Source organism: Glycine max, chromosome 1, assembly GCF_000004515.6.
Source record: "Glycine max cultivar Williams 82 chromosome 1, Glycine_max_v4.0, whole genome shotgun sequence".
Classification (NCBI taxonomy): Eukaryota; Viridiplantae; Streptophyta; class Magnoliopsida; order Fabales; family Fabaceae; genus Glycine; species Glycine max.
The window spans coordinates 26,807,445-26,879,533 of NC_016088.4; the positions used below are offsets into that span (position 1 = coordinate 26,807,445).

A 72,089-nucleotide genomic window follows, 5' to 3' on the forward strand; every position below is an offset into this window, starting at 1 on the left:
TAATTTAACACAGAAACTTTCAAGCTTAAAGAACTACATAGGTCTTATTTCCTCATCGCACCTTAGGATACGTAGGAGTAAGGGCAACACCCTTGTCGACCCCCAAAAAATAAAAATATAAAAAGGGAAAACACATAAAAATACCAAAAGGGAAAATGCATAATTTTGAAGTCATGTCTTGCACACTCGATTAAAGGCTGTTGTCCCTTGTGATGGGCGCGTGGGGTGCTAATACCTTTCCTGTGCGTAAACAACTCCCGAACCCTTATTTTCAAAATCCACAGACCTTCGTCTTTTTGGTTTTTCTAATGTTTTCCTCAAATAAACTTTGGTGGTGACTCCACGCGTTTTCTTCACGAGAAGATGCACTTTTTAGTTTTGCCTCGCCCTCCCGCCGAAGGGAAGGTTGCGACAGATGCTAATGGGGATTTTGGTGGCATTTGGTGTCTTTGGAACCCTAATGAATAGAGGGTTGAAGTTATAATAAGTTCTCCTCAGCTTATTCATATGAGGGTGAGATGGCATAGTCAGCATGTGTGGTATCTAACAGTAGTGAATAGTGCACCACAAGTTGCTAGAAGACAATTGCTATGGGATGATTTATTTGAGTTGTGTAGTGATGTTGTTGATGATTGGGAAATCATTAGTGATTTTAATAGCACCTTGTCTCCCAATGAGAAGGTGGGTGGCAATGATAATCACGGGCATAAGGATATGAGTGCTTTTAGGAATATCCTTCATGAAGGCAATCTTATTGATATGGGTTTTTAGGGGGAACCTTTAACTAGGAGGAATGGTAGGGTGGGGTTGAGACTTGCTCATTTCTTGATCAATCATAGTTGGAGGCTGAGATTTAAAGATGCATATTTATTCCATTTAAGCTGGTTGAAATTTGATCATAGGCCTTTATTGTTGCGTCTTGAGGTTCCTGCCAGGAGTAACCAACATAGGAGCCCTTTTGAATAAGTGGAGCAAGGGGCCTGGTCACACTTCATGGTCAGGTAATATTTCAAAATTTTCTTCTGAATTGAAACATTTGAATAAGGATGTTTTTGGTTGCTTATGGAAATAGAAAGTTGCTTTGAAATCTAAGTTGGATAGGATTGATGCTAGAAAGGGTGCTCAGTTTGATCTAGGTGTGGATGTTGAGTACAGATGAATTTGGAAGGAGTATGAGCAAGTTCTTGCGGAGGAAGAGTTACATTGTTACCAAAAGTATAGGACCAAATGGTTACTCTTGGGAGACCGCAACACTAAATATTATCAGGGAGTGACTTCCATCCGTAAAAGAAGGCTTAAATTTGATGTGTACAAAGATGAATTTGGTAATTGGGTGATTGATTATCAAGCTCTTAAATTACCAGTCTCTAATTTTTAAAAAGAATTGTACAAAGATGATAAAGCTTATTCCTTATGCTCTCAATGGTGCTTTTCCCCCTCTTGAGGATGAATGTGATGCAATCCTACCCCCTAAGGGCATTGGATAGAAGACTCCAAGAAGATTAGGCCAAAGATTCAAGAGAAGGCCCTAGGGTTCTCATGACCTTAGGGTAGATTTCGGGCCCATGGGCTAAGTATGAACCCACTTATCTTTGTACATATTAGATTAAGGTTTCATTAATTTTGAGTCTTGTATTTAGGGCTCCATAATGTAGGTAGGGTATCCTAGAAATATAGGATTTTTTAGCCCTTGTATTTTAGGGCACCTAGACTAGTTTTTGTATTAGGGGTAGTTTTGTAATTTCACACGCACTAAGTGAATATTTGATGTGTGTGGTTGGAAATAAATTTAATTGAATTGGTAGAAGCCCAATCGAATTAAATTTTAGAGGGGGAGGTGAGCATTTGCTTACTACACCCCATTGTCACATCATATAGTCACACTTTGTGCATGTCCTTCATGCTTTACATGCCTCATGACACCTAAGCACACTTAGTGGAAAATCTTGGAATTGATCTTAGATTAGTGGGCTGAACCATAACTAAAATTCACTAATCATAATTAGTGAAATTTTGGCTCCACAAATTCAATTTCAAATTCAAGTAAAATTTGAATTGAAATTCAAATTTTCCTCCAATCTTGTGTGACACTTAGGCTATAAATAGAGGTCATGTGTGTGCATTTTTTTAACTTTGATCATTTGAATATTAAACTTCAGATTTCAGAGCTCTTTTAGAGCACAAAATTTCGTGCTCCTTTCTTCCTCTCCCTTCATTCATCTCCTTCTTCCTCCAAGCTCTTATCCATGACCTCCTATGGTGGTGAACTTTTTCTAGACTCATATTCTCATTGAAGTGGCGTCTCCTCTCTCTCTTCCTTCTCCATTCTGCTGCCATTCATCTTCCAAGAAGCAAAGGAATCCATTGATGAAGAAGATCCTAGGCTTACAAGCTCCAATGGAGCTTACATCAGAATGGCTTCTGGATTTTGGTTGTCTTCCTTCGACTACTAAAATTCATTAGACTCTTAGACAAATGGGGAGCCTTAAAGCCCTAAGTCCGGATGGTTTTCATGCTTTATTTTCTTAAGATCATTGGCGGGTGGTGGGTCTTGATTTTTGTAAGATGATTCGGGATGTCTTTGTTGATCCAGCTAAGGTGGAAAAAGTTAATAAAACATTCATTACTTTGATTCCAAAGAAAGATGAGGTTTGTTTTGTTAAAGACTTTAAGTCGATTAGTTTGTGTAATGTGATTTATAAAGCTTTGACTCGCATCATTGCCCACCCTTTCCAATCTAGTTTTATGCCAAATAGACAAAGTGGTGACAACATTATTGTGACTCAAGAAATCTTTCATTCTATGAGAAGGAAAACGGGGAAGAAGGGCTGGATGGCCATAAAAATTGATTTAGAGAAGACATATGACAAACTAAAATGGGATTTTGTCAGAGATACTTTATAGGACATTGGTTTACCCGATAACATTGTGCAACTCATTGGTGGTTGTGTTTCTATGGCTTTAATGAGGGTTCTTTGGAATGGTGAAGCTTTGGATGATTCCCGTCTTACTCGAGGAATCCAACAATGAGACCCTCTCTCCCCTTATCTCTTTGTGCTTTGTATTGAGTGTCTCTTTCAACTCATTTCGATTGTAGTGGACCAAGGAGTTTGACGTCCTATACATTTGAGTGGAAAAGGAGATGTAATCTCTCATCTAGCCTTTGCAGATGATCTGATATTATTTGCAGAAGCCTCTCTTGATTAGGTTCATTCTATCCAAAACATTATGAATTTGCTTTCCAGGAGTTCTGGGCAAAAGATTAACCTTGATAAGTCAAGGATGTTCTTTTCAAAGAATATTGGTAGGAATCTCAAACAGCAAATCAGTTCTGAGGTGGGGACGCAATGGACAGATGATCTTGGAAAATACTTGGGAGTGTGTATTTTCCATAAGAGGCCCCCTCGAATGACTTTCCAATTTATTATTGATAAAGTTCATCAGCGATTAAGTGCTTGACTAAGTTGCTAGCATTTGCTAGGAGAGTCACTCTTGCAAAGTCTGTCTTACAAGCTTTGGTTACATACATCATGCAAACTACCCTTTTCCCCAAGGTAGTTTGTGATGATATTGATAAGGCTTGTAGGAATTTTATTTTGGGACATGATTCGAGTGAAAGGAAAATCCACCTAGTATCTTGGAACACCATTTGTTCAGATAAAAATAATGGTGGTTTGGGCCTGTGCAAGAAGAGGTATGTAAATCAGGCCTTTATGTTGAGAGCTAATTGGCAGTTTTGTCAAATGGAAGCTCCTATTTGGGCTTCTATTTTACGAAACAAGTACAGATGTGGTGCAGATTCGTTCCCTACAGTTGATAGTAAAAGGGCCGGTAGCAATTTTTGGCGTGGGATTTGCTTTACGTGGGATTTTTTTTTTGTAAGAATGTGGTTTGGAGGCTGGGGGATGGTACTTCAGTGAATTTTTGGCGTGATTGCTGGATCCCTAGAAGCTTTCCTCTGATTGATAGCTATGCTGAGGCTATTCCTGAATCAAAGATGGAGAAGAAGGTCTCCGATTATGTGGGGATTAATGGAAACTGGTTGGTGAATAGTTTAAGAGTTATGCATCTAAGCAGTCTGTGAATTAGACCATATCCACCTCTCCTCCTGTTCGAAATGATCAAAAAGATGTTATGGCTTGGAAGCATCTAGTGATGGTAACTTTGCTTTGCGAGCTGCGTATGAGGTGATTAGTAATAACATCCCTTTTATGTATTCTAGTTTATTCAAACTTGTTGCTAATTGGAAGGGTCCAGAGAGGGCTAAATGTTTTATTTGGAACTTTGGCGAATGAGATTGAGTTTGACTAACAACAATTTATGTCCTGCTTGTGATAACCAAGAAGAGAATCTCCTTCATCTTTTTCGAGATTGTGACTATGCTAGTGTGCAGTGGCAATTTTTTATTTGAAGGAATGATGGCAATGAATTTTATTCCATTGCTGATTGGAAGATGTGGCTGCAAGTTAATCTTTCTATGACCCATGTAGTTCATGATATAAATTGGTCTTGCTATTTGGAGGGTTGTTATATTTTATGGTGCAGGCGTAATAGGGTCATTTTTCATGATGATCATTGAACTGCTCAGGAGATTATTCACAAAGCTTGCAATTGGGTTCGTGCTTATCAAGAAGCTGCTGCCATTTATAAGTCTATCAGTGCCTTTAACCTGGTGCCTGGTGCATTCCAAGTGTGACAGACATCAAATGGGATTTTCCTAGTGAAGGGGAAATTGCTCTTAATTGTGATGGTGCTGTTACGGATGGTGGGAATAAATCTGCTTGTGGAGGGGTGATCTGAGACTCTAATGGTGCCTTCATTTGTGGTTTTGGTGCTAATTTGGGCGTTTGCTTGGTTCTCACGGCTGAGCTGAAGGCTATTTATTTGGGGTTGAAGTTGGCCGGTCAAGAGGCTTTCGCAAGATCAGAGTGGATTCATGCTCGTTGTTAGCTGTGAAGTTTCTCTTGAAAGGATGTTGTGTGTTGCATCCTAGTTACAATCTTATTAGAGATATTCATGATGTTTATAAAGAGGGAGAGTTGATCTCTTGGAATCACATCTATAGAGAAGTCAATCAAGTGACGGATGGCCTAGTAAAGCATGCAATGGAGGAAGATTTAGCTATCATATTTTCGATTTTGCGCCTAGCTTTGTTATTAATGCTGTAAGAGCTTATTTTGCTCGAAGTTGCTTCCCTAGAGACTTTTTAGCTCCTCTAGTTTGTGTAATTAAAAAAAAAAAATTATTTACAATTTTTTTACATCAGTTTCTTAAAATCTAATGTAAAATGTGTAATGTTGGTCAACATTTATATATTGATAGTCAACTGGAAACAATTTAATGAACGAATTAAAATTGTTAATTTTCAAAATAAATAGAACCAAATGTTTTAATTAAATTTTAAGATACTAAAATTATGAATTTATTAAACTTCAAAGACTAAAATTATTTAAAGATTTTTTTAAATTTTAAAGTAAAACTTAAATTTTTATATCTGAATGACTCATCTATATTTAAGTTTTGTCCTTCTTTTGCACCATATTATCCCTCCCTTTCTTTTTGTCTTTTGTACCATTTTTCCTCTCTCTCTCAAGTTGTTTGACACATCTTCCATCTCCTTCCATCTCTCTTTCACACCTATCAGAAATTCTTTTTTTTATTAAATAATATTTTTGTAGTCACAAATAGAGCTTTAAATAGAATTTATTAACTATCTAAAAAGTATAATTAATGATAAATTATTTTTCAATATTTTCTAATTTCAAACCATTTTCAAATTTTTTATCAATTCAAAATTGATTGGAATTTTAATGTTTTTAAATTAAATTTTCATTTTTAATTAATAATAATAATATGATTTAATTATTATTTTAGTCCCTCAATTTGAGAGTCTTATTTTTTCATCCCTTAAATTTAATATATTTTAGTTCCTGAATTTTGAATATTGTTATTTTTAGTCCTTTTCATGAATTTATACCAAACGAGAATAACATATTGATAATTTGTAATTATTTTTAGTCTTCAAAATTCAATTTTAATTTGACTTAAATATATTTTTCATACCTATAATATATTCCTTTTTCAGGTTGCTATCGATCAATTTTTTTATTTTGCTACCTAACCTTTACAAATTTTTACATTTTGTACCCGTCGTTAATCTCCTTCTATTAAGTGGTAATGTGGCTAACGGAATACCATATTATGAGTGCCACCGCATTGCCACACATTCTCTACTTTTCAACATCACTAATTCCTTTTGAATTATTTTTAAGAAAAACACGTGGTTTGCGTAAGCTCAACCGACTCTAATAACAAAAACCAAAGTTAATTTACATCGGTTCATGACTTCATGTTTTGCTCTGGCACGATCCATCTCGTTTCCCGCGGCAAAAATGGCCGAACAAGTATACGTTTTAATTGTCTAGAGAAGGGGAACAAAACCCCTCAACCAATTTCGCAAAATCAATTCGAATCACTTTAGTATTTTGAAAAAATAAAGAAGGAAAATCACACTAGTTCATAAATGTGTTTTTTTAATTTCTCTATTGTTTTTTACCTCATCTACAAAACCGCTCAACCAATTTTATAAATTGTTGACGAATGGAGCAAAAATCGGGGAAGAAAGAAAACACAAAGTTATTAGATTTGTTGTTTTTCATTTTGCGAAGGAACGGAGGAAGTCGTTGATGAGGTTGATAGCAAGGGACCCAGATCAAAACGCGGCTACCATCGAGGAGGTGTTGGTGATGTGGATGAGGATGAAGTGGGAGGTAGTGACATTGAGAGGGAGATTGAGAAAAAGAGTGTTGAACACAGATTTTTTTTAATTTTAATTTAAATCAATTTTAAAAATTAAAAAATATAATGATGCAGAAAATCAAAGCACAACAAGTCAACATCCCAACTTGATATGACAATGAAAATCACACTAGTTCATATAAGATCTCACTAACAATAAGTAACAAACCCAAAAATTTGTAAAATTTAAGTAACAAAATAAATAAATAATTAATAGATAATAATATGAAAAAATATTATTATAAAAAACTTTATTGATAGGAAATGGAACCCAAACCCGGACTGCGCGAGGGTGTAATGGTTCTCAGTTTTAGCTCCGATTGAGATGGCTGCAAGAGATGGGGAACTGAGGGTCTTCCTTGTTGCAAGTGAAGTTTCTGGAGACTCCACCGCTTCCTGCCTCATGGCTTCGCTTAAGATTCTCTCCCCTTTCGCTATTCACTTTGCTGGTGTTGGAGGGTTAGTCAACTTTTTACTTTTTCTTAAAAGGATATACACTAAAATACACACCTAGGAGTATGTTTCGATGAAACAATTTTAAATTTTAAGAATTTCAAATGGTTTAATTGAAATTCTTTCATTTTTATAAATTTGTGTTTGGATAAAGAAATTAAATTTCTTTAGGGGTTGGAGCCCAAATCACATCCGAAGAAAGGTGACAACTGTACATACATGACTCAGTTGGAATGTACCCTCTCTCCTCGTCGCCAGCGAAAACCGGTGGAGACTACGCGTCTCCGCTGTCATCGAAGTTGTTCTGCACATCCTCCTCAAACGAAAGTCAGTCATACAATGGGTTGTTGAATGATGCAGAAATCACGAACATTGTGCCCAGAACGAGGAGCCTCTCGGTGACGATCTACCCCTGCTGTCTGGAAAGGGACACCGCGAAGGTGTTCGGGATCACTGCTAGAGAACCATGGTGGAGGAAGGTGGCAGACATGGAGAGGATATCAAAGCAGCCATGGAAAGTGACGATGGCGACAGTGGCACTAATGGGAGTGAAAGAAGGTTGGTGAAGAGTGACGTTGGCGATGGTTCCAGAACTGGTTAAAACGCACACGTCAATGTTCTTTTTGCGGTTGAAGCGGGCTAGGAGAGAGAAAGGTATGAGAGAATTTCAATTTCTCTTGTTTTAGAAGGAAATTAAAATTTCACATTTTTAGTTGTTTAAAATTTTGTTTTAAAATTCCAAAAATTTAAATTCTTCAAAAAAAATCCAAACAATGAATTTTATATTAAAGAATTTTAAATTCTCTGATAAATTACTTTCCTCAATTAAATTTCTCTATCCAAACTTACTCCTATAGTCTCATCATCATATTTTGTTGTTTCACTTTCGTATGTTAAAGTTTAAATTTGAAAGGTTTTACTTTGATTTTGTTATACCAAGTTAGTCCTTTCGTCAGTTTATAACACTAAGTTGATCATTTTAGTGACACATTGTGAGAGATGTTAGGTCACATGAATAGGTGGCAGAACAGGTTACCTGGTCCAATGCGGGTTGCAGGCTATAATTGGCCGGACCAAAAAAATCCATATTTAGGTCGGCCTAAATAATGAAGTCAAAATCCTATAAATGTCTGATTTTATGGATTTTTAATAGGTCTTTGTTGGCTTAGCCTACATTGGATTATGATTGGGTTGGACTAAAAAGTCCACATTTAATTTGGGCCAAAAAATTTAAGCCGAAGGTCAAGCCTTATATTTCATCTAGCAGGTTGGGCCAATCCAACTAGTTCGATTATTTTGTCACCTCTTAATGAATACTTGTCATTTTAGTGAAAATTAATTCTAATAGTGCAAAAAACTACCAGAATGACTAAATTAGTCTAATAGAAACATTGTATGAACTAATATATTGTGATATAGTTGATAGATGATTTTGTCCTTTAAGCTTATGGTCAAAAGATTGATCTCTAAAATTATGTGTATAGAAAAATATCTGAGAGGTCAACTTTATTAAATGAATCTCAATAATTTGAGGAACTAATTATTAATTCTCAATCAGGAATATCTTGACTTGACAAAATAAAAGATGAGAGATCAAAATTGCATTTTTTTTCCAAAAATATATCTCAGGAAATTTTAATTTCTTGATAAGTTTGATATTTAATCAATTTTAGGGCTAAGATGGCAAGTGAAGGATTGTCGTCTTTGTTTCCTATTGAGGATATTTATTAATGGGACTTTGGGAGCTACTGCCACATTTGTATAGAATCAGAGTGACTGATTGGATTTATGTTATGTAATCATGCCATGCTTTGTGCATAATTTTTTTTTATCGTCCTGCTTCGTGTATAATAATTAGTGTGATTTCTAAACTGAGAACAATAGCTATGATTTTTCAATTTTGTTTTCCCCTGAATGTGTCTTGAGAATTTGTTCAATATGTTATAGCTGAAGTCTTGGATATAGAATCCAGTGCGTAGTTATTACTTGAAAAAAATGGTAACACAAACAGGAATAAGATGTTTTGGTGTACACATTTTTATACTCATTTTATTCCTATAACTACATTCATAAGTTACTATTTCATCCTTATAACTACCTAAGGGGTGGGCATGGATTGGATTGTTAAGAATCTAATGGATATCCAATTCATATCTACTTAAATGGATTGGATCTTAAATCTATATCCATATATTTTTTAAAAAAATTTGGATTCAAGATCCAATCCATTTAAGTGGATATGGATTTGGTCATATCCAATTTATATCTACTTAAATGTTATAAGAATTTTTTTTTTTTACAAATTTTAGTAATTAAACGCTAAAAAGTGAAAACTTAGCACCCGCCTATTTAAGAGCTATTTTCAATCGACCTTGGTCAAGACTATTTTCAATCGATCTTGGTTAGGGTATTTTTTGCCTACCTCAACTAGGGCAATTTCAGCTGACATCGGCCCATACATTTTTAGACCGACGTCAACCAGGACTATTTTTCAGCTAACGTCAATCAATGTATTTTCGGTCAACATCAGTCAAGGATGTTTTCGGTTGATTTTAGGTAGGGTCATTTTTCGGTTGAGGTTTGCTAAGGTTTTTAGTCAATGTCGTTCGATGATATTTTTAGCCCAACATTGACTAGGGGTTTTCGATCAACGTTGACCATGACTAGTTTTTGCCCAACGTTGGTTAGGGTTTTTGTGGCTAACATTGGTAAGGTTTTTTTTGGCAATGCCAGTTATTGATATTATTTGGCCAACATTAGCCAGGACTATATTTTGGTCGACGTGGCAAGGTTTTTTTGCCAACGAGTTAATAATAAAACCCTTTAAGGGTGACGAGTTAATACTAAGACCCTTTAAGGGCGACAAGTTAATGCGCGACGAGTATTGTGATGGGAACCACTATGGGGACCCGACGAGTTTAATCACAAGTGCAACGAGAAAAAACTATTTTGAGAATAATTGAGGAGTCGTTTATTTTATATAGTTCATAGATAGAGTCTATGTGCTAAAATGTTTTCTGGGTTGGACCTGAATCAGGAGGGAGAGGCCTTGACAGACCCTTCGGAGTGTAGGCCTTGGGGGTAAATACACCTGGTTTGAGCACTTCTTTAAGCTTGTGCCGATTCCACATGGTTGGAGCATTCTCGCAAAACATCGTGACCCTGGCTGGTCTTCCTACGATTTTACCTAGTGAGAGTGACCTGGCTTACTAGTATGTGGTTTGTCTTGTCATGTACTCTTAGGCGCTCAATGAGGTGTTTCACTGACATGGTACCACATTGCATATAGGATTGAGTCTTAGTGTATCTATTGCATAAAACTTGTGTATTGATCAATATTGATCGATTTAGTGATATTGCGTTTTGATCATTGAGTACGTGAATGTTGTGAAAACAAATGAGACGTGTGGTGTTGTGATGTGATGTTGCGCGATAAAGTGGTGAAATAACGTGAGCTATGCTTAAGTAAGTTGTATTTTTTTATATGATATTTATACCTACATGCTATCTTGTTTCTCTCTATTAGTTAGGAATGTGATAACTCACTCCTCATGTGCTATTTGTGTTTGGATCCTGTGATGATCTCAAACTTTGTGTTTGTGGAAGCAGATGATTAGGTGGATGACTATGAAGAACCTTATGCTAGAGGACACGGGAACACAATGCTCTGATAGGATGTGACATTAGGGTATAGGTTTCTATATTAATTGCATGAAGTCTTGGACGACCTTATTTTGAGCCGAAATGATTTTATTTATTTGGACAAGTTTTATTATGATGTTAAAATAGTGAATATGAGCCTCTTACCCTTTTGAAAGACTTGTATTTAAATGCGTTTTTAAAAACTTTTAATTAATTTTGATTTCTTACTTCTTTTTATTATTAGTACATATATGTGAGGGGTAGAGGGGGTCACAAACATCGACCATGACTATTTCTTTTGGCCGGTGTTGGCTAGGAATATTTTTTGTTGACAACAACTAGGATTTTTTCGATCCGCATCAAATGGGGGAATATTTTGGCCGATGTTAGCTAGGTTTTCTTTTGCCAATGTCGGTCGATGATGTTTTTCAGCCAATGTCGGCCAAAAAAACCCTAGTCGATCTTGGCAAAAAAATAGTCTTGTCTAGCGTCGACCAAAAAAACTATCAGACATTGACTAAAAAGTAATCTCAACAGACATCAACAAAAAAATCCTAGCTAAGGTCGACCAAAAAATAGCCTCGATTTATGTTGGCTAGAAAAACTTTGGACGACCTCAGCCAAAATATAGTCCCAACCAATGTTGGCCAAAAAACCCTTATGAACATTAACCAAAAAATAGTCTCAACCGATGACGGCTTACAAACATCATCAGTTGATGTTGGCCAAAATAAATCTAGATGATATTGACCAAAAAATAGCTCCTATCGAAGTTAGCCAAAAAAACCTAGTCGTCATCGTCCAAAAAATTGTATTGGATTTAAAAATCCAAACAAATATCCAACTTGTAACCAATTAATTGGATTGGATTTAAAATCCAAAAAATTGAATTTAGATATGAAACCAAACCATTTAAATGGATTTAAAGTGGATTAGATTAGATTGGATATGGATTGGTTTTATATATTTAGATTTTTTTGCACAACCCAAACTACCTTCACAAACCATCCCCACTAACTTCTATTATCTTTCTTTTTATTTAAAATCTATATGGAAAAGCAATTAGGCACGAAGTGACTGTTTTTCCCTAGTTAATTATTCAACATGGACACAAATGTTAAATTAGAAGGGAGAATTGGTTTATTTAAATTTAAAATAAGTATGAGCCATTGTGTTTGTGGATATAGTGAAATGCTACAATTGTCAAAGTACTGGGATATGTCCATTTATATTAGTATAAAATTTTAGAAAACAGAAGCAGTGTTAAATGCATATAGGAGCATTCAAATAGTCCTTTGAAGTGTTTTTCTAATATGGATACATTTTCTACATGGGTACTACACAACATATAACGGAAAGTGTCATTCCTTGATTCCTTTGCTATTTTTACTACTCAAGGGGTATTTGATGATTTTTACCAAACTTTGAATTACATTTGAAGCTTGTGTATATGAAATTTTATCTGTTACACATGTAAATTCCATGTGTGTTAATTTTCAGGTGAAACTGAATGAAACTGTTGAAGCAACTGCTCTATTTGAACCTCATGTTGTATTAATTGTTGATTCCAAGGGCTTTTCTTTTCGGTTCTTGAAACAGCTTTAGGTACTGCTACTAATGCAGTCTTCTTGCTTCAATAACTTTTGCATGTGTTTTTTTTAAACGAACTTTTGCATGTATGGTTTTAGAGTTATGTTGTATGCAAATGGGGGAATGCCTTTTGTAGCTAGATACAGACAGAAAAAGTTTCATTTGCCAGAACACTTTCACTATGTAGCACCATCATTCTGGGCATGGAAAGAAGGTGAAGCGAGACTCAGAGGACTAGCAAAATTTGTGGATTATCTATTAAGCATGTTTCCAAATGAGGACAAAATATGTAGATTGAATAGATTGTGTGCAACATTTGTTGGGCATCCAGTACCGGATATGAGATTGGAATATTTGATATTGCTCTTACCAGCTTTACCATAGAGCTTGTATGTGTTTATTAGTGATTTTATGGATTATTATGTATATTTTTTTTTATTCTCTCTTCTACAATAGACAATAGTAAGCTAAGTTTTGTTAAGGATATGGGTGGGGAGGCCTAGGTGGAGGATAAGTTAGAAGGTTTTGGGAATAGTTCACTTCATGTAGCCCAAACTATAGGTAGTGAGTTTGGAGGTGTTATTTCCAATAAAGGAACCAAAAAGAAACCTGGGAAGTATGATGTAAAAAATAGGCCGATGTTGATATCACCATTCAAGTATAACTTTTTTCGTGCTAGGAGAAGAATGAAATCCCATAAAGAAGTCAATGTTCTAAGAGAAGATAGCCAAAGAAGGGATAAGGAGGGAGCAAGGTGTCTTACGGGTTGATACCAGATGAAAATCCTCATACGAGGTCAAAATAATTGTTTGGTTTTCCTTTTGAGGATGTTGGTTTCCATGCTGTGAAGGAGGCTTTTCATGGTGACAAGCAAGACAACTCCTAGTACGAAGGTGATGGTGTTCTGTGCATAAAAGATAATAATCAAAAAGCTAAGAAATTATGTTATCTAGGATGGAGGCAGGGGTTACCGCAAAGGAAGAAGAAGCGGTCAATAGTATGGCCTTTTTAGAAGAAAGGGACATTAAGGAAAATAAGAAATTTGCTGGTGGTTCACAGAGGGGAAACATTGGGGTTGATCAACAAAGGAAATTGAGGAAAATTATGGTGCCAGAGGGTGTGGATTTCATTTGTATCCATGAGACAAAAGCTGAAGAGATTAAGAAGAATGTTTGTTGTGCTATTTGAGGTAACTCTGAGGTTGAGTATGAATGTTGTACTGCTATTAATAGGGCTAGAGGGTTATTTTGTTTATGGCCCAAAGGCTCCTTCATTGTGCATCAAAAAGTGGTGGGGTAATGGTTTTATTAGTATTAAGGGATTGTGGAAAGATATTAGTAAGCCTATTGTGATATTCAATATTTACTCTCCATGAAACTTTCAAGAAAAATGAATTATGTGGAATGATCTTGTAGTGGAAAAATCTAGATTTGTTGAAAATTGATGTTGTGATGCAGGAGATTTCAACTCAGCTAGTTGTATAGAGTAAAGGAGGGGAGTTAATGGACTTGCAAGTGGAGGGGATATGGAGATAGAAGAATTTAATGACCTTTTGGCCAATATGGAGGTTGTTGATGTTCCTATGGTAGGGAGAAAGTTCACTTGGTATAGAAGTGGAGCATTGCCAAAATTAGGTTGGATAAAATCATTATATCAGAAGGTTGGCTTGACAAATGGTCGACATCTTCTCAATATGTTCTTAGTAGGGACATATTCAACCATTGTCCTCGTATTTTGAGATATAAGGAGATTGATTGGGGTCCTAAGCCTTTTAGGGTTCTTAATGCTCGACTTTTGGAACTGCCTTTTAGTAATTTTGTGAGAAGTGTATGATGGATTGCATGTGTCCGGTTGGGGTGATTTTCAACTCAAAAAAAGTTAAAACACCCCAAAAAGGTGTTAAGGATATGGAATGTATAACATTTTGGTAATTTAGAATTCCAATGTAACAAGTTAGTGGAACAAGTGGGAGAACTTGATATTAAATATGAAAAGGGTCTATCTCAACAAGAAATGGAGTGTGGAAGGAAGTATTCTCTTTGTTTTGTAGGATGGCTAAAAGGCATGAATCCTTGCTTCATCAAAACTCTAGGAATCAATTGTTTAAAGAAGGAGACAACAACAAAAGGACTTTTCATTCCATCATCATGTAGAAGAAAAGATCTAATTTTATCTAAGGCTTGTTGAAGGATGGAAGATGGCTAGATGATCCCAAAGTTCTGAAAAAGGAGGTGAAGTCTTTTTTTATGAGAGATTTAATGAAAGAGGTAAGATAAAGCTAGAATGGGAGAAAAGGCATTTTGGGAGTTAGATGTTATGGATAATGTTATGCTTATTGCTCCTTTCTTGGAGGAGGAAATTAAAGGAGCAGTGTAGGAGTGTGGAGGTGACAAGAGTCCTGGCCCAGATGGTTATAACTTCAATTTTATCAAGCTTTTTTAGGATTCCCTTAAGGAGACATTTGTAAGGTTCTATGTGATTTTCATGCTCATGGAAAAATCCCTAGAGGAACAAATGCATCATTCATCTCTCTTATTCCCAAAAATGAGAACCTCGGAGGTTTGAAAGATTTTAGATCAATCTCTCTCATAGTTTGTCTTTACAAAATCATTTAAAAGTTATTATCATTGAGGGTGAGAAGGATTCTCAACAAAGTGATTAAAGATGAGCAATCAACCTTTTTGGGGGGAAGCAATATTCCTGATGGGTGGTGATATCAAATGAAGTTATTGATGATGGGAAGGGAAGAAAGAAACCAATCTTTATCTTCAAGGTTGATTTTGAAAAGGCTTACGACTTCGTGAGGTTGGAGTTTCTCTATTACATGATGAGAAGGATGAGTTTAGGTGAGATATGAAGTTCATGGATTAAAAGTTGCTAGGAGTCTATTACTACTTCCATTTTGGTTAATGGGTCCCTAACTAGCGAGTTTGTGGTGGAGAAGGGTCTTAGACAAGGGGATCCTCATGCTCCATTCTTATTTCTTATTGTTGCTGAAGGTTTAGGTGGTTTTATGAGAGAAGCATGTAGGAAGGGTCTATTTAAGCGTGCTGAAGTTAAAAGTCATGAATTGCATATCTGATTCCTACAATTTGTGGATGATGCTTTATTTTTTGGGTTTCCATCATTGAAAAAATATTAAAGTGTTGAAAAGTATTCTAAGGTGCTTTGAGTTGGCTTATGATATGATAGTTAATTTTTTTAAAAAAAGTAGTATTGGAGGGATTGTTATGGAGGATAGAAGTATTCTCAATCTAGCCATGGTGTTAAATTGTAAAACCATGGATGTTCCATTCTCATATCTTGGCCTTCCAGTGGGAACTAATCTGACCCGTTATCAACAAAATAAAAAACCTAGTAAAATTTGAACATGGTACATGAAGAAATCATGTGATAAAGTGGATTATGTCATTACTCTAAGCATTTGTCTATGTTTATGATGAGGTATTATTGTTAGATTTTGCATTTAAATAATAAAAATGATTTGTGTAGAACATTGTTGTTGGATGAATAATTTACATTAGCTAAACAATATTTGGCTACAATTGCTCCAACATGATTCCAAAATTTTAATATGTGAATCAAACGATATAATCACCAAGAGGGAAAATATGCCTCTCGACCTTGTGTGAGCTCTCAAGTTACTAAAGAAAGCACTTGATTAGAGGTGAATCTTAATGAAAATGTGAACAAACAAATAAACTAAATATTTTGAATCTTGCATCCCTAACTTTCATTCGATTCCCGTTTGCATTACCTTTCAAAATATTTAATCAAATATTTTGAATTTTCAAATTAATTTACCGAATTATCCATATCTTAATCTTTTGCCCAAATATCTAATATCCTTATTCGACTAACATTTCATTTGGCTAACTAACTTTTGATCAAACATATTTTGAATGGCAACAAATCGCAAATTTCAAATTTTAAATGAAAATTCCATTAATTTGCTTATAAAAAAAATGAGAGTAAATTTTTCGTGATATACATTCATCAAATACTACAAATTTGCTTATATGAATATATATATATATATATATATATATGTTAACTCAGTACACATCATTCATATAACAGAAAGTAAATTAGTTCATACACATAATTAAATTTGTGATTTACATCCTTAATTCAAAAAAAAAATTATAGAACCAGCTATGGAGGAGTTGATTAACAAAACATAAATTTCTCCCAAAATAATCTCAACGTCATCACATCGGCTTGGCAGCTCTACAAAAGAATCTCATTTCACATACTTTATTACTGCCCATCTGCTCCCACGAATGAAAGTTCAAGATTATCACAAGTACCGACCACACGATACAAAAATTGCAAGGATGAGTTTTTTTATAAAAGAAATAAACACAAAAATCAAATGACCATGATAAGTAAGAAGACATTAACAAATACCATGATCATACTCAAACATCCATTAGTCCAACACACACTCAACAAGTAGTCTTCATCCTTCCACAACTCCAATCAATCATGTTCAATATGATGCATGCACCTGACATCAACTCTCAAATGCAATGTGGTACCATTTGTCGGGAAATAGCCTAAGCATGTCACACGACACTCTCAGTTAGGAAAACTAGGCAGCAAGTGTCGAGGTCACCCTGTCATGCACAGGCAACTCCCCCCATGGTGATCAGCCTGAGTCTCAAGGGAGTTTCAAACCAAGTGACATGCCCCCAAGTACAAGTATTCCCCCTCATGAGAAACTATAAGTACTTATTGACAAAGTCTATACTTTTTCCATGTAATATGAAGTATGAAACATGAGCACCATCAATGCATTGACCATGGATAATTAAAGATTCTAAGTCATCCCCCTCCAGAGATGCTTAAAACTCTTTAACCACTCTATTTCTCCGACCAGGGATATCCATCATGGTCACTGCACCCCCCATGTACATACACAACATACATCATCATAATGACATTTTCAACATAAAAAACATTTCATCTTAATGTCATTATCAACATCAACATCATATCATCTCAATGTTATTTTCAACATCAATATCATCTTATCTCAATGACATTATCAACATCAACATCATCTTATCTCAATGACATTATCAACAACAACATCATTTCATATCAACATAATCATCAATAACAACATCATCTCATATCAATATTATCATAAACACCAGCACTGTCTCATATCAATATAATCTTCAATAACAACATCATTCTCTATTAACATTATCATAAACATCAATGTCACCTCATATAAATTAATATCACCAATAACAATATCATCAGTAAATCACATTTCGCACATACATACATATATAGTTAATGCCGGAGATTCACACTCCTCAGGTCTTCAGACAACACAAGTCTAATAAAAACAATAATGTAATTTATCAATAACAGATGTATTGCATCTCATTAGTCAAAAACATTATTTTTCTTGAAAACTAGCATACTCAGGGACAGACATACATTCCTATAATTGGGTTCCTTGACCCCAATTATAGTATCTAAGCCATAAAATTATAGTAAATCCTTTCACCTATCGTGAGCTCTCCGGTAGCTCCTCTCTGCGTCGCTCAGAGGCCTCTCACGTTCAAACACAGAGTTCTATATACCAAATCAAAGGCAAAAATAGTATAGATTTAAAAAATAAGGTTAATAATAACATTTAGGGTCAATTACCCCTGTCAAAACATAAAGGGCTAAGGGGTGTTTCGGGTTCTACTACAAAGATACGTCATTTTGAAATTCCGATCGTGCAAGTGTGACCGGGGTTCACCAAAGGTCATGAAAACAACATCAATTTTATAAAAAGATAACTTTTACAACATCTCATTTTCAAGGGTTTTTCAAAGGAATTGTAAAAACATTCATCCTATTACGGTACCCAAAACATAAGAGACACTAAGAAAAGCTCAAACCAACTAAGCGAAAGGCATAGAACTCAAGATTACCTAAGAGAAACTACAAAAGAAATGATTGAGAATTTTTTCTCCACCGAATCCTCGAGGTGGATTCTGAGGATTTTGCAACGATTTAAGTGTTCCTCTCCATGCAATGGTTTGGCAACAAGCAATGGCGGCTCGTGATGGTCACTAGTGGTCGTGGGGGTGGAGGAGGAGTCTCTAAGGTGGTTTGGGCGGAGTTTTGAGAGGAAGAGGTGTGAAATCGTGTTTTTCACACTAAACAATGTATTTATAATCTGCATATATCACTTAGTGAGCTCCTCTCGCTAAGCAAGAATGCACTTTTGGCGCTAAGTGTTCGCAACCGGCAAGTGTACCGGATCGCACAATTAGTATAAAACCGTAAGAACCGAGTATCGAACTCTCGGGGAACTTGTGTTATCTGGCAAGCTATTTCGATAAATAGGCGTCTGGTATGAAAATGTGACTGTGGTTATGAACAGGTATTTAAACTATCTAGGCAAAAAGAAAGAAAATCACGCAAGAGAAATACTGTGTAAAAACAAGTAGAGAACGCGTTGGTCTTCCTCATAGGTTCCTGATGCTAAAAAGGATGTTCTCTATTTAACAATGCTCATGTGTTCCTATGTTGTCTCCTGGACTGCTAGACCCCGATTCCTCATGATAGCCTAGCCTAGTCCTGATCAAGCCTCATCCGCAGATTCCTCTTGTAAGACTAAACTCAACCAAGACCGCATTAAGACACACATACACAACTAAGTTCTTGTACCCCGATTCCTCATGATAGCACAACAACTTAGTCCCGTACTATCAAGGACTTTAGAATCAGACCAGTTTCCACTGTTGAATGACCCTAACAAAGCATGCATCTATGTGATCAAGGTAAAAGCACACTGGAATGAAAAGCAGATAGCACAAACAACACATAAAACATCATTACATACATAGAAATATATTTACATCAGGTACCTACAGGGAAGATCCAACAGAGGATTTAGTTTTCCATAGTCTGGAAACCTCCTTTACAACAAAGAGAAGAACAAGATGAAAGACTGCAAAAACACAAGTGGTGAAGATGTCTCCTTCACCTCTAGGATCTCACAATCACTCACAAACTCATCTCAAGCTCTCAGAACGGCTTCCGCTTTGAACTCGCGTCTCTGCAGATCTTCACACAGCAATATCTCTCAAAACTCTCTGGAACTTGGACCTTTCTCTCTCTAAAACCTTCGTCCATGCAGAGCTTCTCAAGAAAAGTGCCAAACTCCCTTTGCAAATATGATTTCAGGCTTAAATAGGTGGCCTTGTTCATGCTCGTGCGCTTAACGCAGATCTGGATCGCTTAGCGCGCATAAGTGGATTTTGGCTTAGCGCGCTTGTTTTGCTTAACGGATGAGCTGAAGCGGTGGGCTTGATGACCTAGAGCGGTGCATTTAGCTAACTTGACAGCTCATCTTCTTCTGGATTCTTCCTCGCGCTTAGCCACTGAAGGTTGCGCTTAGCGAGAGCAGCTTGGCTGAGCGAAAGAGTGAAAAATAACACTTTACCCAAGTTGCCTATTTAACCTGAAATTGAGAGAAATTGATTATTAAACACACAAAACAAAAGTATAAATTATCTATTACCTATATTTAACATAGAGTACTTATAATATTATAAAACAACTATAAATTGGAGAAGTTTGATACAATATACACAAGTTTTATACACAAAAGTTAGTCGTTTTCACCGACTAACAACTCCCCCAAATTTACAGTTTTGCTTGTCCTCAAGTGGTAATACATGCAGTGATTATGTACAGGGGTGTATGCATCAAAATTCATTGATTGCATGATGAGAAAGATGAAGCAATGTGTACCTATCCCTTGTTTTCACAAAATATGCAGCTAGACAAAGAGGAAAACAAAATGTGAACTATACAGTTAGATGAAGTTAATCATAAGACAAATATCAAGGAAAGTAGCTCAAACCACAGTCTCACGGCTATTGTCTCACTCAAGCACAAGTGTTTAAGCTATTTATTGATAACAACTAACAGGAGGTTCAATCTTTGCATTTCATCTCATGTCATCAAGTCAGAAATATATAAAAAGAATCAGAAGGACTTTCTCAGGCTTGTAGTGAGGTTGTGGCTACAAAAAATTCACTGGTTTTTCTAGGATTCAAAAGTTTAGATTCTAAGAGAGAACAAGTCCTAGGCTAATCCCAATGATCTTTTCTTGTTTTGTACAAATAGCCTTCTCACTATTCCTTTTTCTTAAGTTGCTTTTGACCTTATTGTAACAGCACAACTTATTTTCTCTTTTTTTTTTTTAACATACAACTTATTTGTTGTGTGTGTTGATGCTTAACCTTTTTGTTTTCATTTCTTTTAACTTTTCTCCCCCAAATTTAGAGTAAATTTGTCTTGAACCATATGCTCTCCTAGAATCTAAACAAGGCATTAGGAGATAATCATTTAAAGTTCAGGGTTTAGTTAATGACAAATCAATAAGCTTTATACAAGGGAGCAAAAGATACAAGTATCATTTAAGGTAAGCTAAGTGGTCAAAAGATCTTGTGTCTATACAATTTATGGCCTTCATCATGTTATGAGTTATACAAATCATTCTAAAATTCAGAGATTCATGCAAAGATTATCACTCACATCTAGTCGTTCACTCACAGTTTAAGGTCACTCTCTCACCGGTTTTGGTTCAAGCTTTTCTTTCACAATCAATCTTTCTACTGACTAACAATTCTAATTGCAAGTTCACATTCTTGTTCTTTCATTGTTTAACATACACACTTGCTCAAACTCATGAAAGGAAACACAAATTCCATCAAAAGCATACAACCATTTTCACAAAAAGATAAAAGTGTTTCATTGTCATGTCAACAAAAGTTAAGTTAAACTGTTCCAGATGCTTCAGGATAAGCATACTAACTATTCATTTATAAAACTAACAAGAAGTAAATAATGTACTAAAACCATAATTATACTAATAGATCAAAAAGCATAAAAAAAATCAGCAGGAATTTAAAGATCCTATGATTGGTCCTGGGTGTCCTGTGTCTGACCCTCCTCCTCTTCCGACAAATGAAGTACAGGAGTAGCTACAGGAGAAGTGTTCAGAGACAGGACTGGGGTGGTTTGATCCTCAGGTGTGGAAGGGTCTGCTGCTTGTTATGGAGAAGTGGTATCTGCCACGGGTGTCGGAGATGCTGGAGTGGCTTCAAGAGACTTTTCTGAGGTGGCTGCAGCTTCCTGGGTTACAGCTACCCTCCTCTTCCTGATCAAGGGCTCAGGAGTGGAAGACTCTGATGACTCATCCTCTGGCTGATAGGGTACCTGAGCGGTGGGATCTTCGTCTTCCCTGTGAAGAGGAGGCTGAGTCCCTGGCCAGGCTACCCATTCATTAAATTTCTCTGTCGTCGGGATGGAGTCTGGAGGCGCTACCAGCTGTAGGCTTTGCAGTAAAATAATATGCCCTTTATGTATGCTTTGAAGCATGGCTTCGAAATGTTGAAAATCTGCAGGAGGTAGGGTAGAAGGGGGTTGCTGTCAGACGAGCTAGAGGAGGAGTTGCTGATGTAGAAGCTTGATGAGGAGCTACTGATGTAGAAGGAGTCTCGGCTGGCCTTGCCCTTGGTCTTCTAGCCCTCCTAATAATAATTGTTGGATCATCCGGGTTCCAAAAATTTTTCCTTATGTAGGCCAGATTAATGACCGGGCTCAAGCGTTCAAAGACCAAGCTGTCGGAAGCGACTCCTCTGGACCTACATAAAGCTGTGATAAGAGCAGGGAACCCAAGTCTAGAGGAGTTAGACTGGGCCATTGATGTGATCTGCCCAGAGATGAGAGCTTCGACATTCATGTCTAGCTGAGTCATTAAGCCAAAGATTAACCTCGCTCTATCCACAGCCAAAACCGAGGTGTGGAAAGTCGAAGCCAGGTTGGAGTATGAGAGAACACTCCAGACCTGGGCAAGAGTGGTTAGATATTTTCTGAGGATCTTCCCATGGTGACCTTCAGCATTTAAAATAAACCCTCGGCCGAGTATGCACAGAGCAGCCTCAATTTCTCTAATGTCAGTAGGCATCCTGCAGTATCTTGAGTAAGCGGGTAGAGATTCACCCTCAGCAAGCACCACAGGTGTTTCTAGAAAGGCATTGAGGCTGTCTGCATCAATCCTTATTAAGTGGCCCCAGATTCTGACTTGTTTAGGTGAAGGCCCCTCGGGACTGTAGAGGTTGGGGTAGAACTCCTTCACCAATGCTAGGTCAATGCTACTGTCAGCTAAATTGGTGAGGCGCTTATGGAAGTTACGCTTCTCCAATTCAACCTTAAATTCATCCAGTTATGTATGATATATTTCCACTTTCCTCTCAGCTAATATATGTCTTCCCTGGACATTATCAGTGTATCTGGTCCAAGCCTCAAAAGAGTGGAATCTTCTTGTATCATATTGAGTGGTGGGCCTTGAACCGCCACTCTTTCTTTTCCTGGAAGACATCTGCAGCAACAGAATCAAACAATTAATCAGGACACAGTTATTCAAATTTTAAAAACTGAGAAATAAAACTGAAAAAGACACTGGCTGCTTAGCGAGACAAAATTCACTTAGCGGGCTTCACAAACAACGACACTGAGCTTAGCGACACAGGAATGCCGCTTAGCATAAAATGCTAGGTTCCAGTGTCTGCAAAGTTGGCTTAGCTGGCAAGGAGTCCGCTAAGCCAAAGGTTAGCTGCATGGATTTGCGCTTAGCCAAGAATAAGCAGCACTTAGCGGCACTAAACTGAGCAAAAATTTCACTAAGTTATGGGAGCTTAGCTCGTGAAGCTCGCTTAGCTCAGCGGATGCCGCAACCAATTGCGCTTGGCTCAGGAATGCTTGGCTTAGCGCGCGGCTATCACAAAAAAAATGGTTAAGTTACCTGGGCTTAGCGATTCATCCTCGCTTAGCCACAGGTAGTTCAACAAGAGGATGAGTGTTCATCCTTAAAAGATGAACTCGCTTAGCGTGGTAAGCGCGCTTAGAGAGTTCTTCAGATAAAGCTTCTATACAATGAGTATTGATGAACTCGCTTAGCGCAGCATGCTCGCTTAGCGTGTTCATCGCGTTTTCCAGAAAACACAACTTGTTTTCTCGCACTTTTCAAGCCTCTAAAAGGCATATCTGACATGCAATGCGTGCGCCATACTCAATTTAGTATACAAGCTTACATAGCCCTAATCTTAAACTAATTCTAACAAAACATAAAAACCCTAAAAATCTAAAGCTACAGTTAAAGTCTTCTACCCTAGAGTTAAGACAAGAAAAAGAGAAAAAGAATCAAGGAACTTACTTGGATGGTGTATGATTGATGCTTCAAAGTCGAAAATGCACAAAGAGAGTACAAATGCAAAATGTGCAAATTTTTGGAGAGAGAGAATGCAGAGGCGAGGTTTCTGTAATCTGGCAAATGTGAGTGTAACTGCTGTTACACTCACTTAAGCAGTTTTTCGATACCTTCGCTTAGCGGACCGTTGCGCTAAGCGAGCAAGAGAGACGTTTGGTTTCTCAACCAGGCTTGCTTAGCGAACACGTGTGCTTAGTCGACGTTTCAAATTCGAAAAAAAAATATTATTTTTTAATAGAAACTCGGCTTAGCGCGAGAGTACATCCGCTTAGCGAGACCTGCAGATTAGAAAAGCTGCAACTCTCTTTAAGTCTAGCCCTGGCCAGCTTAGCTAAAATGATGCATCTTAAGTACAGAGAGGAGCACGCGCTTAGCTGAGAGGTACTCGTTTAGCGCTCATATTGCCGCAAAAAATCTCGCTTAGTTGCCATGACTGGCGCTAAGCGTCATGGACCTCAATTAAGGCCATAAGGAATTGCGCTTGGCGACAATAGATCCTGCTTAGCCATGGATAAGTTGTCGCTTAGCGATCAGGCTAAAGCTTAGTTGAATTTAGATCAAATCGAAGTTAGCTTAGCTCAACCTTGGCCAGCTTAGCGGACCAAATCAACCTAAGATGCAAGGGTTGGGCGCTAAGCGCTCAAGACTCGTGGCTTAACGCATGAACAAAGATGCGCTTAGCGCAAGGCTTGGGCTTAGCGAAAGGACTGTTTTTCAGAAAATATTTTCTAAGTTATTATTCAGTCCTTTTTTCATGAAATTGAAACCCTTATGTTAAGCATTCAAATATTGGCTTATTTACTCCTATGTACAACTTACATAGCAAGTTCCTAATGATCAAATGCATGAAAAACAAACACAACAAAGATTAAAACTGGGTTGCCTCCCAAGAAGCGCTTCTTTAACGTCATTAGCTTGACGCTTTTACCTCTCTGGGCAATCTCATGTTTTGGTTCTCACCTTTAGAACCTCTTGACCTTCTCCTATTACCTGCAAGCAAAAATTATGTTCTGGTGCAGGCTTGTCTTCCACAAACAAGTCGAAATCAATTTTCTGGTCTTCAAAACCTAACTCCAGCTTTCTCTTCCCCATGTCAACTATACAGCTTGCAGTCAACATGAACGACCTTCCCAAGATTACAGGAATGTCAATATCTTCAGAGATATGCATGACCACAAAGTCTGCTAGGAAGATAAAATGTTTTACCCTGACCAAAACGTCTTCAATCACTCCATAGGGCCTAGTAATGGAGCGGTCATCTAATTGCAAAGTCATTTGAGTGGGCATAATCTCCAACTCTCCCAGTCTTCTGCATATGGAGAGTGGCATCAAATTAATGTTGGCTCCCAGATCAATCAGAGCCTTTCCCACATTGACTTCTCCTATTGAACAAGGAATGGTTACACTCCCAGGATCTTTGTGCTTAGGTGGAAGGATCTTTTGGATTATATCACTACAATTTCCTTCCATTATGATGTTTTCCTGATGAATGTACATGTGCTTCCTTGTCGACATATCTTTCAAAAATTTAGAGTAGAGTCGCCATAGGGCATGGTTATTTCCAGTTTCTTGAAAATATCCAAAAACCTTGCTAAATGACAATCTTTTTCTTTCTTGGAATGCACCACAGGATATGGTACTTCCACACTTTCTTCCATAGCCTTTCCACTTCTACTCTTCTCTGCAACCTTTTTTTTTATTTTCATTTTTCTCATTTTCTATTTCTTTTTCTCTTTCTTTTTCTTTTTCTTGGTCCTCCATCTCTTTATTCTGGACCATTATTTTCTTCCCTTTTTCCTGATTCTCTTTACCCTTCACATCATTTTTCTTAACCTCAGCACCTGTCTTTTCACTCAGTTGTTCCTTGTCTACCACATTTTCTTCATTCTCAGCTTCCACAAACCTTTTACTCCTGGTCATCACAACCTTGCATTCCTCCTTAGGATTATTTTCCGTATTTTCTCCAAAGCTACTTAATGACTTGTCAGCTATCTGCTTGGCCAGTTGTCCCATCTGTACTTTAAGGTTCTTTAGTGCTGACTCAGTACTCTTATGATTCAACATCGTTACCTGCATAAACTGAGTCAAGGTCTCTTCCAACTTAATTGTCCTCTGAAAGATGTTAGGCCCTTGTTGAATTGGCCTGTTTGAGGATCCACCTTGGTCTTTATTGAACTGGTTGCTAGGGTGTGTCCTCCACTGTCCTTGCTGATTATAAAGACCTTGCTGGAAGCCTGAAAAACCTCCTTGAGTGTACCCTTGCCTCTGTTGATTCCCCATGAAATGAATTTCTTGAGTGTTATCGTCAACAGAAATGCATTGGCCTATCTCATGAGCTTCACCATAAATGGTACAACCTGTGACTAGCAAAACAGAAGAATGTGTAGGTTGTCCAATCGACAGTTTAGTTGGCAGCTTACCAAGTGTTTCCGTTAGGATCTCAAGTTGCTTAGCTAGCAACTTGTTCTGTGCCAACAAGGCGTCGTGTGATGTTAGTTCCAACAGGCTCTTCTTTATGGGTTGATGGGTTCTATCCCTCAGGATGGCATGATCACTGGTTGACATGTTCTTTATGATCTCAGTTGCTTCTTCTGGGGTTTTCAACTTTATTTTTCCCCCAACAGAAACATCTAGTAATTGCTTGGTTTGTGGTCTCAGCCCATCTATGAACATATTCAATTGGATTGGCTCGGAGAATCCATGGGTGGGAGTTCTTCTCAGTAAGTCTCTGAATCTCTCCAATGCCTCACTCAAGGATTCATCAGGGAAAGTACTTCTCTGAAGATATTGTTGTCTTCCCTTCAACAGTCTTAGATTCTAGAAAGTACTTCTTTAGAAATTTTTCCACCACTTCTTCCCAGGTTTTAAGACTGTTGCCTTTGAATGAGTGGAGCCACCTCTTGGCCTCTCCTGCCAGTGAAAATGAGAAAAGGCTAAGTCTGATAGCTTCATCTGGTACACCGACAATCTTAACAGTATTGCAAATCTCTATAAATGTTGCCAAGTGTGCATAGGGATTTTCATTGGGTAATCCTTGAAATAAATTCCCTTGTATCAGATGAATCAAAGAATAAGGGTAGGTGATGTTGTGCGCTTGCACTTCAGGACGTGCAATGCTACTGAAAAATTATGGTACAGAGCCACTTGAATAGTCCTCAAAGGTAGTCCTCTTATCATGCTCATCTGCCATGGTAACAACTTCAAAATATTGATTAGTGGATTCCCTTGATGATGGTGAATCAGGTGATAATGAATCAGAAAAAGGAGTCTCCTCCTCAAGAATGGACGCAACTGTTCTGTCTTGCAACAATTTCCTTCTCCTCTCAGCCCTGTTCCTTCTTAGTGTAGCTTCTATTTCTAAGTCCAAAGGAACTAAAGTGCCTGTAGGAGATCTATGCATAAACAATACTAATAGAGCAGTGGTTATCCAATTCAATTAGAGAAGATAAATATAACTTAAAGAACAAATATTCATAGAAACAATCAAAGAATAAAAAATAAAGAATAGACACCTAAAAACGAGCTAACTTTCCAAATAAAAAGAAGTTCCCCAGCAACGGAGCCAAAAACTTGTTCGCAACCGGCAAGTGTACCGGATCGCACAAGTAGTATAAAATGGTAAGAACCGAGTATCGAACTCTCGGGGAACTTGTGTTATCTAGCAAGCTATTTCGATAAATATGAAAATGTGACTGTGGTTATGAACAGGTATTTAAACTATCTAGGCAAAAAGAAAGAAAATCACGCAAGAGAAATACTGTGTAAAAACAAGTAGAGAACGCGTTGGTCTTCCTCATAGGTTCCTGATGCTAAAAAGGATGTTCTCTATTTAACAATGCTCATGCGTTCCTATGTTGTCTCCTGGACTGCTAGACCCCGATTCCTCATTATAGCCTAGCCTAGTCCTGATCAAGCCTTGTCCGCAGATTCCTCTTGTAAGACTAAACTCAACCAAGATCGCATTAAGACACACATACACAACTAAGTTCTTGTACCCCAATTCCTCATGATAGCACAACAACTTAGTCCTGTACTATCAAGGACTTCAGAATCAGACCAGTTTCCACTGTTGAATGACCCTAACAAAGCATGCATCTATGTGATCAAGGTAAAAGCACACTGGAATGAAAAGCAGATAGCACAGAGAACACACAAAACATCATTACATAGATAGAAATATATTTACATCAGGTACCTACAGGGAAGATCCAATAGAGGATTTAGCTTTCCATAGTCCGGAAACCTCCTTTACAACAAAGAGAAGAACAAGATGAAAGATTGCAAAAACACAAGTGGTGAGGATGTCTCCTTCACCTCTAGGATCTCACAATCACTAACAAACTCATCTCAAGCTCTCAGAACGGCTTCCGCTTCGAACTTGCGTCTCTGCAGATCTTCACACAGCAAAATCTCTCAGAACTCTCTGGAACTTGGACCTTTCTCTCTCTAGAACCTTCGTGCATGTAGAGCTTCTCAAGAAAAGTGCCAAACTCCCTTTGCAAATCTGATTTCAGGCTTAAATAGGTGGCCTTGTTCGTGCTCGTGCGCTTAGCGCAGATTTGGATCGCTTAGCGCACATAAGTGGATTTTGGCTTAGCGCGCTTGTTTCGCTTAGCGGATGAGCTGAAGCGGTGCGCTTGATGACCTGGAGCGGTGCACTTAGCGAACTTGACAGCTCATCTTCTTCTGGATTCTTCCTCGTGCTTAGCCACTGAAGGTTGCGCTTAACGAAATCTCGCTAAGCCAGCAGCTTGGCTTAGCGAAAGAGTGAAAACAACACTTTACCCAAGTTGCCTATTTAACCTGAAATTAAGAGAAATTGATTATTAAACACACAAAACAAAAGTATAAATTATATATTACCTATATTTAACATAGAGTACTTATAATATTATAAAACAACTATAAATTGGAGAAGTTTGATACAATATACACAAGTTTTATACATAAAAGTTAGTCATTTTCACCTTCTAACACTAAGCACGACTTTTCATGCTCAGCACGAACCCCTCTTGGGTTGGGATCTGTGCTGAGTGTGACAATTTGCGCTGAGCACAATTCCTCTTGCGCTAAGTGCGATAATTCACGCTCAAATGGTCGAGATATATTTGTTGCAATCTCTTCTTCTTCTTTTTCTATTCTTTGCATCTGACTTTGTATTTATCTTCTTTAGCTGCTACACTTGTTCAATAGTCTTGTTGCTTTAAATAATATTTTTTTTAGATTATTGTTGGATTATCCTATTTACCTTTAACCTAACTTTTTCTTCCTCTTTTTCATCTCTTGCAATTTTTCATCTAAAACTCATAATGTCAAGCACGAACAATTCTCAATCGAAACCCCATGAATATGGCGACGATTCTGATGACAATTCATCAGCTTCAAACTCACAATAATCTTCTAGCTTCTCCAATGATCAAAAACAACTTATAGCTCCTAGGGTTTTGAAAATCCGCTAAAGGCTTTTAAGGGTCATTATTACCTTCATTCTTGCACAAATAACGATGTAGATGTTGTCACATTTCTTGATCTCTATCTCCACCATGAAAACTATCTGATTCCTATAACTTATTGGTTTTAGACAAGCTTTATCCCCTCCAATTTGGGTACTGGCCCTAGGGATTCTAATCCCTTTTAGAGGTGGCTAAGAAGGTTGACTTAGGTTTTTCTTTTGATCGTTCTACCAATGCTTGTCTTTATTTCATTATGACTCATATGAAGGCGACAACCACTGCCTTGGGTGCAGAACACAATGTCTTTCTTCTATTTCGGTTTTGTAAGTATTTTATTTGTTCTTCTTCAAAGGTTATTGTTTTTGAATATCCCCCCCATGTCACTCTACTCAAATCGGATAACCCTAAAGCCATATGAGTGCTATTCTTGTTTTCTCTCTACAAATCTATTTTTTTCCTTTTAGAAAGAATAAGGACTAAGCATAATCATTAATATCTATTTTCCTATGTTTGCGACTGAGCAACCAAAATCAACTAAATCACTTGATCATCATGCTAAACACCTTACTTTAGGTGAATCTCTTCGGATCAAATCCACCAATTCAGGTTCTTCTTCCTTCTTTATTAAAGCTATTTTCTACATTCTAGATGATGTGGGTGCCCTTTGGAACCCTCTAATTGTTGACCATACAGTTCCTGGCTGGCTGAAATTGGATAATCTTGCCTATTTAGAGACTAAAGCGATACAAATGACAAATTGGGGTAACATCTTATAGGCTAGGGATTTGCTTTGTGGGGTCAAACCTGGATTAAGATATAAAAAGATTTTTGTTAAGCCTTACAACCCCAGTTTGTTGCTCATCAATTTGGTCTTACTCAACTCCTCCCAATGGCATTCTTGACTATGACTTTTCCCACTTCTCGTCCTTCATTGTCTGCCGAATAATGCATCGGCGGGCATTAGCAACAATCCTCCAACAACTTCCCAAATAGGTTTCCCTCATAATTATATCCTTCCTTCCCTTTCTTTCATCCAATGTCCTTCGGCTAACATATTTTTATCCTACAGTCAAATGCTGAATTAAAATGATTGATTTAGACAATGTGGATGAAGACGCTTCTCCAAAATGAGTTCCTTTGACTTTCAAAAGAACTACTAGATTTATTATTGTTGCCAAGAAATCCTCTATCCATGCTTTTCCTTCAATCCAAGTACAAATATCTAACTTGTCCCTTTTTCTTACTTTCCTATTATCAAATTACTCATTAGAACTTTTGCAGAAATTGGTTGTTGCTTCTAGCCAAATTCATAAAAGACCAAAGTCTGGATCTATCAATACTTCTTTTCCTATAAGTATTTGAATTGCCATAGTGTTTCTATATCTTCTTACTATGATCCTTTGACTCATTTATGCTTCTCTTTGAAGAAACCACTTCTATTTAAGAGTCTTCCAATGCACGATTTGAATCTTTTGCACTGCCTCTTACTTCCTCAACTTTAGTGGTTTCGGATGGATCAATTATTAACGATCATTTTCACACGAGGAGCAATTCATGTTGGGCGATGTTCCTTCTAACCCTACTATGCTGAAGTCAGTTCAGCTGCCTTTTGCCAAATTAGCCAAAGCCCCACTATCTCTAAAACCAATTGCCAACTTTTAAATCAAACCAACATAACAATATGCATCAACATTGATATCGCTCTATAGTAGTTGATTTGGAGAAACTAAGGCAACTACAAACTCAAAAATCAACAAATATTGCCAATTTCCAAGTTTTTGAAGCTGAACGATAGGCTGATTTGCTTGAGTAGGAACATCTCAACAAAAAGAATTACTGACATAATTAAGGAGCTTGGGCGTATCAGGGAAAAGCTTGTTGATCTGACTCTCAAAATGACTCTTCTATATTCAAAACTCAAAGGTAGTTCAGACTAGCGACATACAACTTTATACCTTGGCTAACTCACTTGATCCCAGGATCTAAAAGTAGGAGCAAAAAGTATTGCTGAAGACAGGAACACATGGGATGATTTGCAAAAAAAAATTGACCTAGCCAAGCAAGCCCTATTTGAACCTCCTTTTGTTCCTTCTACTTTGGTTGCTCCATCTGTAGTTATTCCACCAATAGGAATCATGGACTGCATTGTTGAGATTGTTGTCGAAGTCTCTAGTGCTCATGTTGTCACAATTTCTTATGTGTAAAATATGTAAGGCTCGTACAAGGGCAAGTGTACCCTACACAATAGTAACTATGGACTCAAAAGGCCAGATATTGAACCCAAAGGATTAGTTGCATTCCCAATTAGTCAAGTTTATTAATCTAACAGTTGAGGTGATTAAAAAGAGGATTTAAATATTTTTATGGTTTTGGTTTTTAGAAGAAAACAAATAAACAAATGCAAAGAAAGATTTTGAGTGATGATAAGAATAACCATGGGTTAGGACTCATTAGTACCAATTTTTTCCAATCTCAATCCTAATGAAATTCCTTCCTCAGCTAATTATCGATTCCCAAAATCAACTAAAGCCTATTATCAAGGTCAGAAGATACTCTTTGCCTTAAATCAATACCCCAATGATCATGGATCTATCAATTTAAGTCAAAGGATAGAATCAATTCTAGGGTTGATTAAAGATTAACTAATCTATCAAAGATTACCCAAATAGTTTGATCATGCAATTTGGTGCAAAACATTCTCTACCTAGATCTACCAATTACATGTTGATAATCACTACTATGCAATTGATTAAGTAGTAGACTGGTCAATTCCATTAAAAACAAGTAAGAGAACTAATTAACATGAAACAATGTAGAATTCCATTAAGAACAAGGAGAAGAGTACGTTTGAAAAGTTACATCATAACCATCGGACTAGGGGGACTAGGCACTCATGATCAAAGCATAACTAGCAATCCTATATGAGATAAACATAAAGATACCAATAAGTAGGAGCAATGATCACATTATGTCTTAACGATGTTGTCCCCACTTCATAGGTCCAAAAAACCCTCAAGGTTCTCTTAAATTCATAAGAAGATAAAAGTGAACAAAAGATTAAAAAAATTACAAAGTCTAGAGATCTATATATAGCTTCCTAAAGATATCAGTCCAAAAAAGCACACTATGGTCATGGTCAAAAGTGACGTTGAAGCTTTGGGCCATTATGGATTGACTGTGACCCTCTTGGTTGACCATGACCCTTATGAATTGACCACGGTTGTGGTGACTTTACCACGACCCTTATCATTGATGTTGTTCTAGAGGGTTGTTATCATCTTATTGTGGCCGTGTTGCTTACCACCACCATGATCAAGTGTAAAGCCTTCAAATATTCATAAAATCATACAATTTCTAACTCTTTAACTCAATTGAGCGACTGTACTTTTGTAATACAAAACTAGTGTCCAAACGTCAGTTCTGCCAAGAAAATGCATGCAAAATGACACAAAAACTCAAACAAAATATCTCTCAAAAAATGGTTTATCAGTTGCTCAAAATGTCTCTATTACCGCCACCAATGTTGATATTGGGCTTGCTAAACCACCTAAAGAAGACATAAGATCCATTAAATGTTCCTTCTAATTGGTATTCTAACCTGAAAAATATGCTCTGTCAAATCTGGTGAGCCACCCACGAACCTCTTTTTGGTTGTGGAGACTGCAACCTTTCAAAAATTGAAGTCCTCTTGATGGATCCTTTGGTTTCTTGTTTTCCTTCTGTTTTTGGCTGCCATACTTGCTTCATCTTTCTTCCTTTGTTAACAAGTTATCCATAAGAGACCATATTAATGTCTAACTTAGGGAAAGGGTCTGTATCCATTGCCATTTCGGCTGCACCTTTATTGGCTAGCTTAAAATGGCCTTTTTTCAAAGCTCTTTGTATAGCTTTCCGAAATATAATGCAATTAGCTATGAAATGGCTATAGGAATTGCATACTTACAATATTTCTTCCCTTTAAACTCGTCTAGGGGTGGTATCTTATGTTCTCCTTTAACCAAATCAGCTGATCTTTTATCAAATGATCAAAAATTTGATATGCTTTTGATATGTCAAAATCATATTCAAATTTTCATCTCCAACAATGTGACAACCTCTACCCTGACATATATATAAATAAATAAAAGAAATAAGAGATCAAATTTAATTAAAAGTTTTTAAAACACATTTAAATACAAGCCTTTCAAAAGGATAAAAGGCTCACATTCACTTTTCTAACCCATAATAAAACTTGTTCAAATAATTAATAAATCATTTCGGCTCAAAACAAGGTTGTCCAAGACCTCATACAATTAATATAGCAACTTATACCCTAATGTCACATCCTATCAGAGCATTGTGTCCCGACGTCCTTCAGCATTAGGTTCCTTAAAGAAATTCACCTAGTCATCTGCTTCCCCGAACACAAAGTTCAAGATCATCACAGGATCCAAACACAAACAACACAAAGGGAGTGAGTTATCACATTCCTAACTAATAGAGAAAAATAAGACAATATATAGGTATAAATATTATATAACAAAATAAAATTTACTTGAGCATAACTCACGTTATTTCACCACACGTCTCATTCGTTTTCACAACATTCACATACTCAATAGTCAAAACACAATATTATCAAATCAATCAATATAGAACAATACACAAGCGTTATGCAGCAGATACACTAAGACTCAATCCTATATGCAATGTGGTACCATGTCAGTGAAAAACCTCGTCGGGCACCTAGGAGTACATGACAAGACAAACCACACACTAGCAAGTCAAGTCACTCTTACTAGGTAATATCATAGGGAGACCAGTCAAGGTCACATTGTTTTGGGAGAATGCTCCAACCATGTGGGATCGGCACAGGCTTAAAGGAGCACTCAAACTGGGTGACCCCCAAGGCCTATACTCCGAAGAGTCCGTCAGGGCCTCTCCCTCCTGATTCAGGTCCAACCCATAAAACATTTTAGCATACAGACTCTATCTATGAACTGTACAAAACACACAACTCCTTAATTGTTCTCAAATATTTTTAACTCGTCGCCCTTTAAGGGTCTTAGCATTAACTCGTCGCCCTTAAAGGTTCTTAGCATTAACTCGTCGCTCTTAAAGGGTCTTATAGTCGAGTGATTGTACAATCCATAGTTTACAACTCAATGCACACAACATCTCAATCACGTGCACTCAGTTTATCACATACACTCGATCTCATTTACAATGGTATAATATCAAAATAGCATTTTATCACACCCCATGAATCATATTCACTCTACCTATGAACTATGCAATACACACAACTACTCAATTATTTTCAAAATCATTTTAACTCGTCGCACTTGTGATTAAACTCATCGGGTTCTCACAATGGATCCCATCACAATACTCGTCGCCCTTAAAGGGACTTACAGTTGTGTGATTGCACAATTCATAGCTCACAACACAATACACATCTCAATATACATGTATCCCATCATTCATCACATGTTCAATTCACCACATACTCACAATTTGAATCATCATTTCATATCCTCAATATAACAATTTATACAAAAGACTATCACAACCTGGGGACTAAACCCCCTCAAATAATATTACACAATTATATCAAAATCATAGGTCAAAATATACAAATATCAAGAGCACAATTTATCAAACAATTTTCATCAGAATATCAATATTTTATTTATAATCATAAAGGAAAAATTGCAATTTAATAAACATTCCAAAATAAAACCCCAATTTAACCCTCTAAGAATCCCTACACATTCTCACTAACCCCCAATTGTGAATAACTCATCTTTTACCTCTAAGTGGACTCACGTGTCTTCCGACAACGATAATGACATCTCCAGCGGTTCCCTGAGATTCCTCCAGTTTTTCCTCCGACTACTCTGATAGAGTTCCCAAATGTCAGAGAGACAGAGAAGCGATTGAAGCCTCCAATTGTACTGTCTTCGTGAGATCCATTTTTCTCACTCCATAAATATTATCTCACAAATCCCAACGGTGAAAGTGTACGGAATTGAATTTCCAAATACATATCAAAATTTCATGAAAATCCAACGGTTAACGAAACCTGGAATTGTAGTTTTACTGAGACTGTTTTGGGTTTCTGCGGGAAAAGAGAAAGCTATGATGCAAAGGATATTTCTCTTAGACCCGACATGTTTTTTCAATTCCCAACGATGCGATGCTCGGAATTGGGTTGCAAATGTGGTTCTCAAATTTCACTACGATCCAACGGTGAATGAGTCCGAGATCTGAGACAGGTTTGGTGGGCTGCGGGAAAAAGAAAGGGTTTTGCGAACGTGGTGCTCAAATTTCTGTCTGACCTAACATACCACTATTTATATCTAGGGTACTCACAACCTATTATTTTATAAAAACAAACTCTATTTTATTTGTTATCAAATGCATAAATAAAATGCCTTTTTATTTTCTCTCAAACTATTATTTTAATACACTTATTTCTCTTTATTTATTTAATTACAAAAAGCTTGTCATAAAATTCTATTTATTTACAAATAACAACTTCTTTCAAGTTAGTCTACGAAAAATGGGATATTACAAACAACGGCTTTTTTTTTTCCTAGCTTCAGCACATGGCATCAATAAGGTTTCCCCTGTTATATCTGAGTGGCCATGATCTTGGCTTCTACTTCAAAGGCTTTCATATTCATCTCATCAACATTAACTAGTGAAATCAAATGAGATTCTCTTCCTTTGTTAGCTCCCAGTTTTTTCTCATGTATAAATTGCTCTATCCAGTTAACCTTGGAGGCTAGCTGACTGTGGCCACCATATTCTTAAGCCACTATTTTTTCTTTCAACTGGGGATGCATATTGTCAGCTATCATAGTCGCACACTCCACTTTTGGTAATTGCACTGAATAGTGGTTTCCAGCCATTCTAAAGCTTTCTATGAATTTTATTTTTGATTCGTCGATCATTTGTCTCATGTTCATCAAATTTGTAACATCTCAATTTTCATACCTTGAAAAGTTTCTAGTAAAAATAGCTAACGTTTGAGTGATAGTTAACGTTATATCACTTTAATGTTGAATCGAGTGGCCTCAGAATAATTAAGAAGGGGGGTTGAATTAATTATTCCTAAACCTTTACTAATTAAAAAATTACTCTTCTAAGGCTTTTACTAAATTGTTAAGAGAATGAGGAGTAGAAGAGAAACTTTACAGAAAGTAAAAGCGGAAATTAAATGCACAGCGGAAAGTAAAAGAGTAGGGAAAAAGGAAACAAACACACAAGAGTTTTTATAATGGTTCGGCAACAACCCGTGCCTACATCCAGTCCCCAAGCGACCTGCGGTCCTTGAGATTTCTTTCAACCTTGTAAAAATCTTTTTACAAGCAAAGATCCACAAGGGATGTACCCTCCCTTTTTCTCTTTGAACCTAGTGGATGTACCCTCCACTAGAACTAATCCACAAGAGATGTACCCTCTCTTGTTCTCAGTCAAACCCAAGTAGATGTACCCTCTACTTGTACCACAAAGGATGTACCCTCCAATGTGTTGAGACAAAGATCTCAGGCTGTTAAACCTTTGATACTTTGTGAATGGGGATACAAAAGAATTCTCAGGCGGTTAGTCCTTTGAACACTTTTGTATTAGGGAAAGGGAAGAATCAAAAGAATTCTCAGACTGTGTCGTTTTGAATTCTTTGACAAGGGAGAAGGGAGACACAAAAGAATTCAGGCGGTTAGTCCTTCGTTCTTTTGGAAAAGGGAGAAGAGAGACACAAAAAGAATTCAGACGGTTAGTCCTTGGCGAATTCTTTTTGGCAAAGGGAGAAGAGAATGAAAAGAAGAATAGCACAAGTTTTCAAGGTTTAGAAAACCATAAAACTTCAGAAAGCTTTTGGTACAAAAGTGTAAAAGTATTGAATGAATGAATAAGTGTATCACAAAGCCTTGTTTTTATAGACTCTTCATGTCTGGTCAAGAAGACCATTTAGAAGAGTTATAACTTTTAGAAAAACTTAAAACCAATTTGAAAAAGTCAAAAACCTTTTGAAGAGTTACATCTTTTGATTTATTCAGAAACAATCACTGGTAATCGATTACCAAATCAGTGTAATCGATTACACAAGGCTTTTATGTGAAAGGATGCGACTCTTCACATTTGAATTTGAATTTGAATTTCAACGTTCAAAGGGTCTGGTAATCGATTACCAAAACATTGTAATCGATTACAACTTTTTTGAAATTAATTGGAACGTTGTAAATTCAATTTAAAAACTTTTTCAAAACAATTTTGCTACTGGTAATCGATTACAACAATCTGGTAATCGATTACCAGAGAGTAAAAACTCTTTGGTAAACATGTTTTGAGAAAAATCATGTGCTACTCAATTTTTGAGAAAAGCTTTTTATACTTATCTTGATTAAGCCTTCTCTTGATTCTTGAATCTTGATCTTGATTCTTGAGATCTTGAACCTTGAATCTTGATTCTTGACTCTAAACTTTCTTCTTGAGTCTTGAATTCTTCTTGATTCTTATCTTGAAATCTTGAATTGTTCTTGATTCACTTGAGTTGTTCTTTGATTGATCTTTGATTCACTTGAGTTGTTCTTTGATTGATCTTTGAGCTTTTTGTCATCACCTTTGTCATCATCTTTTGTTATCATCATTGTTATCATCAAAATACCTTTGAATCACCTTTGATTCACCATGAAGCTTTGCTTCTACATTTAAGTACTAAAATAATTGCTTTGTGTGTGTGTGTGTGATATCCTTGAATCAATAAGTGTTCTACAATTTCAATTCTAGGCCTAAGATGTATTTTAAGCCTAAAAAGTCTTGGTTAACAACATTCGGTCATCTAGACAAAGTAAGGGAATCTTCTCATTAATGACATTTTCGTAATTATGTAATTTTTTAGACTAAAAATTATTTTGAGCCTTAATAAATTATTTTAATTATAGTTAAGAATTTTCATGTTTTTAGTTCAAGAAAATATTTTATTATGTATTAATAATTAATTTATTGAGCATAATTGTTGTTTTAATCATAGAAATTCATTTTAAATTATATTTGAGTAATTCCAAAGGCCTTGAACTCATAAAATTATGTGACAATATGATTTATTTATTGGAGTCAAATTAATTAAAATACGATGGTTATCTATGTCCAAAAATGTTGTTTTAAATCATATTTTAGGAATGACTAAAGAGCCCCTAGACCTAATTTTGGGGCCCCTATATAAACTAAGAGAGACCCCTCACCCTAGGAGTTGGTAGCTGAGTTTTAGGAGAGAGAAAGGTAGGCCTGGTGCTTGGTTTGTGAGAAGTAGGTCTCTCTCTCCCATTTCTCTTGGGTTTTCCCTTGCATTTTTTTTATATGTGGTAGAATTTCTCAACGGCTACAAGTGGGTGGTTGACTTTTCCATTTTAAGCATGTACAACTTTGGAACCAAGGTAAGGGAGAGTTTTTCCAAATCCTTGGGGTATAAGTGTGGTTGCAATGGGTGGAGCTTTAATTTTAATGTTGTGTATTTTTCGTAATCTCCTTTTTCAATGCATCTGGGACTGAAGTGTTTTTTAGTTTATGTTTTGGATGCCAAAATTGGGTTCCTTGACCCCAAAAACCTAGGAAAAAATATAAATTTTGTTGAATTTGGATTTGTGTAGCAAAAGTTATTTAAAAATCAAGTTTTGAACCTTTTAGGGTGATTTTACATTATTTGGGGAAAATGAAATTGTGGCTGGAATTGAGACTTTTTGACTCCAAAAATAGATTTAGAATGCATGAAAACATACAGAAACATATATAGTTTTCGAAAATTGAACTTCTATGAAAATGGGAAAAGTTGCTTCTAAATTATGTTTCTATCATAAAATTGTGATTTTCTAGACTAAAAGTGCATGATACAATTTTAATACTTCAATCATGTATGTTATATGGAAGCAAGACAAAGATACTAAGAGATGATTTAGATTCATTGAATATATATATATATATATATATATATATATATATATATATATATATATATATATATATGATTGCTACATTGTTTGATATTAAAAATTGAGCATACAAGGTTGTGAAAATTCCTATTGTGACATGTCTCACGAAATTGAATTTTGAGACTGAATGAGAAATGAATTTGCTATAATTCCTATAAAATGACCCTTTTGATGGATGTTTTTTTTGGACCTTTACTTTTTTTTTTTTGAACTGGATATGATCTAGAAATGATGTCATTTTGATGAAAGTATTTGAAAAGTAGACATAATAAGCTTTAAAAGTTGGGATCACTCATAATATATTTCACTGTTTTGACTAAGACGCTAATTAAAATGGGGAGGAGGATGTGCATTGGATTCTAATTGTTGTCGTGTTCGAACATGTCTTACTAAAATGGTTAGTTCTCTATGTGTAGTGATCCTATGATGATGTGATACCATTTTCAAAATTAGACACACAAGGATTTCTATAGTGATAACGTTTATGAAATTCCATTAAGAGATGATTAAGATATTGATTTTATAAGATGTTGGTATTACACTGTGATAAAACAAAGTATGTTCTACTTTTTTATTTATTATGAACCGTGTGGATTTTTACCTGGACTTTGGGATACCATTTCATGAACTAAATTCCTAATGCTTATTGGATGGTGTTACATGATAATATATCATGAGATTGCTTCTATAATGAGATTATTCCTATTATGATATTGCTCTTATTATGAGATTTCTTCAATTATGAGATTTATTCTATGATGAGATTGCTTCTATTATATGATGTTGAGTTATAATTCGGGCTTTGGTTTTGGGTTCGAGGGTGTCCGACCCTCGGCATTGTAGCAGATTGATGTTCATGAATTGATTGGGTTTATGGTGATGATGTTGGTTGATTTGCTTGTATGAGGAGTGGGCTTACCCACTTGAGGGACCATATTAATGGTTACCCTAGAAAGGGAAGAAAGTTAATTTCCTTCCTTTCTTGTTGCTTTGCATGTGTGCACAACATAGAAGGTTTTACAGTCAAAAGCTTCATGTGAATTGGCATGTATTATGATTAAAAAGGAAAGCAATGGACGAACACGGTAGCGAAAGTGTGCTAGAGTTAAAGAGATGTTTATGTTGGGGGTTTGAGGTTATGACCCTATACTCAATGGGAAAACGTCCTCTATCATCTATTCACATGTACTAACATAATCGTCATTCAAGGATCGGTGTTTCTCATCATGAAGGATGACATACAATAGGTACATTGGGGGATGGTTCAAAGGAACCTGTGGGAATGTTGAGTTATGATACCCTGACTAAGGGCAGTTTTGGTTAATTCAGGGGACTTACGAGTCTCACTTGTCATTCCTGACTACAGTGGAGTCGTATTCATGGTTGGTGAGAGCATCATGTCATGTACTGACATGAGACATGTCCATCCAATCGTCATCCATATGTTGGGTAAGACCATTAAGGCATGTGAAACTTAGTGGCAGTATTTGTGTAACACCAGTGGGACGTAATGGTAGTGTTGGCCCAAGATGTGATAATGCGTGAGATAGATGAGTGGACTAGGATACTGTGAGCATTGTTTATTTCTTTGTTTGTGGCTTCTAAGGGAGTGGAGGACTCACCTATTACACAAACATTTTCAAGTTCGGATGATGAGCATTAGGATGGATCTCCGCCTTTGGGTTCGCATCTTTGACTGTAGGAGGATCCCTTCGAGAGTTCTTCATCGGGTTCTTGTTGGTGGGTTTACTTTCGTCTAGCATATACCTTCTTGATGGTGTGGTTATTCCGCAGGGCATGGATAGATGACTACTCTGAGACTTAGGTTTTCCACTTTGGTGTATTGATTTGAATAGACCTAGGTTTCAGGAACTTTTATATGTGTTCAATCATCTTATTTACTTACCATTTACCTTTGATAATTATTTACTTATGTTTAGTGGTCATGGAGGCTCATCTTAGATCTTTATATATATACACGATATTATTTCAAAGATGTAAGATGTTATACTTAAAGTTTAACTATTTATTATGTATATCAACTTGTGGCTTTAAATGAAACAACATTTTGTAAATAAGCATGTTGCATACGATTTCAAAAACGGACCACTTTCTTTTCAAGTTGATAGCTTTCATTAAAAAAAAGAGTCGAGAATTTTTCTTGAAAAGTTTTATTTTAGTGAACAATTTACCCTATCTTTTCATTTTCTATTATGACATTTATGAAAAGGCTTTGAACTCTTGTGTTTATAAAGAAGAATAAAAGGTATCTGAAGTATATTTGTAAACCCATATTTTAGGATGCTACAAAATCAGCTATAGGTACTTCATGTTGAGGCCTGTAGAACTTGTCATGAAAACACCTCTCCATGTCTGCACAATTATGTACTGAATTAGGTGGTAAATTCGAGTACCAGGTAAATGCTACTCGCATTAGAGATAACAAAAAGAGTTGTAACTTATGAAACTTGTTCTTACTTGCTTTGCTACTCTAAGCAATAAATCTTCCTATGTGTTCTATAGATGATTAGCCATCTTCACCTGAAAAAAGTAGAAAAATATAGGGTCTTATACCTTTTCGGCAAGGGCATCATACTATCCATCCATTTTGGATATGGCTTCTTATACATGGGCCTTTCCATTGGTTTTAGATGAATACTAAAATACTTCATCATGGGTTTGACTAATAGCTTTGGATCAATCAAAGGCATTGTTGTAGTTCTTAACAATTGATAACCAATTTGACTCACAACATTTGGCCCTAGACATGTACCATTATTAACATTTGGAGGTCTTTTTGCCAACCCTACCTACGCAGGAAAAACACAGTCAATATAATCATTTACAATTGCTTATCCCCTAAGGGTAGCAACCAACAAATTACTAACATTAGCAGGCACAAAACTTGTATTGGCTACCTGTCAGACCCTAATTTCATCCAGGTATAATGTTTCTATCGTTCAGATATGATGTTTTGATAATTGCTAATCAAATTATAGTGTTTGGCACTAGTTGCAGCTCTAGGTCGAGGGATCGCTCAAGTTGATGTTTGATTGTTAGATTTAGGAACAAAAACCACAAGGAAAGGGGGCAAAATGGCCATTTTCTGGATGTTTCTATGCTTGAGCTCGCCCAGGTCAGCATCTGGCTCACCTAGGCCATGGAATGCCTTCATCCTTAAGCAACCAACTCGCCTGGGCGAACTGATACCTTCAAGCCTAAACAACTGGCTCGCCTGGGCGAGCTTCCCCTGCACCAAATGGCTTTTTCTATAAATAACCATGCAGGGGGGAGGGTTTAGGGGTTGGGAACAAAAGGAACAGAAGGAAAAACCCAGGGAGAAAGAGAAGAAGAAAAAAAAGCAAAGCCGAAGCACCGCTGAATTGAACCGTGGTTCGTTTCCTACATCCTTTCTCTTGCTAGCCTTGTACCCTGTGCAACAGTTGGTTAGTTTTTCTAAAGATTTTGATGTAATCTATGTACCCTTATGGGTCCTCTGTGATATTATGTGTGCATTTATCTTCTCTGCTTATCGTTGGTAATTTCATTTTATTCGTAAGGCTTAATTCTAGTTGATCACTAATGTCATGAAAATTGTTTTTTTTACTGAAACTGGAAGGTAATAAACACAACAAAAATGAAAAAAAAATCAATTCACAACCCAACTTCTTTTCATCAGATATCACTTGAGATCTTTTCAAGGTCCAACGCCTTAACGACTCTTTATTCGCAATTAAAATAAATCTTTCAAAAATATAAAATCAATTTAACACACAAAGCATTCAAACTTAAAGGACTACGTATGTCTGATTTCCTCATTGCACCTGGGGATACGTAGGAGCAAGGGCAACACCCTTGTCGATTCGAAAAATAATAATAATAATAATAATAATAATAATAATAATAATAATAATAATAATGTAATAACAGAAAGGCAATTCACCGCTCTTGGATAAATAAATAATTTTGAAGTTACGTGTTGCACTCTCGATTAAAGGTTGTCGTCTCTTGTGACGAGCGCGTGGGGTGCTAATACCTTTCGTATGCGTAAAGAACTTCCGAACCCTTCTTTTCAAAATTCACAGACCTCTTTTTGATTTTTCTAACGCTTTCCTCGAATAAACATTGGTGGTGACTCCACTCGTTTTCTCCCTAGGAGACGAACGTGCTTTCTTTTATTTGCCTTGGTCCTCCCGTCGTAAGGTAGGTTGCGACACTACCAAAGATCTAGGAATAAATCCCATTTGGTTGCCTATCAGTAGGATTGTATGAAACATTCCTGTCAAAATTGTATTCAATTGAGTTGCCTATCACAAGTGCATGAAAGCCATATTCGGTTGGATCAATGGTATTTATCCTATCGAAATTGGCCCAGTCAGATGTGGAGAATCAAGATAATTACCTGATTCGACACTTCCTGATTTCTCAATACTAACAAAGCAAAGTTTTTGCCAACATCCATTCTCCTTGCTTCGAGTTCCTTAGACTATTGCATTTTGTTCTGCACCATAGGTTTGACTATTTCGGCTAACTGTCCAAATAACTAATACATTATATCATGTATTCCTAGATCTATTTTTTTTCCGAATAAATGTAGTCATCATAGTGGGAGTTTCATTAGGCAAGCTAACGATAGTAGGCACCATGGTTGATATAGTACCCATCGAAGGATTAGGCAAAGTAGTTACTATTGGACTTGTCATTAAGGAAGCAGACATCCCTAATGAGCTTTCTCCTTGCTTCAAACCATTCTTCTTTTTGACTTGTTGACCCCTCTCACGGTAGTAGATTTACTAGAACGCAAATGCATGTGCTGGTAAACCTCTGATATGTCATCATTTTCTCCTATTTCTTAAACCATTTTTGTACCATTTTAATTACTGATTAGTCTTAATTGTCAAATTAATTAGGCAGTTTTATTAATTGGGCTCATTCAGTTAATTTGATGTTTTTAATCTAATTTCAGGAATTAATGAAGCATTGGGCTTAATCCGGATTTTGGTTGTGGACTTGAAGAGGGCAAATAAAACAATGTTTACCTTAGTTAATTTCTAATTAGGAGATTGCAATTTTAATTTATGTTGTTCAGTGTTTATTTCGTTTTGGGCCAGAATAATGTAATAGGGCCCAATGACTTTGAGTGACCCTTATAAATAGCAGCCTTAGGATTCGTGCAAGGCATTCTGTTGGACTATTATTCAGAGCATAGGGTTTAGGGTTTTACGTTTTATGAGCTTATTGTTACTCTTCACGTAATGCATTTTTCCATTCTCTGCTTCTAATTGCAATTTGGTTTTTATTTCTTCTTCTGCCTCTAGTTTCATTTACGTTTCTCCTTTAGTTTCATTTACGTTTCTGCTTTAGTTTCATTCTCGTTTCTATTTCCAATTTCATTTACGTTTCTACCTTTGGCTTCAATTGTGTTTTCTGTTTTTGGTTGAAATTATGGAAGGCTAAATTTCTGTTGTTGTTTCCTTATGAGGATGAAGCTTAACTCTCTTCCAGGTTATGTTTATAATGTAGCTTCCTGGCAGTTTTCCCTTCACTAATTAACCCACATGCGTTCTGTTAATTTGTGCACGCTTTGTGTTCGATTAATTTCCTCTGTGCTTAAATTGCGTTCGTGCTTAATGAACAAGGGGTTAATTGGTGTATGTGTTACTTAATCACATATTGACAGCCCTTAATTGATTTTCGCTTAGTAAATTAAAATAGGGTTGGATTAAGTGGTTCACTGTTTGGGACGAATTCTTCATAACCTAGGACAAGAGAATGACTTCTAAATCAGAGGAGACAACTCATTTTTACTATTATTAATTTCTTATTTCAGTTCACTTGTTCTTTAATTCACACAACAAACAACCCCCCCCCCCCATTGTTACTGTTACTGCTAGTATATTATGAACAATTGGTTTATCATTGCTCGTTGGGAAACGACCTAGGATCACTTCCTAGTTACTGCATTTTAATGTTTATTTGATTCGGGTACGGCCTCGATCAAATTTGGCACCATTGCCGGGGAGCAATGTCCAAAAGTGATTCGTGTTTTATGTTTAGTTGTTTTGCGTTTAATGCTTTCGTGTTATGTTAGTATTGTGTTAGTGTTGTTTAGTATCTTGTTATTTTGTTTAGTGTGTATTCTGTTTTAGTTTTTTTTTTTTCTGTTAAGCGCTTCCCCTGTTGCAGTTTTTGTGTTTTGCTGTGAATAATGTTTTGTGATGGATTTAGCGACCACTTTTGTTGAACAGGGAAACAAGATAGTAGTGGAAATCCCTTTGCGACGGATTTTAGAGACCACCCTTGCTAAATTAATTAGGATTTTTTGTTTTGGTAGCTATAGTTGTTATTTTTGACTGATTTTTTTTTGTGGTCACTTCTTTTGATCCATATTTTGTGGGAAAAATAGTTGGAGCCCTTAGTTTGGTCAGATTTGAAAGTTCCCAAAAAGTAGCAAATTTGATTTTTGTCAAAACTTCAAACGGCCATAACTTTTGCTTCGGTTATCAGAATCGCTATTATTATATATGTATTTGGGGTAGAAAAAAATTTCCCATGCTTTAGAAGCCCGCCTATGGTGGGATGAGGTCTCCTTCTTCCAAAAATTGCGATTCTGTCAAAAGTTTTTTATTTTCCAAGTATTATTCTCTTATTTTTCTTAACTTATCATTTTTAGCTTCTATAGTTAGACTTTGAATTTTTGTTTGAAATTTTTTGTGCTTTCTTTTCATCATTTTATAAGGTTGCTCACAAAATTTCAAGTGATTTGGATATGATTTAATGGTAGCTGCAGTTCAAACCTACATTGTTACTTGCATAAGAAGACAACTAGTTGTGTGCATGCTAAATGTAGTGTATGACTAGAGGAAATCCATCTGACTTACAACCCTTTGATCCTGAGATAGATAGGACTTTTCATAGATTAGTTAGACATCATTTTATACCTTTTGAACATCCTAAGCATTCTGTTACTGGAGAGTCTGTGCATTCTGTTATTAGTGATTTTGAACATCCTGATTTTGAGCATTATAATTTTGAACATTTTGATTGTGAACATTCTAAGAACATGGAAAAACCTCCACCCCATGAGAGGACTCTAAGGGAAATGGCTGCACCTGATTTCACCTACGAAAGCCTGTGCATCCAGTACCCTGATGAGGATGTCCCATATGTTCTTAAAACTGGACTGATCCATTTGCTTCCAAAGTTTCATGGCCTTGCACGTGAAGACCCACACAAACACCTGAAAGAATTCCACATTGCTTGCTCCACCATGAAACCACCAGATGTCCAAGAGGATCACATATTTCTGAAGGCCTTTCCTCATTCTTTAGAGGGAGTGGCAAAGGATTGGCTATATTACCTTGCTCCAAGGTCCATCACGAGCTGGGATGATCTCAAGAGAGTATTCTTAGAAAAAGATTTCCCTGCTTCCAGGACCACAACCATCAGAAAGGATATTTCAAGTATTAGACAACTTAGTGGGGAGAGCCTATATGAATACTGGGAGAGATTTAAAAAACTATGTGTCAGTTGCCCTCACCATCAGATTTCGGAGCAGCTTCTTCTCCAATATTTTTATGAAGGACTCAATAACATAGAGAGAAGTATGATAGATGCTGCCAGTGGTGGAGCCCTTAGAGACATGACTCCTGTTGAAGCCAGAAATTTAATTAAGAAGATGGCTTCAAACTCCCAGTAGTTTAGCGCTAGAAATGATGCTATAGTCATTAGAGGAGTGCATGAGGTAGCCACAAACTCATCTGCATCATCTGAAACTAAGAAGCTTGAAGGTAAACTAGATGTCTTGGTTAACTTGGTAACCTAACTGGCCATGAATCAGAAATCTGCACCTGTCGCAAGACTCTGTGGTTTATGCTCCTCTGCCGACCACCATACAGACCTTTGCCCTTCTGTGCAGCAATCTGTAGCAATTGAACAGCCTGAAGCATATGCTGCCAACATCTACAATAGACCTCCTCAATCTCAGCAGCAAAGTCAGCCACAACAGAACAATTATGACCTCTCCAGCAACAGGTACAATCCCGGGTGGAGGAATCATCCCAACCTTAGATGGTCGAGTCCTCCACAACAGCAGCAACAACAACAGCCTTATTTTCAGAATACTGCTGGCCCAAGCAAACCATACGTTCCTCCACCAATCCAGCAACAACAACAACAACAACAACCGCAACAGCCCCAGAAACAGCAAACAGTTGATGCTCCTCCACAACCTTCCCTTGAAGAACTTGTGAGGCAAATGACTATGCAAAACATGCAGTTTCAACAAGAGATAAGAGCCTCCATTCAGAGCTTAACTAATCAGATGGAACAATTGGCTACACAGTTAAATCAACAACAGTCCCAGAATTCTGACAAGCTGCCTTCTCAATCTGTCCAGAATCCCAAAAATGTGAGTGTCATTTCATTAAGGTCGGGAAAGCAGTGTTAAGGACCTCAACCAGTAGCACCTTCCTCATCCGCAAATGAACCTGCCCAACTTCACTCTACTCCAGAAAAAGATGATGACAAAAATCTAAAGAGTAAGTTACCTAACAATTTATGTGCATGTGAATCTTCCACTGGTAATTCGGATTTGCAGAAGCAGCATATCGCTCTTCCATTCCCTCCAAGAGCGATTTCCAACAAAAAAATGGAAGAGGCAGAGAAGGAGATCTTGGAAACATTTAGAAAAGTAGAGGTAAACATACCTTTGCTGGATGCAATAAAGCAAATTCCAAGATATGCTAAATTCTTGAAGGAGTTGTGCACTAATAAGTGGAAGCTTAAAGGAAGTGAAAGAATTAGCATGGGCAGAAATGTCTCTGCATTGATTGGTAAATTTGTCCCCCAAATCCCTGAAAAATGTAAAGATCCAGGTACATTCAACATACCTTGTATTATAGGGAACATTAAGTTTGACAATGCCATGCTAGATTTAGGAGCTTCTATTAGTGTTATGCCTCTGTCTATTTTTAATTCTCTATCTCTAGGTCCTTTACAATCAACTGATGTGGTAATTTATTTAGCTAATAGAAGTGTTGCCTATCCTGCTGGTTTCATAGAGGATGTCTTAGTTAGAGTGGGTGAACTGATTTTCCCTGTTGATTTTTATATTTTGAATATGGAGGAGGGATTTTCTCAAGGATCAGTTCCCATCATTCTAGGCAGACTCTTTATGAAAACTGCTAGAACTAAGATAGATGTATATGCAGGCACACTATCTATGGAGTTTGGTGATATAACTGTTCATTTTAATATTCTTAATGCTATGAAACACCCATCTAAAGATCTTTCTGTATTTTGTGCTGAAATAATTGACCATGTTGTTGATGAATACATGACTGATCTTTATTCTAATTTGTATGTTTCTCACTCTTCATGCATTGAGTCTGAAATTGTACTTGATCATATGTCTGAATTTGATGCTGAGAGTGAATCTGAAATTGATATTGATTGCATGTCTGGTGATGTTTTACCTCTTGAGATTGATTTTATAGAGTCAGATAGAACTAACCATTTTTCAGGAAGTACACATACCTCTGACTTTCTTTATGAGGTACAGGCTAAGAAACCATCTCTTTCTACCACTATCCAGCCGGCCCCACCAGAATTGAAGCCTCTGCCATCAAATTTAAAATATGCTTACTTGGATGATAGCAAAAGTTTTCCAGTAATTATATCTACCTCCCTTGCTGAAGAGCAAGAGGAGACATTGTTATCTGTTCTCAAGAAGCATAAGATGGCTATAGGCTGGACCTTGGCGGACATTCCTGGTATTAGCCCATCCACATGTATGCATCGAATAAATTTGGAGGATGGGGCTAAACCAATAAGACAGCCACAGAGAAGACTCAACCCGGTGATTCTTGATGTAGTGAAGAAGGAGATAACCAAGATTTTGCAAGCTGGAATCATTTATCCTATCTCCGACAGCCAATGGGTGAGTCCTGTCCAGGTAGTCCCGAAGAAAACCGGTCTCACCGTGATAAAAAAATGAGAAGGAGGAGCTGATTCTTACTCAGGTGCAGAATAGTTGGAGAGTTTGCATCGACTTTAGGAGGCTGAACTAGGTTACCAAAAAGGACCATTTTCCCCTGCCATTCATTGACCAGATGCTTGAACGCCTGGCAGGTAAATCTCACTACTGTTTCCTTGATGGTTTTTCTGGTTATATGCAAATCACTATTGCTCTTGAGGATCAGGAAAAAACCACATTCACCTGCCCCTTCGACACTTTTGCCTATAGGAGGATGTCTTTTGGCCTGTGCAATGCCCCTGGTACCTTCCAGCGGTGCATGATTAGTATTTTCAGTGATTTTTTAGAAAATTGCATAGAGGTGTTTATGGATGATTTCACTGTATATGGATCCTCTTTTGATGTTTGTTTGGATAGTCTGGAAAAGGTTTTGAATAGATGCATTGAAACTAACCTTGTTCTAAATTTTGAAAAATGTCATTTTATGGTTGAGCAAGGTATAGTTTTAGGCCACATTATTTCCAATAAGGGCATTGAAGTAGATCCTGCAAAAATTTCTGTTATATCACAATTGCCTTACCCCTCTTGTGTGCGAGAGGTGCGATCTTTTCTTGGTCATGCAGGATTCTACAGGCGCATTATAAGAGATTTTAGCAAAGTAGCCCTTCCACTGTCCAACTTGTTGCAAAAGGAGGTGGAGTTTGACTTTAATGATAAATGCGAAGAGGCTTTTGATTGCCTCAAAAGAGCACTTACTACCACCCCCATCATCCAGGCACCTGACTGGACAACCCTTTTTGAGCTTATGTGTGATGCATCAAATTATGCATTAGGGGCTGTCCTTGCTCAGAAAATTGATAAATTGCCTAGGGTGATATATTATGCTTCTAGGACTTTAGATGCTGCCCAAGCGAATTATACTACTACTGAGAAAGAGCTACTAGCCATAGTTTTTGCTCTTGAAAAATTTCGTTCTTATTTGCTTGGTACTCGCATTATTGTTTATACTGACCATGCAACTCTAAAGTACTTGTTAAAGAAGGCTGATTCTAAGCCTAGGTTGATCCGATGGATGCTCTGGCTCCAAGAGTTTGACTTGGAGATCCGTGATAGGAGCGGAGCACAAAATTTAGTTGCTGATCATTTGAGTCGGATTGAACGTGTGTCTGATGAGGATTCACTCATTCCGGATGATTTCCCAGATGATCATTTGTATATATTGTATAGTATTTCTGATTCTTCTTCTACTCCCTGGTTTGCTAACATTGTCAATTATTTAGTTGCTTCTGTTTTTCCTCCCTTAGCATCTAAGGCTCAAAAAGATAAAATTAAAAGTGATGCTAAGCATTTTATTTGGGATGACCCCTACTTGTGGAAATTGTGCAGTGATCAGGTCATTAGACGATGCATTCCAGATCATGAGACTGACTCAATCCTACGGTTCTGTCATTCTTCCGCACCGGGAGGTCATCTGGGTGTTCAAAGGACAGCTCGCAAAGTGCTTGACTGTGGCTTTTATTGGCCCACCATCTTTAAAGATGCGTGGAAGATTTGTAGCACTTGTGAGCAATGTTAGAGAGCAGGAAGTGCACTTACATGGAGACAACAAATGCCTCAGCAACCTATGCTATTTTGTGAGGTGTTTGATGTCTAGGGCATAGATTTCATGGGCCATTTTCCTGTCTCTTTTGGTTATGTTTACATTCTCCTTGCAGTTGATTATGTTTCAAAATGGGTGGAAGCCAAGCCCACTAGAACTAATGATGCTAAGGTTGTTGCACATTTTGTCAAATCTAATCTGTTTTGCAGGTTTGGAGTACCTAAAGCAATCGTTAGTGATCAAGGAACCCATTTTTGAAACAAATCAATGCATGCCTTGCTTAAAAAGTACGGGGTTGTACACAGAGTATCCACACCATACCACCCCCAAACCAATGGACAGGCAGAAATTTCTAACAGGGAGATCAAGCGAATTTTAGAGAAGATTGTGCAACCAAGCAGAAAAGATTGGAGTACCAGGCTTGATGATGCTCTTTGGGCACATCGGACTGCCTACAAAGCACCCATAGGAATGTCTCCATATCGGGTTGTCTTTGGAAAGGCATGTCATCTTCCAGTGGAGATTGAGCACAAAGCATACTGGGCAGTGAAGACCTGCAACTTCTCTATGGATCAAGCTGGAGAGGAAAGAAAGTTGCAACTGAGTGAGTTAAATGAGATCCGCCTAGAAGCCTACGAGAATGCCAAGTTCTACAAAGAAAAGACCAAGAAATTCCATGATAGCATGATAATTAAGAAGGACTTCATGGTCAGGCAAAAAATGTTATTGTATAATTCTAGGCTTGGACTCATGAATGGTAAGTTGAGGTCTAAGTGGATTGGTCCTTTTGTTGTTACTAATGTTTTTCCTTATGGTACAGTTGAGATCAAAAGCGACTCCACAAACAAGAGCTTCAAGGTCAACGGACACCGACTTAAGCCATTCCTCATAAACCATTCTTTCATGGACATAGTGGTGGAAGAGACTTTCTTACTCCACCCTACTCTTCCTCCACCATGACTTAGGTAGTTCTTCTTTTCCTATCTTCTTCTTTGCTTTTATTACACTTGTCTGATTCTATTTGATGGTTTAATTGTTTTTAATCTTTTAACTGTACTACATTGAGGATAATGTGTTGTTTAAGTATGGGGGGAGTGTTCTTTTGTTTTGCTAGTTTTGTTAGTTGTGTTAAATTTGTAAATTTTGTTAGTTTTGTTGGGTTTCTAGTTTAATATTTTAGGTCAATTCTGTTTGCATGTACAACTTTGCATGTTTTTCTTTGAATTATAGGATATGTTCAAGAAATGGATAATTGTTTTGAAAATAAAAGTCTCTTGACATTTTGTGATTTGAAATCCTTGATTTTCCTCTACATGTCATGATAGTTTTGAAAGCTCAATTTGGAAGTGATAAGTTTACCGTTGTGAGAATTTGAGCCATCCATCATCATAATCATTTGGTGTGTTTTGCCCCATTGATTGCTTGCACAATAGCCTTGGCTTGATTCTTGTTGATGCTTCCTAATTCACATGCATATTTGGAAATGATTTAGGCAATTTTGTTCTTATAAGCCTCTAGCCAAATGGACTTACCTTGAATTAATTCCTTTGTTAGCCCTTTTGAGCCTTGTTTCTCTTTCCTTGTTTTGAAGCTCACCACAAGCCTTAAGTGAAAAACCATGATATCACCTTACCCTTAAGGAATTTTGGAGCTTTGGAATTGTTTTGGGAATAAGTGTGGGGGGGTTTTTGTTTCATTGGGTAACATGTTTTGTTGGCTATGCTTCAGGATGTATTTTGGGTCATACTTGATGTACATTGTATATTGGTTAAATGTTGGACATGCTGAATGAGATGTTGTTTCTCAAATGCTACATAGCTAAAAAAAATTCAGTTGAAATCAATTCGAAAAAGAAAAGCAATAAAGTTGAGTGAATAAGATCTTAAATGGAAAAAGAATGATGAGACTCTTGGTTCTACTCCTTGTGTTTAAATTTTATCTTTAGGTTTTCTTATTTTTTTTCTTAATGTGGAATTATTCCCCATTGCTCCTCTATTCCTTTGGGACTTAACTACTTAATTCCATATTTTTCCCTACCTTATCCTTGGCCCCATTACAACCTTAAAAGACCTTTTGATCCTCATGTGCTTGTGTTTATGGGTTGATTGCCAATTTTAGAATCTTGCCAAGTTTATGTGGTGTTGGTTTTCATGGGTGCTTTGAGGGTAAATAGTAGCCTAGACACTTGAGAGATAGAGTGTATATCTTGTGAGGCTTTATCACTTTTCATTCTTGAGCTGATTAACTATCTGGCTATGATTGGGTTGCTTGGATGATTTTCATGAATGTCTTGACTCTTCGGATCTCTTCATGTTAGATGTTAGATGTTACCCATTCCTTTCATTCCTTGATGTTCATTGAGAAATATGTGAACGTTTTTATTTGTCTCTCTTTGATATCCTTGGATTTTGTTCTTTGTTTCATTTTGCCCAAGAGTGCAAAAGGCTAAGTATGAGGGGTTTTATGTGTCATCATTTTCTCCTATTTCTTAAACTCTTTTTGCACCATTTTAATTACTAATTAGTCTTAATTGTCAAATTAATTAGGCAGTTTTATTAATTGGGCTCATTCAACTAATTTGATGTTTTTAATCTAATTTTAGGAATTAATGAAGCATTGGGCTTAATCCGGATTTTGGTTGTGGACTTGAAGATGGCAAATAAAGCAACGTTTACCTTAGTTAATTTCTAAATATGAGATTGCAATTTTATTTTATGTTGTTCAGTGTTTATTTTGTTTTGGGCCAGAATAATGTAATAGGGCCCAGTGACTTTGAGTGACCCTTATAAATAGCAGCCTTAGGATTCATGCAAGGCATTCTATTGGACTATTATTCAGAGCATAGGGTTTAGGGTTTTACGTTTTCTGAGCTTATTGTTACTCTTCACGTAATGCATTTTTCCATTCTCTGCTTCTAAGTGCAATTTCGTTTTTATTTCTTCTTCTGCCTTTAGTTTCATTTACGTTTCTCCTTTAGTTTCATTTACGTTTCTGCTTTAGTTTCATTCTCGTTTCTATTTCCAAATTCATTTACTTTCTACCTTTACCTTCAATTGCGTTTTCTGTTTTTGGTTGAAATTATGGAAGGCTAAATTTCTATTGTTGTTTCCTTATGAGGATGAAGCTTAACTCTCTTCGAGGTTCTGTTTATAATGTAGCTTCCTGACAGTTTTCCCTTCACTAATTAACCCACATGCGTTCTGTTAATCTGTGCACGCTTTGTGTTCGATTAATTGCCTCTGTGCTTAAATTGCGTTCGTGCTTAATGAACAAGGGGTTAATTGGTGTATGTGTTGCTTAATCACATATTGACAGCCCTTAATTGATTTTCGCTTAGTAAATTAAAATAGGGTTGGATTAAGTGGTTCACTGTTAGGGACGAATTCTTCATAACCTAGGACAAGAGAATGACTTCTGAATCAGAGGAAACAACTCGTTTTTACTATTATTAATTTCGTATTTCAGTTCGCTTGTTCTTTAATTCACACAACAAACAACCCCCCCATTGTTATTGTTACTGCTAGTATATTATGAACAATTGTTTTATCATTGCTGGTTGGGAAACGACCTAGGATCACTTCCTAGTTACTGTATTTTAATGTTTATTTGATTCGGGTACGGTCTCGATCAACCTTCGTCCATAATTCAAACTGTTTGATCAATTCACCTACACTAGTCCCACCGAGCGTGTCAACTTTTTCATTGTATGAATACTTGACAATTAGCCAAATAGAATTCAACTACAACTGCCCTAACTAGATTCCAAAATTTGAATATGTGAGTTAAACGATATAATTACCAAGAGAAAAAATCTTCCTCTTGACCTTGTATGAGCTCTCAAGTTACTAAAGAAAACACTTGATTGGAGGTAAATCCTAACAAAAATATGAATAAACAACTAAACTAACCGTTGAATTTGAAAGAAAGCAATAAATTGGGTCAAAATAATAACTGAAAAATAATTAGTTTGTTTGGTTGAAGGTCATGTAAGAATTTCTAAAATAAATATTTATACGGTAAAATCTAAGCTTAACTAATGTACATTGTGTTTCTACCACGTTAGATCACTAGAGACTCATTTACAACTATTCGGTTATTTTGTGTTTATCTCGGCTAGACCATCCACTCAACATATCTCTCACGTTCCTATTTTTTAGGAATTGCTCCAACATCATGGGACTTCACGTGTAAAACTTACTCTTATCACCTATCTTACATCCTTAACTTCCATTTGATTCCCATTAGCATTACATTTCAAAATATTTAATCAAATATTTTGAATTTTCAAATTAATTAATCGAATTATCCATATCTTAATCTTTTACCTGAAATATCTAATATCTTTATGCGACTAAGATTTGATTCGGCTAATTAACTTTTCATCAACATATTTTAAAAATAACATATTTTGAATGACAACAAATATATTAATTTCTGGTAAACTGAATACATCATTATATCGAGTGTGCATATAAATAGTGTTATTTTTAAATGTTTTATTCTTTATAATGATTTTCTATGGAATCACTTTATCTTCACTTAAACCTTTGACAGAATGGTCGAACTCTCGGATTAGATATAGATCTTTTATACACGAGTTTATCTGGGACAAATTCTTTATAAATTGAGTTGGGTATCTTCTTGCTGTCGAATATAAATATGTTTATTAATTGGCTGACAAAAAACAATGATTTTGTAACATTTGGATTCGAATACAATATTAACTAATCAATATTATTTTTTTGGTATGCAAAATGTGTCTCCCATTTTACAGTCAAAAGGATGAAAGATTGTCAAAGTTATCAGAGAATATACTGGTAAACACTCCATAATACTTTAGCTAGATTTCAGGCATTTATCACACTAGTTTTACGTTAATAAATCTTTCCTCAAACACACTATCAAAGGGATTAGTGTATCTAATGATAAACCCTTCTTACAAAAAAAAGTTATCTTTCTTTATTCACAAAAAAACTGTCATCTATTAACCGTTTGTTACATTAACTTCTCTTAATATAACCATAGTATAATAAAATATTAAATAAAGTACATTAAGAGTATGATACATCATGTTCGGAAATTAAATAATAAGTTTTACAAAATCTAAAATATTAATTACATTTTTAATATATATATTTATATATATATATATATATATATATATATATATATATATATATATATATATATATTCTTTATATAACATATACAAAATGTTTTATATCTTGAATGAGGCAGTATTTTTCAATGATTTAATTATTTGTTTACTTCTTATAATTTTTAATTTTTATTTATTTTTAATCTTATAGTTAGTTAATAAGTAAATTTTTTAATCTTTAAAATCTATATTTTAATTCTTAAAAAATTCTTAACTGAGTTAAGAAATTTTAATGATAGAGATCTTTTAAAAATTAAAATACATCAGAAACTATAAAATTCACTATTAATTATAGAGACTATAATTAAATATTTTAATTTAATATTTTCTTTATGAGATAATGAGAAGATTGGTAAGAAGACAAAATAACATTGCTCGTTAAAAAGTGAGAAGAAGGTGGTGATGCTGGTCTGTTACCAGTGGTCATGTGGGGACGCAGCACATGACGATAACTGAATCGCCACCATCCAATTCGTAGTGATAATCATGATATATGCCATGCACGGATGGATGCACACACACTCTTCTACTCTCTCAAATCTGAATAGATCAGAGAGTGAAGAGAACAAGAAAATAAATAAACAAAGATACTTACACAACAAGAATAAGAAAACTTCAAAACAAAACAAAGACAGCTCCTAGCAGCTGTGGCTGCAGCATACTACTAGTATATATATGTTCGAATTTAATGAAGATGGCATTTTCTCCTCTCTTCACAGAGAGCAATCAATGCCTCATTTTCCATGTTAGGATTTAATATAAGGTTTCTCTTCCCACGAAAAAGATCCTTTTCTGTTCCTTTCCCTAACCTAGACCCCTCTAATTCTCTCTCTTTGGATTCAGCACAAGCAAACAAGTACATGTACAAAGACCACACATTATGTACCATTACCTCATTGCTTCATGATGACCACCATGATGGACAAAATACATTATAGTAGTAGTAAATGATGACATTTTTTTAACACACCAAAAACCAAACATAAATTAAAAATAAAAACCTAATATAAAGAAAATCAAAGATAATTAGGTGAGAACATGATAGTATATATACTATATCGGTCCTTTAATTAGAGAAAATATATAATATAATAATTAGTTAGAAAAAATATATTATTAATTCATAAAGACCTTTGTTCAAGGATATTGATATTATTATTAGTAGTAGTCCTTTGGCGCTTAACATTCCCAGAAGCTGATTCATCCCCACCACCACTCTTCTCCATCACTGCCTTGAGTGCTTCTTGAATTGAGCTAATACAGAATTGTTGTTGTTGTTGTTGCATGCTTTGTTCTCCATTATGGGTGTTTGAATTTGAATTATCTTCATCACCGGTTATGACTAACACGTTCTTCACACGTCCACCAAGGGACGTGATTTCGGCTTTGAGGGTTCTGAGTCTCAACGCTTTTAGTGTTTTGATTAGGTCAGGCAAGAGATCTGACCTATCTTCGCAGCACAGAGAGGCTTTGATCACGAACTTTCCGTCTTCGTCGACTGCATCAACGGTTAACTCGTCTGATTCGGTTGGCACTGGACTCGTTTCTGCTATGAGTGAGGTTTGGCGCTTCAGCTCCTTCACGTGTTGAATCACTTCTGCCAATAACGAAGCTTTGTCTGTCTAGAAAAATGATTTGAAAACTTGTCAGATTAAGTAGTAAATTATAAGACATGCAATATATGACACATTTTTCTTTGCTGGCTAAATTATGAAATACTAGTATTAGCAACAACACACATTCTAACACGTTAATACATTGAGTTTCAAGTTTATTTTTTTTATTCATAGTTCATGTAGTAATCTATTTTCTTTAATAGTACTACTTAAAATAGTAGTAAGTTTGAATGCACCAAATGAGAAAAAGAAAGAAGTTCTCAACAACGATATCAAAATCTTTAAATTTCCAAGAATGCCAGAGAATTTTTTTCTTCTATATATATTTGACCACTTATGATTTCATGAGTTCCAAATTGTTGTAAAAGTTATATTAAAATGTGTTATTGACAAGAAAAAAAATGCTATAAACACACTCATTAACATATTTTATTATAATGCTTTCTAAATATATAGTACTGACTATTGAATGAATAAATAAAAGCATAAAACTTTTAAATATAATTTTTTATATTATTTTTAATTTAAGGAAGAATAGTTTACATTAAAGATTAACACATCAAGATGAAACTTTAGAAGAGTATTAAGAGTATCTGAATATATTTAAATTTTGTCCTAAATAATTTTTTTAAGAAAAATCACAGTTAAAATGTAGTATAAAAATTATGATAAAGTATATGGGTAACATTTTTAAAACATTTTTTAATTTCCTAATCAATGTTTAATACTATTATCTCATGATTAACAATAATGGTTGGAAATTGTGCATTGTGTGAAATGAGATTGACGGGGTTGTGGGGAAGTTTGAGGCATAGGTAGGGCTATAGCTCTGATAATTATGGAATGTAAGTAGTGGAGGTATTTTGAACGGTGTAAGTGGCATGAAGCACGTGTAGATATAGAGATGACATGAGATGAGATAGGTATATAGAATAGTGCGAGGGTGCATGTGTGTGTGACTGAAAAGGGTGCTAGCTTGTCTCTCTGGCTTTAGTTCTTTCTTTTTCATTATCGATCTGAGTATGACTGATCAATATTATCCGGCAAGAAATTTCCATGTGTAGCTTTTCAACTGCTCCTTGGTTCCTCTTTATCGCATCAACAAGCGACGTTAACGCTAATACTACCTTTCTTTCATCTTTAATCACTTTTTCTACTAATAACCTCCTCGGAACTACCACACAAAAAGAAAGTATATAACATGTCTTTTGGAAATGCTTAAATTGGAAATGCTAGCAACAAATTTTATATAACATGTCTTTTGTTATAGTATAAAAAATTATAAAATTACTAGATCTTACATTGTTTTCAATAAATCTTATTTCATAATTTTTTCTTTTTCAATAAAATTTAACCAACGATATATTAGTAGTAGTAGAATGAGTATCTAAGAAGATGTTGCTACATATCACTCATCCTTTGAACAAAATAAGAACTGGCAAAACCAGCAGAAAGGAATATATATAGTAAAAGAAACAAACAAGACCGTTTGCATGCACCCATTTTCTAAATATGATTTTGGTTAGTTTATACTTTATATGTTATAACAGATCAAAGTAATGTGTAGAATCACCATGTAACAAAAAATGTAATGTGTAGAATCTTGGTAAGACTTACAAACATTCTCTTAATTCAAAAATCTCAATCAAGAAATCCAGAAAAACAAAATAAAAATATACCCCGTTGAGCATGCTCCTATTATATACATACTTTCACCAGACATGTGCATGTTAGGCGTGATCTTATACGAGGTTTTGTCAAATTTTGTTATCTTCTTTTTCAGTTAGACATGACATGATTAATCAAAAAATCATAATAATATTTGAAATTTCGGGTTTGGACAAAATTGACTGCACGTTTATATAAAACAAACTATTATTTTTCTTTAAAATAAGGTGAAGCAAGCATGCACTTAAACAGTCTTATGGGCTGACAGTCCAAAAGATTTTTACACTTAATTAATCACATATGCTAATTTTTCAATAATTACTGAAAGTGTATATTAATTAAAACTCGTTAATATAAACTTACTTTGGTGGTGTTAGGAAGCAAACTGCGAAGCTTGGCAAGATGGTTGTTGATTCTCTCTCTACGTCTTCTTTCAGCTTCACTGTGACTCTTTGAAGCAGCAAGAGCCTTAGCCTCCATGATTTCTTGAGCAGTCATCTTTCCCAGCTCGGCTTGGAGTCCAAAGGGTGCTGCTGAACCGGGTTGAACCATGGGTCCAAGGGTGTCAGAAATGATCCTCAGATGGTGGTGGTGATCAAGATGAGAAGAGGGACCCTCGTATGCAAACTGAAGAGAAGGGACAACCCTTCTGCTGCTGAAGAAGCTTGCATAGGGTGAAGGTGTTGTGGGAGGAGGGACAAGAAATGGTGCTTGCTCATGATGATGATGAACCGGGTTTGTGTTGTTGTTGTTGATGTAGTGAACCGGGTTGGAGTTGAAGGAGTGAACCGGAGGCATGGACCATGATTGTTGTTGCAAGGTTGGAGAGACTTCAGGTGGGAACATTAGCCCTCTTGAAGCACCACCCCCAAAGATGTCACTGTTTTGTTGCATCTGTTGTTGAAGGAGGTGTTCTTGGTAGCTTTGAATGTTGTTTTTGGTATCGATTGGTAAAGAGGAACACTGACCTTGATCTTCTAATTCCTTTTTCATCTCCCTCTATTTATGCGTGTTGTTTCTGAGAGCTATGGCTGTGTGAATAAAACTCCAAAGTCGAAAGCTTTATATGTGATGGTGTAGTGAAAAGAGAAGGAAAATTTGAGGGTTCAAATGTCAGAAAGGTGAGGGTATTTTCTGTTTTGTCTGATTGACTATAAGAAAAAGGAACTAGAGCTGAAAGGGAAAAAGGGTATCGAGAAGAATATTATTTCATATAGTATTTTGTTTACATTTGCACAATGAATAATAAAAATGAAACGAGCATTGGAAACAAGAAAAAAGAGGAAATTAATTAAAATAGAAAAAAGACACAAACCTTAATTCCTTTTGATCCAAGGGATGAGTAGTACTGATTGTGGTCTCTTCTAGTTCTGTCTTGTGGTTCTATCACATGTGTTGAAGGATCAATCAGTTACTTTCTCTTGTGGGGGTGGGAGTGGGGGTGGTGAAAGAGAAAGGCCAAAGGGTTTTGTTTTGAACTTCAATTCTCTTTCTCTCTCAAATCTCTTTCACTTGGTAGGTGTTTATACTTCTGCCACGATTGTGTGGTAATGACCCCTTTTATCCTTGGCCTTCAATAGAGCCTTCCTTTTCCTTTATGCTTTGTTGGTGTCTTTTTGGACTTATTTTTGCTCGTTGCTCTCTATGATCTTCTTCTCTCTCTGCACTCTTGCAGCCTTCACCCTCTAAAATATATAGAGCCTGTTTGAGTACTGGTAGTCCCCTTTCCTTCCTTCTTACGGCATTAACTTTATATCATCCCATGTAGCTTTCAGGGCTGTCCGTGGAGTGGCATCTTTTTAAACACAAGATAAAATATAAGATATCACTAACGAGTGTTATTAGAATCTTGTGGTTAAGTAACAAGAAAATATTTTTAAAAATTATGAAAAATATAATATTATTCATCCTAAGAGTTTTTAAATTTCTTAATCAATCTTCTAAAACACTGATTATTTTTCACCAAAAAAATAAATCTAATACCAGCCAGTACAAATGTTTTGTATAACTATATAGTGAAATCTTTAGTATAATCTCATAAAGTAATTAACACTAATTTTACTAATTTTTTGTTGCTTTGAGTGGTTCAAAGTGTATAATTACACTAGCGGTGAAAGAAAGAGAGAGAAATGTAGATGGGAAACACAAGCATGAACAGAGTGAACACAACACAGATTGTCGACCGACCGAGGACCAAAAAGGCTGAATAGTTATCATCATGATAAAAAAGGTTAGCTTAACCTTTTCTTTCTTTTTCCATTTTCTAAATTTTCAGTAACTAGTTCAATTTTATATACATTTTTTCAGTTTTGTTTATTATCATTAGGGTAAGTGATTTTTTTTTCTCTTGTATAAATATGTAACAATTTAGTTCTTAAAACAAAAAAAAATAAAAATTTAATCTCTAAAGATATAAAAATCAATAATGTCTTGTCTTTAAGTTTTGTAAGTCTATCTTATCTTAATATTGAAAATTTTTAATATTAACTTAACATTAAATTATATTACGATAGAATGTAATGATCATATTTTTTTATATACTTAGAGATAAAATTTAAATTTTTATTCTTTTAATTAAAGATTAAATTATCAATAATTAACTCATTCAGGAAAAAAATCATTTACCCTTATTATTATTTCATTTTCCTTATTTTGGGGTCACTTTTAGGCTTTGCACTTTCCCTTATGGCGTTTCCTTTTAGTATTTCGTTCTTCGGTCAAGCCCCCACGTTCTTCCATACTCTTGGCTAGTAGTATGTGACTATGTCCACGCCACCCTTTCTGTTTCCCCAAGACCATGTAATCATTGTGTCTTGGAACACACTCCACCCCCTCTTCCGTCTCTTCTCTCTCCTTGCTTCTCCTAAACAAGTGTCTTGGTTTCAGTTGAAACTAGGTGTGTAGTAGTGTGCGTATATGTTTATGCATATTTATATTCGTGGCTCTCATTACCCTATCCTTTTGGGGGGTATATAGGAAACTTGTGCATATACATGATCTATATTTTTCTAGTAGTGGAGTGGAGGTGGTCCACGAGGTGATCTATACATGATCTATATAATGCTTGAATTTTTTTTACCTTTTGCTGTAGAAATTTGCAATAGGAGAGACAAAGAGAGTAGTGGATCAGCATTACCTTCATTTTACGTGGGCATGCAGTAATGTCTGTCTTCAACAATATCAATAACCCAAACTTCAAGTTTAATCTAAATTGAGTTTAGGATCAGTGTTTTGGCTTGCCATTATAATTATAGCAAGTAATCATTTTGCACATGAAGTAAGATGAAATTATTCGTATTAGTTTGACTCACGTTCTTGACCCTTCAATTTTCTCAAACTGATAATCATCAACTTGCAGACCATTTACCGAAATGTATCTTCTATAGTAATTTTTTCCTTCACAAGAAAACGAACAAAGAAATCGTTATTTTAAATATATGGAAAATGGACACATACTTTTCTATATTTGTTGTTATGTGCAAAAAGTAGATGTAGGATATATATCAAATCTGATGCAAAATGCATATTCTCTAAGAATAAACATTAAATATATACATGGCTTTAATTTCTTGGCAACTTCCTGTCTTCGTATTTTAATTCATCCGTGTCTACCACAATGACGTTGATGACTCAAAGTTGTGAGCTAGATAGTAAGGACAACAAATCAATATGGATTTATTGTAATTATATAATGACAATTTATTTTATTTATTAGAAAGAGCCAAAAGATAATCTTAAATTCTGAAGAAAAAAATATTTTAAAAAATGCCACTTTGGGATGGTTGGTAAGATATTGTCCACTAAAATGTTAGAACTTGAAAAGGCAGCACAACACAATGAAATAATAGATGTTTCCAATTACTTTTGACAAGTGGCACAGTTTTCGAAGCTCCTCTTTATCTACTCTAGCTATAGTATAATAGTAGTATTGCTTTATTTTAATATTATTCTTTTTTAATGTCTCTCTAGCTTCAACACCTCCTTATCTTCTCCTCATACTCGATACTCACTGTTTACCTTATGCTGTGCCAGTAGCTGTTGTTTGCTGCTCCCTGGTTGGTCCAAAAGAGGTTCGCATAGTATGGTTTCGGTTCCAATCTTTTTATATGGTGAAAATAAAAGGAAAACAGGGTAATTTATTAGCCCTGGCTTAAAAGGCAAGTCTTATAGCCCTTCACCGGCAAAATCTGCAAGCTAATTACACGGTTCCCATAAGCAGCTTGGTCATCAAAAGTAAAAGTAAAAACGTAAATCATTAAAGCCTAGACACGTACGTTTCCCTATTCAACCTTATAGGGTTGTTGGAAGTGCTTAGATATAGAGATGGGAAGATAATTTGTTTAATTTATTCTGATTTTGAAGAAGACGATAATATATTCTGTCATTTTAACTAATTTAATTTTTTTTTAAAAATAATTAATTTAGTTAATCATATTAAATTTATTAATTATTTATGTTGTTTTTTTAAAATTATTATTCATTACTCTCTTCACTTAATTATTTCTCATAAAAAAGTAATCACATTTGGAAAGAATACTATGATTAATTAAGGGTATTATAAGATAAAAATAGTTAATGCACTAAACTTTTAAAGTATGAAATAATACAACAACAACAACGCCTTATCACACTAGGTGGGGTCGGCTACATGGATCAACTTCTGCCATAATGTTCTATCAAGTACCATACTTCTATCCAAATCATTAAGTTCGAGATCCTTCTTGATGACCTCTCTTATAGTCTTTTTGGGTCTTCCTCTGCTTCGAATTGTTTGTCTTCTCTCCATCTGGTCTACTCTCCTCACTACAGAGTCTACCGGTCTTCTCTCTACATGCCCAAACCACCTAAGTCTATTTTCCACCATCTTCTCTACAATAGGCGCTACTCCAACCCTCTCTCTAATAGCTCCGTTTCTAATTTTATCCTGTCGAGTCTTACCACACATCCACCGCAACATCCTCATCTCCGCTACACCTACTTTAGTCTCATGTTGGCTCTTGACCGCCCAACATTCTGTTCCGTACAAAATCGCCGGTCTTACCGCAGCCCGATAAAATTTTCCCTTTAGCTTGATCGGTACCTTTGCATCACATAACACCCCCGATGCTTTTCTCCATTTCATCCATCCTGCTTGAATGCGATGATTCACATCCCCTCAATTTCTCCATCATCCTGTATTACAAACCCAAGATATTTAAACCGTGTGACTTGAGGGATAATATGGTCTCCTATTTTCACCTCTGAGTTAGATACCCTCCTACTTTTGTTGAACTTACATTCCATATACTCCGATTTGCTTCTGCTTAGGCGAAAGCCATGTGTTTCTAGAGCTCGTCTCCAAGTTTCCAACCTCTCATTCAACTCCTCCCTCGACTCTCCAAGGAGGACTATGTCATCTGCAAAAAGCATGCATCTCGGCGCTATCTCTTGGATTTGTTCCGTGAGGACATCCAGAATTAAGGTAAAAAGGTAGGGGCTAAGGGTTGACCCTTGATGCAAACCAATTGTGATGGGAAAATCGTCTGACTCTCCACCCTGTGTCCTAACACTAGTCGATACCCTATCATACATATCTTGGATAGCTCGAATATATGCAACCCTAACCCCTTTCTTCTCTAGAGCTTTCCACAAAATCTCTCTAGGCACTCTATCATACGCTTTCTCCAAGTCAATAAAAATCAAGTGCAAGTCTTGTTGGTCCATGCGATATTGCTCCATCACCCGCCGTAATAAATAAATCGCTTCCATGGTCGACCTTCCCGGCATGAAACCAAATTGATTCTCAGTAACTTGAGTCTCCTTTCTTAATCTCCGTTCGATCACTCTTTCCCATAATTTCATGGTATGACTCATGAGCTTGATTCCCCTATAATTTGCACAATTTTGTATATCCCCTTTGTTCTTATAGATTGGCACTAACGTGCTTCTCCTCCATTCCTCCGGCATGCGTTTTGACCTCATAATTTCATTAAAGAGTTTGGTGAGCCACTCAAGACCTCTATCTCCAAGAGTTTTCCACACTTCAATAGGTATGTTGTCTGGCCCCACCGCCTTACCGTTACTCATTCTTTTCAACGCTTCCTTTACTTCCTGTTTCTGAATCCGACGATAATACTTATAGTTCCGGTCCTCTTCTCTTGTGTCTAGACTGCTAGAGTCGTATCCATATCCATCATTAAATAAGTTGTGGAAATACACCTTCCACCTTTCCTTGATATCTTTTTCATGCACTAAGACTTTGCCTTCTTCATCCTTAACACACTTTACGTGATCCAAATCTCTAGTCTTCCTCTCTCTACCCTTAGCAAGCCTATATATAGATCTTTCTCCATCCCTGGTTCCTAGAGCTTGGTATAGTCCGTCAAAAGCTTGGGCTCTTGCCTCACTCACCGCCTTTTTGGTTTCATTTCTAGCTATCTTATACTTATCCCAAGTTTCAGAATTTCTACACCTAGACCACTCCTTGAAACACTCCTTTTTTACTCTAACTTTGCTCTGAACACTTTCCTTCCACCACCACGATTCTTTACCCCTAGGTCCAAAACCTCTAGATTCACCCAACGTCTCTTTAGCCACTTTAATAATCTCTTGGGACATCTTGTTCCACATATCATTTGCACTTCCTTGTGATTGTCCACACCATCCCTCCCATATCTTTTGTTGGAAGATTCCTTGTTTCTCACCCTTCAAGTGCCACCATTTGATCCTTGGTGCTACCATAGGATTTCTTCTCTTTGCCCTATCTCTAATTCTTACATCCATAACCAAAACTCTATGTTGGGTAGTCAAGCTCTCTCCCGGGATAACTTTACAGTTCAAGCAATACTTCCTATCAGACTTCCTGATAAGGAAGAAATCTATCTGAGAACATGTCCCTCCACTTTTGTAAGTGATAAGATGTTCCTCTCTTTTCTTAAACCATGTATTGGCTATAGAAAGATCCAAAGCCTCCGAAAACTCCAAGATGGATTTACCCTCCCCATTCATCTCCCCTAGGCCAAAACCCCCATGCACCCCCTCAAAACCTCTATCCACGCTACCTACATGTCCATTGAGATCCCCTCCTAGGAAAAATTTCTCTCCTTGGGGTATATCCTAAAGTACCCCTTCTAGATCCTCCCAAAATTTTACCTTAAAGTGTTCTGCTAACCCAACCTGAGGTGCGTACCCACTAATAACATTAAAGGTGTCCTGTCCCACTACCAATTTTAAGGCTATGATACGATCTCCTACTCTTCTTACATCTACGACATCCTTCTTCCACTCCTTGTCCACAATAATCCCTACCCCATTTCTTGATCTGATTTTTCCCGTATACCACAGCTTAAATCCCGAGTTGTCTAATTCTTTCGCTTTTTCACCTGTCTACTTAATTTCTTGTAGGCACATAAAATTGATCTTCCTCCTCACCATAACATCCACTATTTCCATAGATTTTCCAGTAAGTGTGCCTATATTCCATGTACCAAAGCGAATCCTCCTGTCATGAACTAGCTTCTTTACCCACACCCGTTCACGAAAATGTGGGAACCCTTGCTTACTTTTCACTACATCCGGGTGGCGATGCAGCGGCCCTTGCTCTTTTGACACTGTACTCGAGCCATACAGCGCGTTGCTTCCGGGCAACGACCTAGCATTCACATTATTACGTAATTGATCCATGTCATAGAGATTCGACAAAGTTTTACGTTGGCTGTCGAAAGCCTAACACAACCCTCTCCTTTTATCCGGGCTTGGGACCGGCTAAGAATAACAAAGCTAACCTAGGCAGGATTTAAAGTATGAAATAATAAAATGAAAAATATCTTATATACAAAGAAAGAGGTAATATGTATTTGGGTTAGGGGTGGATCTATATGCACCACAATTAGGCCATTTTTCCTACAAAGTATTTTTTTTTTTTGAAAAAAAAGGATGAATGTAAAAAGTTGTGAAAGAAAAAAAAAATTGGTATGAATTTTTTTCTACTTTACTCTTTTAATTTTTATTGTTTCCAGTTTCTCTAATATCCTTTTAATAAAAGCATATATTATTTTTTTGTTTGAGATAATATTAAACTATTTTCTGCTTTTGATTGAAAAAAATTTATGGATCGGCATCAAATATAACATACAAAATAAAGGAGCTTATTTTTATGTTAACCGCTTTGTAGAGCCACTTGAAAGTAATTTTTTATGTATCTTTTTAGTTGTCGCTTTTTTAAAATAAATATTTTTATTAATTTATATTTTTTTAAAGTTTAAGATAATACTAATTACTTTTTATCAATTATATATTTGTACTTACTTAATTTTAATTAATTACACTGTTGCAAATAATATGTATTTATTGTAAAGTAGTAAAGGAAAACAGTACAGTAGGAATTAGGAAATTTCATAATTATTTTATGACAAATAAATTTTTTTATTACATTTCTTGATTTGTATATTTAAGAGGAACTCCAATACAGTTGCTTGTCTCAGTATCTTTGACTTAAGCAACTACACTTAATTTATTTATTTTTAAGAAAAAGTCAGTTAGCATTGGAGCGAGTTTTTTTTTTCTTTTTCACAGTTAGTAAGTGAGTTGATGTTGCTTATTTTAGCAGTTATTTTGTTTAAGCAACGTTGCTAAGAAATTTCTTAACATAAAAAAATATTTTTATTAAATAATTTAAATTGAACTTATTTAAGCAACTCATCAAGTTGAAGAAAAAAATAGTAAAAGTTCCTAAGTGAGATGTGGTGCGTACGTAGGATCACCAAAAATGCTCCCTTAAAGAACTCAATAACAAACTCTATATGCTATAAGATTCTTAAAAAAGATCGAAGGACAATTTGTTATTCATTCTCTCAAGTTATAGCCACAAACCACATGAGACAACGACGCATTCAAAAGTCTTTTCTAATAGAGTTTCGATCAAGGAAAGTCTAAGAAAGTAGGCTACTAATATTAGGATTAACGTGGATGAAATTCAAAAAATTGATTATATAAATTTTTGTAATCACATTTTTTGTAAGCAAAACCCTTTTTGAAATAAAATATTTTAATGAAAATAAATTTTTAAGAAGTAAATTTTAAGTCTTATAGACTTAAGTTACTAATGATTTGCTTTGAGTGTATATTTTTTTTTGTTGGTCGAAAACAGTATCAAAGAATTTACAACAATTCATACACTATTGTCCAACTAATTGAGCTAAAGTTCCTTGACTGTTATCCGTGGTTTGCTTTAAGTGTGTATATATATGATTTCTATACAAGACTTGATCAAGAAATATGAAAGAAATGTGTGAAGCATCAATTTGAAGTATGTCAAGCCTCTAGACACAAATTCAATCTCATTAGAAGCAAGACTACCAGAAGGAGAGTTGATGAGAAGCAAAGACATGTTATGTTTTCCAAAATTAAAGTGCAACAAAGACTAGAAGTTATGTATAAAAAAAACATAATTAGAAGGTATCTCTAGTCAAGGGGTAGATGTTTAGAAGCTACATATGGCTTGAGTACCATCATAAGACGCAAAATTAAACAAGGAATGAGACACAAATATCTACATTGTTCAAAAGCACACACCAGAAGCAATATGGATCAAAAGAAGTCATGCAAAGTATTATGAAGTTGTAAAGCTATGAAGAAGACCTGCAAGTGTTTAGAAGCATAAAACTTGCAGAAGTCACTGAGTCCTTATTAGAACAAAGTAACTAGAAGCAAAGAAGATTGTTACACAATCTCTACAGTCCACAAAAGCAACGAAAAAGAAGTATTATATAAAAGAATCAATATTCTAAAGTTTATGTAATCAGTTACACACAAGTTGTAATCGATTACCAAGTTCATATTTATTCAATGACTTCTAAAATTCTAGAGATGACAAATCAAAGCATAATAGGCGATAAAGTTAACAAGAACTACTCCCATAGTTAGTTCTAATATCACATGCCTAGCTCTAAACAAACAATACAATGTCACACCCATTAAAACATGTTTTGACATGCAAAAGATCAAAATCAAAACTAAACTTGTGATTATGAGTCTTCAATCAACAATTTTCAACTACAAAAGCATCATCAAGCTTTTAACCATAAAATCCGATTTTGATTGGCAAAAGCAATTATGAATATTAGAGTAGCAACCTTTATTAAATCACTTGAATTAGATATATATCTTATTATGTCACTATTCAAAACCTCCTTCTAGTGGCAAACTAATCCACTTCATTTCTAATGACAAAATTTTAAATGGTGGAGTACGTGCAAGAGATATCCTTACCCATTACATCATTATATATTCAACAAATACCATAACAAGACAATTTTAACTCAAATCATGTGTATCTCTTCTTGTATATTGCTCCAATAAAAAAGGTAATTCTATCTCTAAAATAAATTTAAAGATATTTTATTAAGGCTAATTTTGGGGATCATAAAAAAATTGTTTGGATAAAGAGGGATAGGATATGTCAAAAAAATATAAGAGAGGTTAGGGGGTAAGAAACCTAGATTTGTTCAACATCACCATTCTAGGTAAATGAAAATGGAGTAGAAGGAGAAACTTTATGGAATAAGGTCTTGGTATCAAAGTATGAAAAATGGGAGTTAAATAGAAATGTAGTTGGCAAATCAATTTAGTGCTAAGATGTAAAATTTAGAAAAAAGTAAAGGTGTGAGAAAAAAAAATGTTCCAAGTGGACGTCTTTAACAAGTTAGGGAATGAGAGCTACGCATGTTTCTAGTTTGACAAATTATTAAGTGAGGTTAGTTAGTATAGGAGTTTTACAACAGATTTTTCTTAGGTTAGCAAGGAGGCAAAAGTGAATGAGATGAGGTCATGGAAAGATATCCCTTGGGAGTGGAATCTAAAATGGAGGAAAAATCTATTTGAATGAGAAATGAATTAGAAAGCATACTTATTAGCTTAATCAATAATGCAATTTCATGTGAAGACAAACAAGATACTTAACTGTGGAGAGCAAATTTCGTAATAGTGTGGTTGGATGAGGCAATTCAGCAGGGGAATTTATTTTTTCAAGAAATTTAAAATGATTCATGATAAAAATAGCTTTTTTGGATAGAGTATTTGAAAGGAGATTTAATTTTTGGTATTTTTATGAATCATTTTGATTGACTAAAACAGTGGAATTTTAAATTCTCTCAAAAAATATAGAATTTGAAATTCTTTTTTCATAGATGTTCACTCTAACTCATGTTTTTGTCGCGACTCTTTCTCGCTCAACACTCACAACTACGGGTGACCAAAGTTTTTACAGTTGATATCCACATAAGTTATTTTCACTGACGTTGGTCAAGGTTTTTTTTATCAGAATTTTTTTGTATGATGTCAACCAAAGCTATTTTTGTCGATATTGGCTAAGATTTTTTTTAGATGATGTTGGTTAGGGTTATTTTCTCACTGACGCTAGTCATGGGAAATTTTTGCTAATGTCAGCCAAGGATTTTTTTTTGCCGTTGTCATTCAGGTTTTTACAGTTGATGTTAACCAATGATTTTTTTTGCCAACGTTGGTTAGATTTTTTCTACTGACATCGGTCATGACTAACTTTTGAGTAGACACCTGTTAGAATTTTTCAGCTGACGTCAACTAGATTTTTCCAGTCAACATCAGCCAAAGCTATTTTTTAGCCAATATCGCCTAGGGTCATTTTTTAGCCGATGTTGGCTAGGGTGTTTTGACTAATGTCAACTAGATTTTCTTAGCCGACGTCGGTTAGGATTTTTTTGCTGACATCGATTAGGGTTTTCTGGCTGACATCAGCTAGAGCTATTTCTTAACCACATTAGCTAGGTTTTTTCTGCTAACACTAGCTAGGTATTTTTGACCGACATTGGGCATGACTATTTTTAGTCAACATCGACTAGGTTCTTATAGTCGACATCCATTAGAGTCTTTTCAGTCGACATCAGTCAGAGCTATTTTTTAGCCAACATCAGCTAGGCTATTTTATAGCCGATGTTGGGTAGGGTTTTTTGTCCAATATTGGTTAGGACTATTTTTTAGCCAACTTCGACTAGGGATTTTTCGGCCAACGTTGACCAATGATGTTTTTCGGCCAACATCGGGTAGGTTCTATTGGTTGGCATCAACCAAGCTATTTTTTTTAGCCGATACTGGGTAGATTCTTTTGTCAACGTCTGCTAGGATTTTTTAAGCCGACGTTGGCTAAAAATAGCCTTGGTCAATGTCATTCGAAAAGACCATAGCCGGTGTTGGTCAAACAAACCCTAGCCGACGTTGGTAAAAAAATCTAGTCAACATTGGCTGAAAAATAGGCTCAACCAACATGAGCCAAAAAATAGCCCTGACTGACGTCAACTGACAAATATTCCCAGCGTACTTTGACAAAAAAATCCTATTTAATGTCGACCGAAAAATAGCCTTGGTTGATGTCAGTTTAAAAATATCACTAGTTGTGGTCAAACAAAACAACCCTAGTTAAAATTAATATTTTGTATTTATAAATTATTAAAATTTGAAAATATTTTTTAATTAATATTTCAAAATTAGATTGTGTTTATTTCTATAAAGTTTAATATTAAAATTTCATCTATTTAAAATATAAAACTGAAATTTTGCATATGGAGGAAATTGAATTATCTTATCCAAACAAAGAATTTAAAATGGAAGAAATTTGAATTGATTTATCCAAACAAAGCATTCGAAAAATGAAGGAAATTAAAATCAAAGCAATTCAAATTCTAGGCATTTCAAATTCCTTGAAATTTTGAAATTCTTGATCCAAACACAATGTAAGGTCCTATAAAATGAAATCAATATACTATGTGTTACAACAACCAAATTCTTCGAGAGACAAAAGGCTTTTAACCAGCTTTGGTATTTTTTTTAACTCCCCTAAAGGTAGTTGCTT

General features: G+C 35.8%; 1 protein-coding gene and 1 non-coding gene across 4 annotated transcripts; both read right to left on the reverse strand.

Annotated features, from left to right (window-relative positions):
- Positions 1-46,650: 46,650 nt before the first annotated feature.
- LOC112997887 (small nucleolar RNA R71) lies at positions 46,651-46,757 on the reverse strand. Its single transcript, XR_003262944.1, has one exon. It is a non-coding gene; the product is annotated as a small nucleolar RNA R71 (small nucleolar RNA).
- Positions 46,758-56,826: 10,069 nt separating this feature from the next.
- LOC100779653 (transcription factor bHLH30) lies at positions 56,827-60,957 on the reverse strand. 3 transcript variants are annotated; one of them, XM_041012627.1, is made up of 3 exons: positions 60,543-60,957; positions 59,591-60,245; positions 56,827-57,565 (listed from the first exon to the last, which is right to left on the reverse strand). In XM_041012627.1, the coding sequence occupies exons 2-3, from the start codon at positions 60,218-60,220 to the stop codon at positions 57,065-57,067; spliced, it is 1,131 nt and encodes a 376-aa protein (XP_040868561.1). In that variant the 5' UTR covers positions 60,221-60,245; positions 60,543-60,957; the 3' UTR covers positions 56,827-57,064. The 3 variants fall into 3 exon arrangements, with proteins under 3 accessions (XP_040868561.1, XP_006573269.1, XP_006573268.1); XM_006573206.4 differs by having other exon boundaries at positions 59,591-60,287; positions 60,543-60,956; XM_006573205.4 differs by having other exon boundaries at positions 59,591-60,400; positions 60,543-60,956.
- Between the last annotated feature and the right edge of the window lie 11,132 nt (positions 60,958-72,089).

Coding starts and splice junctions, on each gene's coding strand:
- LOC100779653 (XM_041012627.1), bottom strand. CDS start 60,220: ATGAAAAAGGAATTAGAAGATCAAGGTCAGTGTTCCTCTTTACCAATC. Junction 57,566..59,590: donor TGCTTCCTAACACCACCAAA/GTAAGTTTATAT, acceptor TCATTTTTCTAG/ACAGACAAAGCTTCGTTATT.